Source organism: Panthera tigris, chromosome A1 (assembly GCF_018350195.1).
Source record: "Panthera tigris isolate Pti1 chromosome A1, P.tigris_Pti1_mat1.1, whole genome shotgun sequence".
NCBI classification, from domain to species: domain Eukaryota; kingdom Metazoa; phylum Chordata; class Mammalia; order Carnivora; family Felidae; genus Panthera; species Panthera tigris.
The window spans coordinates 224,236,264-224,308,352 of NC_056660.1; the positions used below are offsets into that span (position 1 = coordinate 224,236,264).

General features: G+C 44.2%; 1 protein-coding gene across 1 annotated transcript; it reads right to left on the minus strand.

Annotated features, from left to right (window-relative positions):
* Window positions 1–1,292: 1,292 nt before the first annotated feature.
* On the minus strand, window positions 1,293–56,463 carry BASP1 (brain abundant membrane attached signal protein 1). The gene is made up of 2 exons (NM_001320166.1): window positions 56,266–56,463; window positions 1,293–1,992 (listed from the first exon to the last, which is right to left on the minus strand). The coding sequence occupies exon 2, from the start codon at window positions 1,981–1,983 to the stop codon at window positions 1,312–1,314; it is 672 nt and encodes a 223-aa protein (NP_001307095.1). The 5' UTR covers window positions 1,984–1,992; window positions 56,266–56,463; the 3' UTR covers window positions 1,293–1,311.
* Window positions 56,464–72,089: the final 15,626 nt, after the last annotated feature.

Here is a 72,089-nt window from a genome sequence, read left to right on the forward strand (position 1 = left end):
TCTGTCTCTCCCTCCCTCTCCGCCCCTCCCCTGCTCATGCTCTGTCTCTCAAAATAAATAAACTTAATATATATATATTGATAAATAAACTTAATAAACTTTATATATATATATATATATACACACACACACACACACACATTTGTTCTAAGTAAATTAATAACATCCATGTTATAAGGTATATATCCAGAGTCACTTTTTAGTTTAGCCTCTCCAAGATAATTTAGTGACACTGATCCACCAGCTAATTTTTTAAACAGATAATGTTCACCAAAGTGAGAACATACCGCTTTATACTTCTATCCAAATACCTCCAGGAAAATGCCCAAGAGCGCGCTCTATTCTCTACTGAGGTAATAACCAAGGAGGAAGGGGCCATAAAAGAAAACCAATAGTCCTCATTACTTCTTTTTAATTGTTTAACTTTATTACTGTTGCACCATTTATACAATTACATATAATTTCAATGCATCCATTGTACATTTTTTTTGTTTTTTTTTTATTTTTATTTTTTTTTCCATTTTCCAATGAGCGGTGTGTTGGTGCCTGTGACACAGAATGGAAGAGAAACCAGAACTGCGATGAACGCAGACTTTTTTTTTTTTTTTTTTTTCATTTCCACTGACCAATAAACAGAACTACAGGTGCACCCAACCACGGACATGCATTAACTCGTCATGAGAAATCTAGGGAGGCTAAGTAGGATGAGAGAATGTTTGTTACTCCCAAAAATACCTGGGGAGGAAGAATGGAGTCTTGGCATCGAGATACGTGTGGACAGGCTAAGAGGGCTGTCTGAAAGTTGGCATTCATCCACAACATTAAAAAAATATCAAAATAAGAAAAGCTGTAAATTAAAAAGAAAAACACAGAAAATACTGCTTCCCGAAAGATCTGATTGCCTTGGCCTAGGCCCTGTGGGCAGAATCAAACGCATCACTCCCGACCCCCTTGCAGAAGACAAGATATTCGGATCTTAGCGGCGGAGTGCCTGTGACAGCAGTTCAGGTACAAAAATTGTACTGTACTTTCAGACATTGATCTTTAAAATCCAGGACTGATTGGTAAAGTTGACTGAAGGTATATTAGATATTTCCCCACAAAAATACTATTTGGATTCTCCCCACCCCCTCCCTCCCTCGATGGGACAACATCCTTTTTTTTTTTTTCTTTAATCTTGGGCAATACATATCATTACTTCGGATTTGAAACGAGTTAGTATAGGAGAGAGAGAGAGACAGAGAGAGAGAGAGACACAGAGAGAGAGAGACAGGCGGTGGAAGCAGACTCGGTTTCCATAGGCTGTCCTTGTTACTCCTTGACTGCTACGGTTTGCTCGGAGCTGGCGGGCGCCTCGGCCGCCTTGACCTCGTCCGCGGGGGCTGCGGGGGCCTGGGCCTTGGCCGTGGAACTGGGTGCTTCCGTGGCTGCGGGGCTCTCCTTGGACGACGGCGCAGCCTCGGTGCTGCTGGGTTTTGAGTCTGAAGCCGGGGCCCCGTCACTTTTCGTCTCCTGCGCGGCAGGAGCTGCGGGAGCCTCAGTCTTGGTGGGTTCCCCGGCCTCCTTGCCCTTGTCGTCGGCCTTGGCCTCCGCGGGCGCCTCGGGCTCCGCGGCCTTGGGGGCGTCGCCGGCCGCGGCCGCGGCCGCGGACTCGGGCTCGGCGGCCTTCGGGGGCTCGGGCTTGCCCTCGGCCGCCGCCTCCGTCTGCTCGGGCTCCGCCTTCGGGGCGTCTTCCTTGGCCGCGGCCGTGTCTTTGTCGCCTTCCTTGTCTTCGGGCTTGCCGGCCGCGTCCTGGCCATCCTTGTCCGGCTTCTCCTCCTTGCCCTCCTTCACCTCTGTGGTCTCGGCGGCCGCCTGGGCCTCGTTCTCCTTCGGGGTTCCCTCCTCTTCGGTGCCTGCACCCTCGGCCTTCTTGTCTTTGTCCTTGGCCTTCTCATCATTCACATTGTACCCCTTCTTCTTCTTGCTCAGCTTGCCTCCCATCTTGGAGTTCTGTAACACAGCACAACACGACACAACACAGAAGCGTTACTGGTGGCTCCTGAGGGAATGGCTTTGCGCACCTCCCCACCCCTGACCTGGCGGGCTGAAATCCTAACCCCGCGCCCTGAGACGATGGCACCAGGAGGTGGGGCTTCTGCGAGGCGATTAGGACCCGAAGGTGGGGCCCTCGCGGGTGGGACTGCAGACGGGACCCCCACGTGGCTCCCCAGCCTTTTCCCCACGTGAGGAGCAGCCAGGGGACCAATCACGACCAGTCAGAAGCGGGCTTTCCCGTCACCACACCTGCCTGCACCCCCACCTGGGACTTCCCAGCCTGCACAACTCTGAGAAAGAACCTTCTATTTACAAGCCACCGGGTCTGACTGTTTAGCAGCCAGCATGGACCAAGATGCTTCTCAGTAGGAAAACTAAAAAAAGCTTCCGTTTACAAAGGAAACAGCTCCGGACGCTACTGAACTGTGCACTTTATTCCTTCTTAAGTTTATTTATTTATTTTGAGAGAGACAGTGAAAGCGTGAGCAGTGGAGGGGCAGAGAGAGAGGGAGAGGGAAAATCCCTCCCCGTCAGGGCAGAGCCCAGCCCCGTCTGGAGGTTACGCACAAACCATGAGATCGTGACCTGAGCCAGATGAAGAGTCCCACACTTAACCGCCTGAGCCCTCCCCCCCCAAGCGCCCCAGAACTGTACCCTTTAAGACAGGTTACTGCAGTCAATTTCATATTTTGCCACAGTTAAAAATGACAAAAAAGTGAATCTGAAAAAGAGCCCAGTTAGAGAGTGTCTGGTTGCAGCAAGTAGAGGAAATAATAAACTGAGATCAAAGAATCCGTGATGAAACGCTAAGCGTGTCCATCGAAAAGAGAAGGGGCGCAGTATTTGTTTCTTGTCTGCTTTCCGACGTCCAACGCAAACACTAGTGAACGCTTGTGTACAAAATGGCAGAGGCAGCCAATTTATCTTATTTTAATTTGTTTCTAACGTGTATTTATCATTGAGAGACAGACACAGAATCGGAAGCAGGCTCCAGGCTCTGAGCTGGCAGCACAGAGCCGGACCTGGGGCTCGAACTCCAGCTCACAAACCGGGAGATCGTGACCTGAGCCGAAGTCCGACCCTTAACCGACTGAACGCCCCCCCGCCCCCCCCCCCCCCCCCCCCCCCCCCCCCGGGCGCCCCCAGAGGCAGCCATTTTAGATCCATAGTGCAGCCCGGAAGAGGCTCCATAATCTTAAAATACTTGCCAGAGAAATGGCACAGCTGTAATCAAGCACAAATGACAAATTCCTAGAAAAGAATCTCAAACTACCAACTCTTCTCCAACGAAGCTATTCAGCTACATGCTCATATCGGCACACACATCTCCAAAGACAAGCAGCATGTGGCCTTTCTGATTATCGAGCGGGACCCTTGGTTAAAGGAAAACTACCACCCAAGAAATGAAAAGCCTACGTAGTGTCTCTAATTATATTTGCTTTGTCAGTTGTTCCAGACTTGTATTCATTGCTTTTCCAGGTATTTTTGGCTTACATACTTCCATAGCAATATGAAAATGGCCTTCATTATCAATTATCATAATCAATAACCTGATTAGAATTCCAACTAACTCAATGGTCATTAACAGGCTTTTTCACTCCGAGTGAAGTCCCCAACTTCCTAGAGGCTTTTGATTCTGGCCTCAGAGGCTGTGATTGTATTTGAAACCTCAATTTTTCTTCCGTAGTACGAAAGCAAATCCAAATAAATAATAAATTATAAATTTATAAATAAATTCAGTCTAGAACCATTGCCAGAAATAAGCGGGCATGCTATTTTTTTTCAAGTGCATGTTTATGCCATCATATATCAGTGGGAACCCACTGACCTGTTGCTCTTTAGAGGAAATTTGGTTGCTTTTCCTTGATGAAGCATGGAAAAGATTGAATGTACATGTATTCTTCAGTCCTCACCATTAAGAAAAGTCCAGGAGAGAGAAGGCCTTGCCCTGGGCACCAGCGGAGGCAGAATTAGAACATTCTTGTTGCCCAGTCACCTTTTTTTTTTTTTTTTTGTCATTAATGTCATCCATTTAGAACAGAAAATTTTATTCCTTACACTTCTTGGAATCGTAATTCATGACCGTGAAATAATCTACATTTATCTTATTTCAAAGCAGGGTGTTGGGTAAGAGAGTGCTATGCTTTGGTCAAAATTCATCTCTGTCTGCTCATTTCCATTCTATATGTGAATTTCCTGTCTGGAATGCATTTAATGGTTGAAGGAGGGAAAAAGCAATAAGCTGAAAGATGACTAAAATAATGTTCCTAGTCTGAAGGAAGGGCTTCATTATGTTATGAAAGAAAGAATTTATCTTATGTAGCTTTAAAAAAAAAAAAAAAAAGAATGGCTTTTGGTCATGATCCACTTCGGATATCCAATGGGATCTATTTGACTTAATTTTTGGTTATTTCTCCCTCAGAAGTGGGGGCAAACATATAGGGTAAAAATACAATTAAACCCACTCTAATCTCCTAAACAACCACAAAGCAATAAGTGAAAACATAAAGAGACAAGTTGGACCAGGGTCTTAAGTCGTCGTTTACAACTCTTTCATTGAGTTCTCAATTAGCCAGTACGCAGGAATGTCAAAATAATTTCAGCTCTGATATTTCAAGATCTATTCTGGTTCATTAGGTTAGAGCTAAGAAACGGAAAACCTGACAGGCCTGCCTTTTCTATATATTCTCCAATTCTATCATAGAAACCTATACGCCAATTTAGAAGTCACGGAATAGAAGACAAAGTGGAAATGTGGTGTGCATTCTGCACTTAACATAGGGGTGCCTCTTTTTGACATACACAGCATGAAATTCTATATAGCTATCCCCAGAGGCTTAAAGCTATGTTGGTCTACAAACCTAAAATCTGTGTTACTAAAATTGGTTTTCTGAAACACAGGGCCACTTTCTATTCTTTAAACCCAGCTGTGATTCATTTCTGGGCAGGAAATGAATGTACATAATCAAGTTGTAAGAAAGTCTCCAACCCTATTTGTTTTTCAAACACAAAGTTAATAAATGCCCCTACATTTTGCTAATTTTCTTACATTAGTTATAGTGGGGTATCAGAGGGAGGCTTATAGAATCCACCAGAACCCTGGAAAAGCAGGGAAGTCTGGTTATTTCCCAAGACCACAGGGGTGAAAACCTTGCATATGCCGAGGGGTAAATTAAAATTACAGTTTAAAATCTAACGGTTTCCTGCGTGTCGAGCACAATCCTAATCCTAAACACATTACGAGATTATTTTATTTAACCTTCTCAATAGTACCACAATGTAGTAAGTATACCATTAGTATCCTCTTACCCATATGGAAATTCTAACTAACGGAGGTCATGGGGCAGGACTAGAAGCAAAAGCCAAATCCAGCATGTAAGGTGAGAAGGCACCATCCAAGAGGTCAGAGGGAAGTTCATGAGCAAGCTTCTCACAGGACAGAGCTCATCTCAGGAATGTTACCCACCCTGGGTCACAAGGTTGGTGCCGACGTGGGGTGACTCAGAACTCAAGATGTTGTCAAGATAATGATGAAATTCTGAACTTCAGATACTCTCTGCCCATAAACTTTTCATCACCCCATTTGTCAGTGGAGCTTTGTATCAGTATCCTTAAAAAAATAAGGAGAGCAGTGGGTATGCGTTTTAATTACTTCTCTCATAGTTTTCATTCTAATTTTGAGAGAAATCAGTTGCTGTAGCAAGTTGTGAGTTGAAACATCTAAGCTATAAAAAAAAAAAAGCAGTTAAAATCAAAAATCAGCAGCAAATAATCCCCCCTGGAAATGATTTAAACCTCAATCTGAGCTACAGTGAAGGCTAAGCCTACCTTTGCATTTCTCCACATCTGGAACATTTACTAGCCATTAAAAACTCAGACCAATGCTGATGCACTGAACTGACCTCATAGTGTGGATACAATAACCAGACACTTAAGTTGATCTCTTACCAGAGTTGTCCTTTAAAATTACAAGACAATTCGATGTCACCGGGGCCAAAACTACACGCTAACGGCTTCAACGTGGCATAGAAAATAACTAGCGGCCAACAACAACCGAAGAGACTGCACTGTGTTAAATCTGGAAAATCCTGTACAAGAATTATTTCACGGAGTGCCCGCATGTTGCGTCATGGGTGACTCCTAAGATGTTGCTAATGAATCCCAACTCCTCAGCACACCTGCCCTGAATCCTTGCAAGTCACTTAACCTCATTGTCCTTCCATTTCCTCTACAGAAAAAAAAAAAAACAAAAAACAAAAACGTCCACCTTCGGGGAATTTCGTGTGAAGCATCGGTATAACGTTTGACATTTCATGGGCCTGCAAGAAACATTAAATTCCCTTCCCCGTCACTTAATTTTGCGATTCCTAGCTAGGTCTGTGCTTGTAAACCCCACGAGAACAGTAGAACATGGGCTCCACACACACAGGCACAGTAATCAAAAGACGATTTAACAATATTTTGAAACGTCACCAAGAAGATTTTTGGGACGTGCGTTTCAAGCTTGCTCTTGCCGACCGGGTGGATGCGGAAAAGAAGTTGGTGCACCTATCTGTTGTCATCATGTTGCTGAGAGTAAATTTGTCTACTCTTTGGATGTGAATGTTCTATGCACTTAAGATTCTCAAGAGGTTACAAGTCTTTTTAAAAACATCAACAGTCTGTGATAGCAAGAAACTATTTTCTAGACAGAAGTAAAAATTATAGACCGGTCACCAAATCTAATGACTCGTAATTTGAGCTGGGTACCAGAGCGACCACGGAAGAAATATTATTTCATCTTCCTACCATCTATTCATCATTTGTTCCAAGGAAACAAGGGAAAATTCCGTTTCGGTCATCGGGATGAAGGCAGAACCCAAATTCTGCAGCTAAAATTCATTTATTGCCTATAATACACGTGGAAGGCCAAAAACCTGATCGACGCCTTAGTGCAGCTAATAAGCTAAACAAATTGCTTAGGAGGGAAGGTCACACTGTCAAATGCCCCCTTTTTTCCCAGCATTCTGTGGAGGACTTTTTTTCTTTTACCAAGTACCAACACTTTCATACTTTTAAGGTCCTAACATGGTGTTTGAAATCTCCCACAGCTGTCCTGTGACTTACTCCCCCAATAAAAGCAAACCTCTCTCTAGTTAACTAATCCCACGTGGCTATAAACAAAAATTCCAGAGAATTCAAGTTCTGCTTGTTGGTGAAAAGAGGAGAGAAAGGGTCACTCTAGCACGGTTCGCTGATCAAAGCAACTGACACGTTTCTTTGTTGGCAGCTAATGACTTTTCCTAATAAATGACCGTGTATACTCATGAACTTCCATGAAAATTCCAAAGGTGTGTTTCTCTAACGTCTTCAAGCAGATGAAGGCACGTGAAAGAACAACTCCCTAGCTAGGCAGGCAAGGTAAGATGATGGGTTCAGGCCTCAGAAATAGGTACATGAAGTAAAGTAATAAATGGCCTAAAAATTAGATTGTAATTCTTTCTCCAAACATCCTGTTGAATCTTGAAGCTGACAAGCCCTTTTTTTATATAAAACAAAATCCTGCTTACAAGCTCATGTTCAACTATGAAGTTGAAGACTATACATATCTATAAAGAAAAGAAATGTGACCCCATATATCGCCACTATAGCAAACCTTAAAAAAATGATTCTGACTCTTGACAGCTTAAATTTTACATAAAAAAAAAAAAATTTGTTTGGGGGATTAAGGGCAAGAAATAATTTGAAAGGTTATGTTGTAGTCAACATACTCTAATAGAGATGATCTCCCCTACAAGGTTCTCCCAAGTCTTTGTTCCTTTCACTCCAGAGAGCCTATCAGGGAACGTGGAAGATGCTTCTTAGCCATTCAAATCACCTAAGTCATGTTTATTTTGTACACACAACCCTCAGGGCACACCGGGTCAAAATCACCTCTGTACAGAGCTGAATTATCACTTAATTTCATTAAGTAACAATTCTTACAAACGCTAATATGATCAGCGCGTCCAGAACTTTCCTGATGGGCACTTACATTTTTTTCTTACCTTAAAACAAACCAGTCTACCATCAGCATAGCCTCCTAGCCTCCTGAGTTAAAATCTGGTCTTTCATTTTGAGACAATGAAGGCAGAAGGGCTGAGGACAAAATGTCACTTAGAAAAAGGTTAAGTGAGTTATAAATCTTTTAAGACGCGTCAAAAACAAGCCCCCTCGCACTCAGTATGAAAGTTTACTAAAAATGGCAAGCACACAGAGTGCTGGTCCCAGCTGTCAATAATTTGCTTAAGAGTCTGAGCAAATCACCTTCCCCTCTGGGTCTCAAATTTCCTATTCAGTAAAATGAAGATATTTAAAGTTCGTGCTCTTGGTGGGGAAGGTGGAAATGTGTGCATATATTTTATGAAGGCTTGTGACACTAACAAAATGCTATGTGTGTGAAAAATGGGTTATGATCAGTGCTATGGTCGGAATGCTTGTGTCCTCCCCCAAATTCGTAAGGTGAAAGCTCATCTCTGAGGTGACAGTATTAGGAAGCAGGACCTTTGGGAGGTCCTGGGCATGGAGCCTTCATGAATGGGATAGGTGCCCTTATAAGAGACCCCACAGAGCGCTTCAGCCCCTCCCACCGCGTGAGGACAGAGGAAGAAGTCGGCACTAGGCCCCAGAGCCCAATTATGCTACACCCTGACCTTGGAATTTTATTGCCTCCAGGGCCGTGAGAAATAAATTCCTGTTGTTTATAAGTCACCCAGTCTATGATACTTTCTTATAGCAGCTTGAACAGATGAAAGCCATCAGTAAAGCTCTATATTCCTGCTAATTATTATCATAAAAACTTACACACCACCTTGCACCCTGAAGACTGACATCCAGTTGGTTTCCTGCTATACTTGGATTTCTTTGTAGATATAATTAATGTACGATAAATGTTCAGTACCTTCAACACACGTGAAACTTGTTAAAAGTTAGAAATAAAAACTTACAAAACAACATCCAAGTATTGACCAAAAAACATTTTCTGATGTTTTCAATTACACTTAGGATATGTTTTCAGAATAATGCGTCAGCTCCATTAAGTAATGAGTGGGGGCAGAACTGAACCCTGAAAACACTTCGGACGAAGACGTAACTGTCAGAAAAATTACGCTTCGTTAGTTTTGCTCATGCAGAACTATTTCATCGCGTTGTGTTTATAGAAGACACTCAGTTGTTTCCCTTGACCTACTTGTGATGGGTCATCTTGGTGGTGACCCTTGGTGGTCCTGCTGGCCAAGACGTGCCCTATGCCAAACTCTAAGAAGAAGCACTTCCTAGAAACAATCAAACGCTAACCATCTCCCCTTTTATGCAATGCTAAAAATATTTTAAAACTATCTTTTCAATAGAATTTAAGTCAATCTATGGAAGATCCATCACAGGCCCCTGAAGCTAACATGACTTGCAGTTGAGTGTTGGTTGAGGAAAACCATGTGGGAAGACTTCTTAGGTTCAATTTGCTACAACAATATATCCACCTAAAACTCAAAAGCAAAAGTCAGTGACTTAAATAGAACAATAGTGACATAGAAGGATTACTAAGCCTCAGAAGCCAAATTAAAACAATTTCCTTGTCCCATCCTATATCCTGTGAGAATCATTTAAATATATAAGTTAAGGGCTCCTGGCTGGCTCAGTTGGTAGAGCATGGGACTCTTGATCTCAGGGTCTTGAGTTCAAGTCCCATGATGGGTATAGAGTTTACTTAAATAAATTATATATATATAATATAACATATGTATATTATATATATATAATATATGTGATAATAATATATTATGTATATTAAATTTATATAAATATACATATATATTTAAATTCAGTTAGTTATGGAAGACTATTTAAGTAACCAGTTTCCTGCATATAAAAAAAAGCATTTATAAAACAGAAACTTGCACCAGGTGGAAATTATTCTCTTGCCACCACCATGGGGAAAAAAAGTAACTTGAATTTTATGGAAAAGGGTAGAATTCTTGAGACAGAATAAATATTAAGATAGTCCAGTACCACAAAAGTGGTCTGAATATTGCTAAAGTTGAAGGTTGTAGCTGAGGACTCATTCTCTTTTCCTTCAGACTTGAGAAGTCTGAAGAGCTTAACACACAAACACTTACAATCACTTACACCACTTACTTGGGGTAGAACCATTTTTGTTTTGTGTTTGAGCACAGAAATATGGGATATTTCTTTCAAGGAAAAAAAATTCAATTTGTTTATAAAGGTCTGTATTTTTTCTGAATTTTCTTATGTGTTCAGAACCTCATTAAACAGTTTTATCTAAGAAATCTCTCATGAATTGTTTTTTTAAATTTTTTTAATGTTTTTATTATTATTTTTATTTTATTTTATTTTTTTTGAGACAGAGAGAGACAGAGCATGCGCAGGGGAGGGGCAGAGCGAGAGGGAGACAGAATCGGAAGCAGGCTCCAGGCTCTGAGCTGTCAGCACGGAGCCTGACACGGGGCTCGAACTCACGGACTGTGAGATCATGACCTGAGCCGAAGTCGGACGCTTAACCGACTGAGCGCCCCAGGCGCCCCAGGTGTTGTTTTGTTTTGTTTTACTTTTTTAGTCAAGCAGGAATTCATTTCTACATTTATTGTCAGGGACAAATGACACAAAACAAAATTAGGACGGACGCATCAACTTTTTACAAAGCTACAGAAAGCAACATTTTACAAGACTTTGTTGGGAGTTTGTAAGTTGAGAAAGAGTTCAGGCCAGTTACAGGTTTTAAATGCCAACTTTGCTTTGGGAGGTCATGGTCAGCACGAGGTCATGGTGACTTGAAAACAGTAAGGGCAAAGATTCACTATGTTCACATAAAAGAGAGAGCAAGGGCAAGAGTGAGGAGAATGAGATCAGAGAGGAAGTTTCTTATTTTGAATCAAGTCTCTCCGCCCTCGCTCTACCACTTCTGAAAATCTACTCCTCCATTGGATCCAATCTTTATCTGCATCTTTTTTACTCATGGAAACCGCAGCCAGCTTTTCTAGCAAGATACCTTCCGGGCACCCAAGAATGAGAGTATCTAGCTGTGTAAGGTTTCTACCTGGACTCCACGGTGAGTGGCATTTTGAATCAGGGAGCCCATGAAAATAGTTTCTCTGTTCTCCAACGCTCAGAAAGGGGCTCAGTTTGGGTGCGTGGAGCCCTTGAGCTGACTTGCTGCTCAGTCCTCCCCATAGACAGAAGACATTCTCCCTCTTCTAGAACTGAGGCTCTCAAATCCTCTGGCTCCTACCACACGAAAACACAGGTCCTGACCCCCTGCCTTTGGTTTTAGCAAAAAAAAAAAAAAAAAAAAACTAGCAATGTTTTAAAACATAGGAAGGCACAGCCTTAGTTACCTGGATAGAATCTAATCGATATTTTCGCCATTATGGAAGTTGTTCCTATAGTCACCGTAGGGTTTCCGGGAGCTCTCATTTACCCTTTCCTTTCTTCAGACCCTGAACTAAAACACTTACTAAAGAGTCTGGTTGGGTGCAGATGAGAGAGGAAAGGAGAAATGTTGGGTCAAAAGGGGTTCTGAGTAAGAGAAGCAAAGAAGCACTGTCACGACCGACTTTGAGATTTCAGTCCTTTGAGGCCACCGATTGTCGCTCGTCCCCCACTCCCTCCAAATAGCTTTCAAGAACCCGTCTGCATCTTGGTAGCGAGCAAAATTACTGGCCATTAAGTATTAGTATTTATCTTAGCCCACGTATTGAATTTTCGATGTCTCGATTTGCACAGGGCCGCCCCTTACAATTGTCGAATCTTCGTTTCAGTAATCCTCGGTTGGTCAGTATCCATTAGCGTCGCCCCAGTCTTTGGAACAAAACTGCAAGCCCCAGTTACAGCAGTGTCGCTCTTCAGAAAATGCAGCCTTGCATAATGACATAGTTTCCGGGCATTCGCTACCCCCAAACCCCGGGGGATTACATGCACTGTGTTCTCTCTCCAACCACTACATACTCCACAATGTCACCCACTTGCATTTCTTACTAATATGTTCGCGTTTTTGTCACTACGTCAGTGAACACCACCACAAGTCTGTGACAGGGAAAATCACTGGTATACTTAACTGGTATATACAACCAGACCACACCAAACCCAAAAAAAAAAAAAAAGACTAATATAGAATTTCTCCCATATGATCTAAAAGTGACTATATTTACAACTTCACATGCTATTCCTATTTATGTCTTCTTTCTCTGTGCTAATAATATCTAGGCACCTCCTATACAAGACGTACAAAGGTCCCATCCATTGCCAAGATTTTTATTCTGAAAATGCAAATCTGGATTAATTAACCATTTCATCTCCAACCAGGAGAACCGAGGGTTTTTTTTTTGTTGTTTTGTTTTAATTTTTTTTTTTAACGTTGATTTATTTTTGAGACAGAGAGAGACAGAGCATGAATGGGGGAGGGTCAGAGAGAGGGAGACACAGAATCTGAAACAGGCTCCGGGCTCTGAGCTGTCAGCACAGGGGCCCGATGCGGGGCTCGAACTCAGGGACCGCGAGATCGTGACCTGAGCCGAAGTCGGCGCTCGACCGACTGAGCCACCCAGGCACTCCGAGAACCGAGTTTTTAAGGATGACATCAACCAGATTACAATGAGGATGACTCCACGCACGTAGCAAAACGCAACACGAATGAATATGCCACGGCAGGTGTCACAGGCTGGGGCGTTATTCCCGGTTTGATTGCTGCTTCATGATATGATCAAGACCAAGTAGAGTCTCCTTTTGATTCCGTTTCCATTTCAGAATCAGAAGAAAATACATCTGCTTCACACAAATGCTGAGAACGAATCAGTGCTTCCTGCCACGGTTAAATGTGTGGCCAGAGTATATTAACGGTACTCTTGAACAAGTAATTATCACTCTGAATTCAGGGCTGCAAAGCTCCCACAGATTTATAAGCAACGCAATCCATGATTGATTTTAAGGTAACCTGCAAAGTTAGAACTCATGAATTGTATCTGCAGACAAACTCTTCACCAGACCAACTGGGTTTATAATTACTGTGGCCTAAAAAAATACCCGAGTTACTGGTTAGCTGAAGCAAATATTAGGGTAAGAGAAAAGGGGGCGAAATTACCTTTAAGAAAGAATTTACAAGAGCACCGGGGTGGCTTAGTCGGTTAAGCATCAAGATTCCATGATTTCAGCTCAGGTCATGATCTCCCTGTTCCAGAAGGGGCCTCACACTGGGGCAGAGCCTGCTTGGGATTCTCTCTCCCTCCCTCCCTCCCCACTGCTCATGTGTGTGCGCTCTCTCTCTCTCTCTCAAAATAAATAAACAAACATTAAAGAAAAAGAATTTATAAAGAATGAAGAAACACGACATATTCAAAAACTATATTCGATAAGAACAGATACGCCCCAATATGCAGTGGGGCGCCTGGGTGGCTCAGTTGGTTGAGCATCCGACTTTGGCTCAGGTCATGATCTCCCAGTTCATGGGTTTAAGGCTCGCATGGGGCTCTCTGCTGTCAGCACAGGGCCCGCTTCGGATCTTCTGTCCCCGCCTCTCTCTGCCCCTCCCCTGCTCACACTTTCTCTCTCAAAAATAAATAAAACATTAACAAAAAAAAAAAACTTAAAAAAGAATCCAACATGCAGAGTGGCCTCGAGAACTTCAAATGTTCAGAAATTATTCTAGAAGAGACAATCTTAATAAGAAAAGAACTGTTTTGAGGTGGGTTCAAGTAGGAGCCATGCACAGAGATAAGTGGACCGAAAAACCTCCTCTCGTCTAGCAGGAGAGAGACGACATACAGAGACAATTAAAATGAGAGTAAGCTAAGTGTTACAAGAGGGTGAAAAACCATACTTTTCCCAGAAGAGATAACCTTTAGTTGGAGTAAGGGCATCAGGAAAGTTTGATAGAGGAGATGGGGTCTGAGATGGTAGAAATATCAAAAGTATTTATACACATAGTACTTACTCTTACTGTATATTGACTCATTAACGGTCTCATCCATCCTATGGAGAAAGAATTCTTATTACTACCCCCACTTTGCCCTGAGGAAACCAAGGCGTGTTGTGGGTCAATAGCTCACCTAAGATCGTACAACTATTCCTCTGGAGGTGTTGGTGTGAACCCAAGCACGCCGGCACTTACAAGAGGTCTCGACCGTCATGATAACCTCCCCGGACAGATAGCTACGCTATCTATAGATGAAGACAAGAAAGCAGAAAGTCCAGTTAAGATTGTAAGAAAACCCTCTTGACATTGAGGAGACAGGTGAGGATGTATCTACCTGGAGAGAGGGATGATGGAATATAAATCTATAAGGCTGTCTAATAGAATGTCTGTATTCAAATGGCAGAAAGTAGGAAAGCAGCTCTTAGAGGAGTCGCAACGGGGAAAAACGTATACGTCTCAGAAGGCGAAGGAAGAGAGGGTTTCAGGAAGCAGTTTGGCGGGTCTGCATGCTGCTGCAAAAAGGCCAAGAGGGAAATTGTGTGACTCGATCTGGGGATAAGTTGCCCACTACTGACTCTGGAGTGACTCGGGTGGAGGAATGAAGATACACGTCTCTCAGGAAGGGCTCACAGAGCATAAGAGGAGCCAGGAGAGTTATCCACAATGGTCAACAGAAAAGAGCGTTGCTACAGTAAAGGCAAAAGCCAAGACGAGAATTTGGAATGTTGTCAAGACAGAGTTTGTAAGGGTTTGGAAGAAGAGAAAATACACATGGGAAGAGAGGAAGAGACAAAGAAGGAAGAAAGAAATGAAAGGAGAAACAGGAAGGAGAAATCACTGATTATTCAAGGTTCCGGAAGACTCGCTCAGAAAGTAAGTCAAAATTGGGCTTGGTAAAGCTTACTTACTATACAGATGGGGAGGGAGAGAAAGGAGTGAGGGCAAGTCCAAGGCCAGTGGCGTGCCCAGACTCAGCATCCACATCCCTCTCTTTCAAGTGAATACGGTCAACTCCGACTTATTCCGGAACAAAGATTCACTACGATCTCAACAGGATCTCTCTGAAGGGCATGTTAACTCATGAGCATTTGAAATAGTTGTTTATCTTTTAGTATTCTAGGTCTTTATTTTTCTAGTTATTTACCGTATCACTTAGCTTCTTTCATATTACAACACTTAGGATTTCTCAAGCACACAGAGAAAAAAGGACAACCATTTAATCAATTAAAGTGTTAAAGGATGAACACAGTGACCAATAAACCTGGAGAGGTCTTATCGGAAAACAATTTGATGTGCACAAGTTAAAGCAAATAGGTTCATCACATTATATATAAAAGGCTTGGAAATGAGGGAAGGCACATTTGGTCTCTAGACCCTTATTCTCAATGTAAATATAAAAAAGGCATTCAGTCTTAAGAACTACTTTGCTACACTTATTCTTTCCTGATCATGCAATCTGGTCTTGGTCTTTAATTAAGCCATCCATCTGTATGATCCTTGCTTAGCCCTTGTATATTCTGTTGTATCGTGCAGGGAGCTTTAACAGTAACACAGCTCTAGTCTTACTGGAGCATTGACCTAAAGCCCTTCTTCAAATTTCTTCAACACGTATCTGAAAACTCAAGAGCAAAGGTTTTGTTTCACGGTTGTGAATCCACGATGGGTGCTCCATAAATAAACAAGGCAGACTTACTCCACACTGACAAATGCAATTTTCAAATTATAAACTTATAAAATGAAAGAACCAGGAGTATAAATTTGGCTACATAAGCTCAGCTTTTCCACAGCGGTAGAAATAAGTCTGCTAAATTACAACTGAAATCCCCATTCCATTAAATGAGACATGGCCAAGTTCCAGAGATCATCCACGGTGGCGAATTCTACAGCATTAGGGCCCATCACGTAATTAAGAGGAGGACGCACAAATCACTGCGAGACTTTTGAAGTTACTAAATGCATATTGTGGAAACCAATTTTTCAAAGTATATCTCCAGTTGACTCTACAACTTTTAACCATACAACTGAATTTATGTGCTGCTATAAATATGACAGAGGACATTAAGCATGGCTTTGAATAGGAGGTTGACCGAATGCAGACCTTATGCAGAGGGTTTTTTTTTTTTCCCCCTCCCGTTTAAAACATCCTGCCACACACAGCAGACCATCAGAAAACATGTATTATTCATTCTCGTCAATAGCCTAATATGCTTTCCTTCAGAGTCTGCTGTGCATTTGCATCATTATTTATGTGCACTTAAGAAGTGGTCCTTTCAAGAGTCTTGGCTGCGACATTCTAACATTTGACTCCATACGAATCACCTGTTCTTTTCGCCAATAAAGCTAGTAAGTGAACCACAACCAACCCACGAAATGCAAGCTAAGATCACTCCTGAACCACTCCTCCCGTCCACTACCGACCTGGGAAACTAATATGTCCTATGACTGCCACTAACTGAAAGCTCTCGAGACAGAATTAAACAAAGCCCAGGGAAAAACAAAACAGAACAGAACAAAACAAAACAACAACTTCCAGAAGCTGAGATATTCTGGGGGCTTACTGGTCAACTAGACAGATCATCCTAGGCTTGGGGCCGTAACAGATGCGCTCAATGCAGTCCCCTGGACAAAGTCTGACTAGTAGCCAGGGAGAAGGGAGGAGACCCGGCGGTGCAGGGAAAAACCCCAGTTTTATTTCCAGTATTTTCTATATCTAATCACGAAGGGCTGGGTCACACGTTTTATGACCACTTAAAATTGCCACATATTGACATTTTAATGTACCTTGTTGTTCTGGCACCAATAGCAAATGTAGTGGTATTTCCAGTCCTGCTGCTATCTCATAGTTTAATCATTTTCAAAGAAAACCGTTATATATATTTTGAGAGAGTGTGTGTGTGCCCGCACGTGAGCGGAGCAGAGAGGGAGACACAGAATCTGAAGCAGGCTTCAGGCTCCCAGCTGTCAGCACCGAGCCCGACATGGGGCTTGAACTCACGCACCACGAGATCACGACCTGAGCCAAAACGGGATGCTCAACCAACTAAGCCAGGCAGGCGCCCCTACAGGTCCTTGATTTTTTAAGCAAAGCATTTGCCCTTTTTTCCCCCCTTGGTGCCATGCTTAGCGCAAAACAAAGAAGAGTTTCGGAAACATGGGCTGAATGAAGGAAGAACACATCGAATCCACAGGCAAACAGTAAAAGCTGTCTCTTTTCAAGAGGCTACCGCAATGGCGAGCTTAAATAACACAAGGTCACCTTTGATGTCACTCGTAACGCGGCCCCCCACTCTTACAGGTGGAGTAGATCTCTCAATATTTCTCATCCAAGCATTCCCTCTCCACACTTGCCTTCTTCAAGTTTGAGTCTCTTGGCCACTTAATGAGGCATTGAATAATAAGAAAACATTGAAGGTCTGAGTCCTGGAGTGCTGTGGAATTGAAAAACATAACTGAGGGGTATTTGTTCCCAACCAGGAACTCCTAAAGCAAGACTACGCCTTTTATCTCCACGCCCGCTATGGTAAAAATTCAATCCGTATCTCCTCACGGAATGAATGAATAGGAACGATTTCTAACTGAAACAACTGGAATTCAGGACCAACTTGCCCCTCGTGTCGACGTCATTCAAAATCTTTTTATTTGGTGAAATTGAAAAACAACGTGTCGAATAGTGGTGAAATTTGAGAACAGCGGAATCCCGCGAGGACCTTGTTAATGATGCAGACCAAGGGGTCTTTTTCCAGATTAACTCATGGCTCTAGCGTGGGTCCTAAGCATCGTATTTCTTAAGAAGCTAACGTGGTACAACTGAAGCCGGTGGCTCAGAGGACACTCACTGAGGAGTTTGCAGCCACATGGGAGTCGGCGAATGGTTTTGCCTCATCGATAAAAACTGAAACGTGAAAATTCCAAAGACCGGTATGATTATTAGGAGCCATGAAGCAGAAAACAGGCATAGAAGAACACCTAGCTGGGTCTAACCCCGAGGTAAGGGGGGACAGAACAGGGTGGCGTCAGCCCCAATAAAATCTCATCACCTACGGGGCCATCTTTGAGTTCTCTTTGCTGTCAGAATCACAAATACATTAGCATTATCGCGACTTCTCTCCCTCCCAGAACCTCTCCAGCAGCCATATCCCACCCCCACCTCCCTACCCCCCCTGCTCTCCCCCCCAGCCCCATCATTAGTGCCACTGTTTAGCCACAGAAGGGGCACCACGCGAGCAGTCTGCAGAGAAGAGGAAGGTTCCAGACCGAAGAGCAGTGTTATCAGCTGCAGAGAAGCCCCCCCCCCCCCCCACCGCACCTACATCAGGCCTTAGGTGGTCCTTTGTTACTGCAGCAACTTTTCACACTGGGGGGACACACAGTAGGGCTCTGTAAACTCCCTTCTTACAGAACCAAAGCTTCAATTGTTGCTCTGGGTTTATAACTCTCCCTGAGACAATATGCTTTTCCGGGAGCATCCATTTTATAGAATTAGACAACAGATTTTCCTCTTCTACTTCAAATGGAGCTTTGACGGCTGGCCAGTGAGTTTTGAGCCCCCATCCAATATACCCTGTGGGGAGAAAGCACTTGGGCAATGGGGTCAGCAGGCCAAGTTCGGCTGTGTGAACTTGGGCGGGGAAGTTCACCTCAGCAAACTCGGTCTCACCTACAAAAGAACAAAAGGCGGGGGGGGGGGGAGCTAGGAGCGAGGTTGTTAATAGCATTAACTGCAGTACTTGCACGAGAGAGCAAAGTTCAGCTCAGGACACACAGTAGGTATTCAGGAAATTTTCATTCACCTTTCTTTACCTCGTGAAAGAGAACACCACAGGCCCAAAATGGAGTCATGTATGCTAGGCCAAGTCACCAAACCAGGGCTCAAGACCTAACCTACCTGCAGCTTCAACCTCCCCTTAGAAATGGAGGCTTACCCGGGCCAGTAAGGAATGTTCTCATCCGTGCTAATGAAGTAATCTGTCACATGGGCCCCCTCTATGCCCCTGAGGAAGATGAAGTCATCCACAAAACAGGAGCCCTTCTCTGCCCACTAAAGGAAGAGGACCTTGACCGAAACAATCTTTTCTTTTCTTTTGCTGGTAACATCCTTGCCCTACTGGCCTTCCTACAAAAACCTTCCATTTTGTACAATTCCTGGGAGCTCCCCTCTACTGGCTAGATGGGACGCTGCCTGATTCACGAATGGGTTGATAAAGCCAATTAGATCTCTAAACTTTACTCGATTAGACTTGTGTTTAACAACCTGAAACCTTTTCTCAGCCCTGTTAGTAGGTAACTGGTGGTGACCTTGAATTTCAAGATTAGGTAAAATAGAGGGCGAATAAGTTACTGTATTCAAAACAGGCAAACAAATGGAAATTGATTCAATTATGATCAAAAATAATCATTTTCCTTCACATTTAAATCCTAAAGCCTGCAATACTCATCATATAATGAGTAGGTTTTAAGAGCAAGTGAATGTTACTAAATGTGCAAAATCTTACAATGATAAGAACAGAGACCTCGTGTTGACAAAAGATGAATGCCAACAGGGAACACCAAATGACTAAGGGAGCCCAGTACGTATGGGAGAAAGTGCCAGGAAAAAAAAAAAAAATCGAACGGGAGAATGTGTCTTAAAATGTGCCTGAAAGCAACTTTGGGAAAGAGTATTTTCCAACTACATATCCACCTCCCTTGTTTTAGGTAGATCGGGAGGTTGTGGCAAAGGGCCATGCACAATACTCAGTTTTGCCCATCTTACCTGTTTGGAGTTCAGTAAAAGTTTTAAAATGGAAATATCGATAGTCCCTTTTCCTAGGAATATTTTATTGTCCATGTATAAAATAATACATTCAAACACAGAGTACAAGAAAGAGTTACCAGAAATCTTTCCTGGCTGTTAGTATAAAACTCAGGCAAGAAGTCGGCCATTTCTCTATTTTTTTTTTTCCTATAGGCTTAGAAAAAGCAAGTTAAGAAAATAGATTACCCAAATCCGTGAGCAGTTTTCTTGGAATCAGGGAGCCACCAGGGAACGAGACATTGGATTCCAGGCCACACGAGTATCATCACAGTTGGGACTCGCCTGCTGACCAAGTGCTAAATATCAATCTAGCACGTGAACTTAAAACCAAGCACCTATTTAATGCGTCAGCAGTGTCCCTCTTGAGGGGTTCAAGCCATGCAAAACTCACCCCACTCTCCTTAGAAAAGGAACTAACATCATTAATTGCACATGATCGCGTGAACTGGAATCAACAACGTTCTGTTCAACTTGGGTTTCAATCTCTTTATGGCTGACGTGGAGAACAAAGGTAAAAGAAATGTAGAACAATTAAACTTCCTTACAACTTGCAACATTGACAAGGACTTGGGACCGGCAGAGTGACCTTCCTGCAGGAACTCAGGTGCCTGGAGGTCAACACTTGGTAAGGGCAAAGGGCAACCTTTGCTTGACATGAGCCTGAACTCCAGGATCCTGTACGGTTTCTTTAACATAATCCCATTTGGAAGCTTCCTTTATCTCTATCCCCTCAAGATATATGTTAGCAACTGGCCCACTGATACACATCTGAAGTGTCTCATGACTAAGGTTTTACTAGGCAATAGTAAATGACTCCTCAAGGTCCTGGAAAAAATTCCCTAGAGACTTAAACTATCCCTAACCCCTTCCTTCCCAGCTTGAAAGTGTATAATCAGTCACTCCTCACAACTTTTTCTGCCCACGGATCCTGTCCCCATGCTTTAACATCACCTTCGTGGCACTGAAGACATCTCAAGAAATCTTTCCTGTTTGCTCCCAGACCCCCAACATTTCACATCAATGGTCACTACTAGAGATTTATGTTAAACAAGCCGCTTTTTAATTCCCCAAGGCTTGGTCATTTCGTTTGTGCTCTTAAGTGACTACCACTGTATCCCTTAGGTCTATAACTTTTGGTCTTTGCACAGATGTACAATAATCATGTGTGGATTGGATTAGATTGTATTGAGGACTCAAATCCACTTTCACGTTTCTTTCGGAAACGCCACAAATGTCCAGGCACTGTCCCTGGTTGCCTCGGAACTCCCATCCATAGGTCCGTCAAAGTCTAGACCCCAGGAAGATTACACCTTGTCAATTGGTCAAAGGTAGCAAGCAGATAAATAGTAGCTTGGGGGGGGCTGGATTCTGACAGTGTGGCTTAGGCAATTTTAACAAGTATACTACGATAAAAAGTCAATTATTTGGCAAGAGTTAGAGGAGAAAATACATAGTCAGCGGCCCACATCTTTCCTAATGAGGCTTTCTAGGCTCTCCTAGGGATGTCTTTCAAAGTTCTGGTGCACCATCTGAGATGCAGAACAGGGCGGGTTGTTAAGGCAAGGGTGGGAAGTCAGGCTGCTATCAGACAACTGATGATTCACTCAGTCTGACACAAATTCCTTCTGACGAACAGACCAAGGATCCTGTCTACACTCAACCCAAGTCTCCTATGTGGGTGTCTGGAGTTCCCCGTCTATAAGCCTACTCTGGTCTGGAGGACGGTGCTAAACAGAATGCACCATTGGCGGAGTGCGTCTTAAGCAATCTTTAGTTTTGACAGACGTGTTCGAGGAGAGGGGTACTGTCTTAATGAGAAAGTCAAAGGCACACATATTGTCCACTTCAAACAGAAGGTGGGGACGATAGAGAAGACGTATTTAACGTGACAAAATCGACCCGATTTCACAAGCTGGCAAAACTCAGCCTCGGTCAAGATTCTGAGAGTTCCACTACTCCTTCCTGTCACCAACCTTGCAGCCCCACAACTTCTGAACCTGTAACACGGAGAGCAGCGGGTTACAAGTCACATTTCCTGACTGACACTAGGCATGGGCGTGGGGTGAGGGATTAGAAAACACAGAGCAGCCTTGCACCGCCACGGTAACAGTCACCAGGTTCCAGGTGACTGTTAGGTATAAGGAAAATACAGAAGAAACGCTGGGAAGGGAATATTCACCTCTGACTCACGAGTCGGTTTCAATGGAGAAAATCCCAGCAGACTTACGACAGTATTAAGTGGGCAGATTAGTTTACTATGTCAAGAACGCGAGACCCAAAATTGATTCAGTTGAATCCAAGGGAAAGAGAATCTTTGTTAGGATGGCTTCCCCTAGCCCTGGTGACCGGACACTTGTCCCTCACATCTCTGGACCTGCAACGTTTTTCTGTAAAACAAAGGGACTGAGCCAGTTCGTCTCTAAAACGTGAGACGTCTAAGACACTAATTCGGTAAATACCAAGAGAGAAAAAATTTTCGTGTCCGGAATTACCGACGTGTTCGGAGCAATGGGTCCAAATAAATAAACATGTAAGTAGGAGCACTGCAGGTTAGAATAAATTACCGTGTACAACTTAAAAAAAAAAAAAAATCAAAGCTATGCCGTCAGTCAGTTGGAAGACAGTGAATTAAAATTTCCTAAGACCACCCATAAAAGAGGAGGCACCCATTAAAATAAAGACCAGTCGTCAGAACACCGTTACTTTATTTTAATGTCAACTGATGGACCGGTCAACGTGGCATATATGAAACAAAGACGTCCGGCATAGATGGTGTGTTAAGCTTTATCCACTCCACTTTTATATTGGAACTCTCATCTAATTTAAGCCTCAAATGTCTTAGGAATCAGTACCAGGCACGACATATAGGAGAAAGTCATGATTCTGGATCACGTGACTCGCACTCTGTGACAACTCGGATGTGGGATTTGCAATTCTTCATCAAATGAAACTCTGAGAAATAATTGTAGTTCTTCAAAACTGTCACTGAGCTCTTCACTATTCACTGAAGATTCATGGCAATGAACTCCCATTGAATTGAATGTTTTTATCAAACTACTTCATTTAACTGATTCACACAGATTTATTCCACTTGTAACGTAGCTCTGAAAGGTAGACTATGCTGAGATCCAAACCATCCTCTATGGCAGGCACAACGGACTCTTTATTTAGAATTAGCAGAACTTGACTGTGATGTGTGATTACAGCGGACTCTCGGGATTCCCCAAACCCAGCCTTTCCGCTCCTCCAGTCACCGGAACTTTAAGAGAACTTTCGCACCAGGAGAAAATATTTTCTTTCCTATAAGTCATGAAGAGAGCCAAAGGTCAAACAGATACATAATAGCACTCAAAGGCAATGAGCGTGCAGGTGCTCAAGGTGTATCCTGAACCATGCAATGCCTGCGATGAAAAGGAACACACAAAAGGTGAATTACAATTATTTTAGCAAACATTTGCTCTGTCTCTTACAAATCAATGAGAACCAACAGCTAGAAAGAACAGAGAATCTGCTTATGATTCTCCTACAAATTAATTACGCTCACTGGTCATAATCGGCACTTATTTGCACACAAGATACTAAAGTCCTCTTGGTGTGTTCTTCTAGAAGAGATTGCCCTTAAAATCATCTAGTTGAAATTACTAAAAACTGTCCACTGCAGGACGAATACAGATTTGAACAGATTGTAAAACTACCAACAAGCCAACTCCACCTTACAAAGCTTTTCCATGATAGCTGTGTACGTCGGCATTATACAAAAAAAAAAAAACACTAGACAAAGTAACTAAGTTGAAGGATTTTTCTGTTCCTAAAGACTCCTGAGGTGGTCTTCTTACCGCCTGGGAGTAAAATGCATGCAAATCTGCCAACAGGGTGAGGACCCACGACTCCTCTCATCCACAGATTCCAGTCTATACCAGTGTGGCTATCAGGATACACCCTGATGGTGATCAGAGCAACTCAGAAGTCTGTTTGCTGGTCAAGGTACTCTGTGACTTAGGGGTTGACGTGGAAACGACAGATGATGTTGAGACATTTGGAAGGATCTTGGTAACTCAGAATCCCATCAAGACTACACACAGGAAAATAAAATAGAGAACAAAACGGGGACTCCAATTTCACCCTTTTCATTTGTCCTCTCAGAACGGTCATCACACTTATAAAAGATCGTTCTAGAGATAAGGTCAAGTTTAAGAACAAAATCAGCTACGTATTTTTCGAGGTCTGGAAACAAAGGGGAATAATTCACTACTTTCACAATTTTGTCAGATGATTTTACTTGTGGGCTTAAAAGCAGAAATTCTAGGGGCGCCTGGGTGGCTCAGTCGGTTAAGCGTCCGACTTTGGTCATGATCTCACGGCTCATGAGTTCGAGCCCCCCGTCGGGCTCTGTGCTGACAGCTCAGAGCCTGGAGCCTGTTTCAGATTCTGTGTCTCTTCCTCTCTCTCTGACCCTCCCCCGTTCATGCTCTGTCTCTCTCTCTGTCTCAAAAGTAAATAAACGTTAAAAAAAATTTTTTTTTAAAAATCAGAAATTCTAAAATTCACCTTTCTTCTAGAGCAAGGGCCAGCAAATGGGGCCACCCGCTTGCTTTTTCAAATAAAGTTTCATTAGAACACAGCCATGCCCATGGAGGAGGGCACTTGTTGGGATGAGCACTGGGTGTTGTATAGAAGTCAATTTGGCAATAAATTATATTAAAGAAAGAAAGATAAAAATAAAGAGACCTTCCATTTCTCACACATGACAAAAAGAAGAGTAGGAAATAAGGTGTTGGAAGCCGATGGTGTCAGATCTAAAGAGGATCCTTTAATGCTCATGCTATCACCATGCTGGACGGGTTAGGGACTTCTGACTAGTCGCTTAGTCTTGAAGGGCCAAAGTCTTCTAATTTTCAAAATAAAGACGGTATATCCTCGTCTGGCGGCCGCATCCGGCGGTTTTTTGTTTGGTTATTTTTGTTCGTTCATTTTAAAAATGCCAATGAGCTACTTCGCATGGATAACATTAAGACAAACTATAAAGTTATATAGAATAAAGTTATATATATGTATACATAAATGGCTATTTTCAAAACAAAAAACAAAAAAACACAGCCATGCCCATTCATTGTCGCACCCCCTCTGTTCTCAGGCTGCAAAAGCAGACTTGAGTAGTCGTGACAGAAATCACACGGCTGGCAGAGCCTAAAATGTTTGCTCTCTGGTCCCTTGAGGAAAAGTTGGCAGATTCCGGTCTAATCTAGTCTTAGATGAACATATTTAGCCAGTGCGAACAAGATAGTCCTTTTTTTTTTTTTAATTTTTAAATTTTGTTTTTAAGTTTTTAGAAATGTAAAAAAAATTTCTTTTTAATTCTTTGAGAGCAAAGGGACTTGGGTTGTTAGCAACAGCACAGCTCTTACCAAGTCAAAATCTCCTGACAAGTCGACTTCTCAGGAGTCATGGTACTGAGGCACAAAATCCAGAGCAGAACCAATAAATGCGCTTGGTTTCCAAGCCAGGGATCTAATCCCTTTCTGCCCCATGGCCGGGAGTGAACTGCCGAACCTCGGCAAGCCTGCTTTTCATAAGCATAAAATGGGGATAATAACACCTTGATGTGAGAAAAGATTTATTCAGAGGATCTTTTAATGATGAAATGAGACAACGAGGACCTCAGTGCTTTTCTTGAGCTGGCGGCATAGTCTTGTGTGCCCTTCAGATTATATCACACCTAGCCTTTTCTGAAGTTAAAATGTTCATCTTTGTGATGCGTCCATTATATCAAACAACAGTCCAACGGTAAAAATGAAGCTAAAATAAAAACACACCTATTGCTTCCCTCTAATTTTCCACACACCTGTCTTTCTCACCTTTAAGCCTCAACCTAAGTTCCTCTCTTCTGTCCGTGACTTCCTTCAAATGCTCATGGAGGCATCACCTTTGGTCCTCGTCAACTCAGCTGTCTTGCTTTTCCTGAGAGATTCACCCACGTGCACAGTCTCAAGAGCCTTCTGGAATGCTAAGGTTCCTTTGTCTAGTGTCTACAGCTTACCGACTATTATTTCCTGAGCTACAGACTCGAGCACGCTGTGGTATACCACTGACCCAACACGGACATCCCTTGAGTACTTCAAACTCAAGATTTCCCCAAGTGAGCTCCTTACCACCTTTCCCACCTACCTGAATCTACTCCTTTTCTGTGTTCCCATCCAAGAGACTAAAACCATCCACCCACCCCCCACTGCCATGGCAGAAATATGGGGGGTTTTGTGGACCAACGCACACGACCACTATCACAACCGCTCTGGTATCCAATTACTTGTGTCCTTCTCCTATGTAAAATAAGTTCAACTCCTCTACTAAGTGCTGGCAAACAAAATATGATCTAAAGTGTTGTACGTGCTTCTGAAGAAAGAGAGCTTGGCATTCCAGCCGCCATTTTGAACCACGAGGGCAGAAATCAACACTGAGAATGGAAGCTGAAAGACAGGACCCTGGTATCTTGAAAACACCACCGAACTACCACATCAGCCCTGGAGCCCATCGTTGGAATTTTATGTAAAAGAAAATTAAACTTCTCTCTCATTTAAGCCATTATAATTTTAAATTTTCTGTTTTATCTATACAAAAAAAAAAAAATCTAATTCCAAGAGTAAATTTCTCAAACCCACTCCTTAAGTGCCAAAAATTCAGGTTAAAAATATCTCAACACATTTGGCAATAAATTATTCATAAGACTCCCTCCTCCCCAGGACCATCTCTTAAACACATACATTTCTTAACAATTAGTGGTCAGAGTCTGGAATCACCCGAAAATAGCAAGCCTGCTCAATGAATTCACTCTGAAAAATAAATAGTAACAAAAATTAGGTTGATTCTTAATACTTACTGTAAAGTCAGTGCAGCTAAAAACAGACAAGTGAATCAAAAATACATCTCCTATAAAATACAAAGTTTCTATACAGAACAAAGTGACTTTTTATAGTCAAGTGGAACAAAAACCATCACATGGAAATTGGTGTATTTTAGTATGGATGGACCAAAGCACACCAGCAAGGGTCTTAGCAATAAGTAAAAGTAAAAGAGAACCCTTAAAAAACACATGCAAATGAGAAGCCTTAGGGATGGTCCAAAAAGAAAAAAAAAAAAAAGAGAGAGAGAGCTCAAGTTGTGGGTTTCAGAAAAATTAAGGAAATAGGAAGGCACAAAGCCGGCAAAGAGGCAGAAATGTTAGCATGGGGGAAAAAAAGAGCCATTTATAGAAAACATGAGAAAGTCTACACTGAAGGTTTAAAAAGGTGAAGCAGCTGTGTGTCAAGTGATTTTTAAGTAGGGGTTAAAAAAAATGCTGGTGGGGGATGGGGAGGTGGGGGACAGCGTGGGGCTCCTGGGTGGCTCAGTCAGTTAAGCGTCCGGACTCTTGATTTGGGCCCAGGTCGTGATCTCACGGTTGTGGGATTGAGCCCACATCTGACTCCCAGCTCATCTGGCTCCCAGCTAGGAGCCTGCTTAGGATTCCCTCTCTGGCCCTCCCCCCCAGCTCTCATTCTCAAAAGAAAGAAAGAAACACAAAAGAAAATGCTGGCAACTGCCTTACCACTGACCGAACAGGACTGAAAAGGTCTCACGGATCTAGTGACTGAATTTGGCTCTTCAAATTCCAGGCCGATTAATCACATCTATCTAGACTTTTGGCCAGTGCCGCAGCTCAGGGGGGAGCGACCATGCAAAAGACCCCCAACACCGCAACCCAAGGAGATTAAAACTCCGACTTGCGGCCAGGCACACAGTAAGGGAGGAGCTTCTTACCTTTGGATTTGCTTCCGGCTGGAAAACCAGGCTTTGCCAGAGGGACGGCCGTGCCTCACCCAGGTCAGACCCACCCACCAGGAGGTTAGGCAATGCGAGACCAGGGACAAAGGACAGGCCCTGCGGACGTGGGACAAAGGTGTCAGCTCTCAAAGGCCCTGTAAAGTCTGCAAGGTTGAGATCTCAAGGAAAGAAAAATAAAGCCTCCAAAATTCAAAAGAGAGAGCTTAACGAATAAGTACGTAACTACTGCTATAGACTGAATGCTGATGCGCCCCACCAAATTCCCATGTTGGAACCGAACCCTCAGGGTGACGGTATGCAGGGGCAGGGCCTTTGTGAGGTACGTGGGTGTTGGGTCATACGGGGGAAGCCTTGATGAAGGGAATCAGTGCTCTTTGCCAAAAGGCCCCAGAGAGTCCCCCCCCCGCCCCCCACCGTGGGAGACAATGGTAAGAACACAGTCCCCTACCAACCAGGAAGAGGGCTCTCACCAGACACCCCATCTGTTGGTACCTTGATCCTGGACTTCCCCAGCGTCAAAGCTGAGTGAAATTAATATTTAGTGTTTAAGCCACTCACTCTAGGGTATTTTGTTAGGGCTGCCTGAACAGGCGAAGACAAATGTTCACAGTAATAGTTACGCCATCAAGCCTCCACAGATCGACACACACAGATTTATAGCTCATGCAAAGCGTATTTAATTTGAGGTGTGAACATGTTTAAAGTTTCATACGATGTGGTATAGGCCCTCCGTAATTAAGAGATGCTGGGACTTGTGCAATGGTGGTGTGTGATTAGAAAAAAAGGTAATCGAGGAGCCCTAACACCGTACATAAAAGCACTCTGAAAGCTATAAAAAAGGCACAATTGCAACGCGGCGTGTATTTTTACCAAGATGGGAGGGTGTTGAGCCGTCCAGTGCCCCCTTGTTTAATGGTAGGCAACCATAAACACGCTCGTTGTAGGAAGCCGTGCCGTACTATGGGCTGGAAGTAGCTCACGTCCCACAGTGGAAAACACATTGCCTCCTTCCTTCTGAGTTTGAAAGGACACCTCAGTGACAGAGCTTGGTCGACGTCTCAGCTTGGTTTTATTCATCCTCAAGTGTACGCAACGAGAATGTTCAGCCAGGGAATAAACATCGCACTGTCCGTGCGGTAACGATCACCCAAACACCGCCATATCCCACGGTCACATTCAACTGCCTCCGGAGCAGATATTGTTTAACGATTCCGCTTACGTGACCCTTCCCCCCATGTAGATTCACACCGCGGGAGGCCACTATAGAATTAATGCCACAGATGCACCGGAAGTTCAACGCTTTGTCGCCTTACCACACACAGCAACAGCACATGATAAAAAAAAAAAAATAAATAATAATAATAATAAGCTTAATAATAATAAGCTTAAGTATGGTATGGCTGGGGTGTCTGGGTGATTCAGGCGGTTGGGCATCCAACTCTTGATTTTGGCTCAGGTCATGACCTCACAGTCATGAGATTGAGCCCCCAGTTGGGCTCTGCACTGAGTGTGGACCCTGCTTGGGATTTTATCTCTCTCTCTCCCTCTGCACTCCCCCCATCCCCACTTGCACACACACTCTCTCTCAAAAGAAATAGGTAAATAAAATATGGCATCATTGTTTTCACTTCAACGGATTCAGTTCACAACAGAGGCTGCTCTCACAGGCACAATTATCGGTCATTGTCTCCAGGTAACAAACACGAGATACGAACGTGGTCTTTTCATCCCACGAGTTTACAAACAGTGGCTAAATTTGTGTGTGTGTCAGAGAGACTGTTGCGTTTATAGCTGAGGTGAGAATTCTAGCCCTAGGACTGCACACAACCATCTAAAAGATATTTACCAGAATATTATTTTCATTTATTTTTAGTGAGTTCAACATCCAAGGTGGCGTTTAAACTCATGACCCCAAGATCAAGGCTCATGTGCTCTACTGACTGAGCCAGCCAGGCGCCCCATATTTACCAGAATATTAACCAGCATGAAACCATCCGTTCACTCCCCCAGGTCTGGAATATCTCAGATCGGTTTGAACAGAAATAATCACAAGCAACTGAGAACAAGACACAGGCAGACCCATGACCCCGGGGTACTAGCCAGCCCATGCCTAAGAAAGCTCCACGGTGGCCCAGATGCAGAGATTCACAATTTCTCTGATCACTAATGCCCTTGCCCCAGGAAACAGTGGGGCACTGTTAAAGAGACCACAAAAATGCTAAATATTTTCCAAATCCTCTGCAGCACATTTATCCCTTGATTCTTTTAACACAAAGTCTACCAATTCTTTTAAGTTAAATCTGGGACATATGACGTGCCAGAGGATTTAGACAGCCATTCTCACATACTCTGTCCCTGCCGCTGTCTTATACGGAAAGAGATACAATTTCTTAAAGTTGACTGAGGAGTTATTCCACCAAAGGCCAGCTTAAGTGCTGGGCCAGGAACTTTAGAGGCCACGTCAAAGTTGATTCCCAACCACAGGTACCTTTTGAAGAAGGAACACTCCAGATAAGAGTTACAACTGACAAACCAAAGCATATGGAACACACATCCAGTGGGCAGTCCGGTATTCAACGGACTTCTTCCGTCGTTGAATTGAAGACACAGTAACATTTAGGTTTTTTAATCCTCTGCACCAAATAAAAACATTATCATCACTCAGCCATACGTACGAAGTCAGGATCCACATCTTTCAGAGTGCCAATGGACTCTATTCAGTCCGAGGGGCTCTGGGTCAAAGCCTCTCAGATTCGTGTTCAGAACTTTAATCCGAGGAAGAACCCAACACTCACTGAAATGACTTTCATAAGGTGATACAAGATGACTGATAGAAGATTAGGTGCTTCTCCTCAACGGTCACAGCCAGAGTTCAGATCTCCAGAGATCCAGAGGGAGCAAGAATGCAATGTTGAAAAAGATCTCTCATACTTACCTGGCAGGGGAGACACCATGATCAGGAAAAAGATCTCTCATGGAAGGGTTTGCAAAGCAAATTGGGGAAATGGCCAATTGGGGAATGAGGCCCCTCTTTCTCACTGGCCCCCTACTGCCATCACGGGGGCTCAGTTTTCAACCTAGTTTTCAGGGTTGTCGTGGCCCCTGTGATCTAGAATTTCCAGCTTCCCAAAGGTCTTTTATGGGGAGGGCTCTATTCTTGTCAACACAATGGAGAACGTCCTCTGAAGAGCTGAAGCCAATTCTCAAAGCTGGGACAAGTTGTGGCCATCATTTCTGGCTGAAAGACCCTCTCCAAATACCTTTGAGTACAATGGGACTCTACTATGAAGCCCTCTCCAAGAATTCTAGAAAGATTTTAGAAAACCTGTATCCCCTTCCTTTTTTAAAAGACTCTTCTTGACATTTATTTCTCTATCCACACATTTCACTGATACAATTCAACCTATCCTAATTCACTACACTTCCCAGTTTTACGTTTTGACTCTACGAAAGCAAACACACAAGCTTGAGCATCATACGCCCATCACTCTGAATCCTGCCGCTTCCAAATAATCCATCCTGATGCTGGCTGAGCTACCCTACACAATTAATTTCTCTCCTTTTTTTTCCTTCCCTCACCCTTTTCTTTATTTTTGTCTTTCCCACCCCAGCAAGTTTTCTCTGTGTTTTTCTAATAGTAAAGACTGAGGAGATTCTCTACCTAGAGAGAGAAAGAAAGAGAAAAAAGTGACGTAACTTTCTGTGCAGTGCCTAGTAATTTCTAAAAGCCTATAAAATTACAGTTTTTTTATCATCAATCTCAGAATTCCATACATTAAATCGCTGAGGTGAGAATGTTTACCAAAACAATGGAATTACTCATAGAGGCAAAGTGGTATTTATAGATTTGTATAGATGTATACACAAAACATCATATATCTAACATTTAAATGTAGCACTTATGCAATGTCTCTTAACAATGAGAATAGAATAGGGAGGCCAGACGGTATTAATGGAAAAACTCCAGGGAGAAGAAATAGCATCAACAATGACAAAAGACGCTTTATCTTCAAAGTGAGAGCAAAACACAATGTTTTGAAAACTAAAGTTTAACTGTAAAATAACTTTAGCATTTTTTAAATATTAAATGTGAAAAAAACTTAACAAAATGAATCTGATAGCCACCACAGGGGAAAATGTCTTATTTCAACATTGGCACTTAAGTATGTTTGAAAAAAACTGTAATTAAGGTACCTTCAATGTACTTCGGCGCAAAAATATATCCAATGACGTATTTCCACTAAGCTGTACTTAGGTTAAAATCTCACTTTAGGATCTGACGGTGCATTCGATCGTAGTGTCTGTGCAGGTAACTCGGAGTCCTTCTACCTTGACTTCCCACCTCCCTAAAATAGGGGTTGAAGAGGCAAGCCCCAGGATTCGATGTCGGACCCCCGCGTGGCAAGAGTTACTAACTACAACACAGGTCCCCAGGTATTCGTGGATAATGTACTCCCAAGCCAGAATGTGTTCTCCCAACATGACGACCCTCTTACATTTTATTCACATTGAAAGCTCAGTACAATTTTCACCTATACACACAAAGCAAACAGTCGCGACAGCTCTACCAAATGTGCTCTGAAGTTAAAGCAGATGACTCATAAGCATAAATCCAATTATATATTATCACGAATTAAATTACTAGTTAAACACACACACACACACACACACACACACACGATGATGGACCAACCTTCCACCTAATTATTCTGTCCTGCAGACCCTGGGAATGTGTAATGTACATATTCTCAATCTTTTTTAATGTTGATTTATTTTTGAGAGAGAGAGAGAGAGAGAGAGAGAGAGAGAGAGAGACAGAGTGTGAGTGGGGGAGGGGCAGAAAGAGAGGGAGACACAGAACCGCAAGCAGGCTCCAGGCTCCGAGCTGTCAGCACAGAGCCTGACACGGGGCTCGAACCCACAAGCTGTGAGATCATGACCTGAGCCGAAGTTGGACGCTTAACTGACTGAGCCACCCAGGCGCCCCAGTAATGTACATATGCTTATCAAGAAGGCATATATTGGCAATATTTAACATGTAGATTCCCACAGAGTAGGAACCGATATTCTACTATTTGAGAACCTCAAATTTCAATTAGAAATCTTGAACCCTGTTTTTACAGTTTATGGTGTCAATATATATTTGCAAAGAACGAACTCTAGCTGATTTCGCATCGTCCCCAGCACATACTGCACTGGAGAATAGGTGCCTGATGAACGTTCTGGCAAGAGCTCTACTGCTTGGTTTTCGGTTGGCAGTAGATGAATATTCCTTGAAGAGATACAAGGTGCAGGACGCTGGAAACAGAGCCAGGCAGAGAACGCCTGGGGGCTGGTAGCACAAAGCTGCCATAAGCCAATAAGGGAGATAGTTAAGAGTTACAGAGTCACACACCAAATAATTACAATTTGTCAAAAATGCTCTAAGGAAATGAAGATCTAGATAAGACAGGGAAGGGAATGATGGAAAAGACCACCCCTTCCTTCTTTTTTCTTTTTTTTAGTTTTTTAAAATATAATTTATTGTCAAATTGGCCTCCATACCACACCAGGGCTCATCCCAACAAGTGCCCTCCTCCCTGCCCACACTCACTTTCCCCTCTCCCTCACCCCCATCTGCCCTTAGTTTGTTCTCAGTCCTTAGGAGTCTCTTAGGGTTTGCCTCCCTCCTTCTCTGTAACTTTTTATTTTATTTTTTATTTTTTAAAATTTACAGCCAAATTAGTTAGCATCTAGTGCAACAATGATTTCAGGAGCAGATTCCTTAGTGCCCCTCACCCATTTAGCCCATCCCCCCTCCCCCAACCCCTCCAGCAACCCTCAGTTTGTTCTCCATATTTAAGAGTCTCTTCTGTTTTGTCCCCCTCCCTGGTTTTATGTTATTTTTTGTTTCCCTTCCCTTATGTTCATCTGTTTTGTCTCTCAAAGTCCTCATAGGAGTGAAGTCATATGATTTTTGTCTTTCTCTGACTGACGAATTTTGCGTAGCATCATACCCTCCCAGTTCCATCCACGTAGTTGCAAATGGCAAGATTCCATTCTTTTTGATTGCCGAGTAATACTCCGTTGTGTATATATACCACATCTTCTTTATCCATTCATCCATCCATGGACATTTGGGCTCTTTCCATACTTTGGCTACTGTTGATCGTGCTGCCATAAACATGGGGGTGCGTGTGCCCCTTCGAAACAGCACACCTGTATCCCGTGGATAAATGACTAGTGGTGCAATTGCTGGGTCGTAGGGTAGTTCTAGTTTTAGTTTTTTGAGGCACCTCCATCCTGTTTTCCAGAGTGGCTGCACCACCTTGCATTCCCACCACCCCTTCCTTCTTCAGGTGTGTTCCCTGCCTGGCTGATCCTTACAATAACGAGAAGCAGACCTCCTTCATGTCAAATTAGACACAAAAGGAATGGAAGCAAAGAAGGTTGGAGGAACTGGATCCAGCCAATGTGGACATAAATAAGGTGTGAAATGAGGATTTAAGTCCAGGTGCATCTATCATGACACCCTTTCATGATGCAGTCACAGGGACCAGGAGAGGGGGTGCCTGGGACACCAGTGGCCCTCAGGGGGTTCACAGGCACAGCGATGGCTGCCCCACTTCCGGGATAAACCTATGAGAGCCTCGGAATCTAGCTCATTGCCAACGACGGCAGCTAATGTACGGCACTTACTTAAAGAAGTCAAATTAAAGTTACCCAAATCGGAAGCAGCAAAGTTTTTCTACCGACTAGGAAAGCACGGAATATAGACCAAGAAGGGCGAAGTCACACTGGCCGCATGATCTCTTACTTATTTCTCTGTGTCAAAATTCCATCATTTGTACAATGGGATGACAACAGTACCTCCCTCGTTAGGCTGCTCTACCTTAGAATGTCAGTCTTTGTAAGGCTTGGCACATGCTACCTCCTGTGTTCCGTAGGCTTCATTTTATTATACTGTAATCAAAAGAGATTATAAAATGTTGCAAAATAACCACTGAAAAAATGAATCGTGGGGCGCCTGGCTGGCTCAGTTGGTTAAGCATCCGACTTTGGCTCAGGTCAGATCTCACAGGTCGTGGGTTCGAGCCCTGCCTCAGAGCCTGGAGCCTGCGTCGGATTCCGTGTCTCCCGCTCTCTCCGGCCCTCGCCCGCTCTGGTTGCCAGTAAAACGGATTCTGAACAAGTACCAATTCACAGATTCAGGGGGAACCCAGACTAAAACAGTTTTGTCTCCCTGATTGAAGGTTGTATTTTCAACCATAAAAGGACATTATAAGATGCAAATATGCCACACATATCTGCAATCCTAACAGGGCCTTAATGAGGATCAGCCTTGCGTCGCAAGGCCTTGGAAGGGAGACAAATGAAGCTATAATTTAGATGGATAGCCTGGGCTGTCTTAACATGCCCTTCGGGACACCAATGCCCATCCCAAGAGGCGTGTGGGGTCAACAGCTATCACCAAATATACGGCCTTCTGTTACATGTACCAACACTGACCTATCTATGTGGACCCTGAATTTGGTGGCTTCAAAAATCGTTTATCAAGAGAAAATGAGAGGACTTATCATGCATGCCATACCTTCTTCCGGAAAGAGCTAAAGGCAATGTGTGATATTCAGACAAGTATCGATGGGTTACCCGGGTAAGGGGTTGCATGGTTTTATCCACCAACACATTTGTATATTCTGTTGGATGAAGCCAACTTCACTGGCTTCTTTTAAAAAAAAATTTTTTTTTAAGTTTATTTTTGAAGAGAGAATGGGCACAAGTGGGGTAAGGGCAGAGAGAGAGAGGGAGAGAGAGAGAATCCCAAGCAGGCTCCACAACGTCAGTTATGGCACCCGACGCAGGGCTCAAATGGACAAACCGTGCGATCATGACCTGAGCTGAAACCAAGAGTCAGACACGTAACTGACTGAGCCACCCAGGTTCCTCTTCCTCGGCTTCTTCTATGGCTAAGAGAGCAAGCACCAAACCCAGTCCTCCTTTCCTAGGCATTTATCAGAACTGGACAGTCCTCATTTCAGCGGAAACATACTTAAAAGTTTACCAAAGATAACCGAAGTCCAACAGAAAGCTGGTGATGAAGAGTTTACGCTCCAACAGAAATTTCCACATACTCTTCGAGAAGTCACTGTCACAGCAATATTTGAATGCAGTTCATAATGAGTCACGTTTCCATCGCAATATCGTGTATGCCACACTTCAGATATTCATCAGAAATGGCCAACAGTTCCTGGTGCTAGAAAAGAGGATGACAAACTGGAGACAGTGTGAGGCAGGCAGAGAGATGGCAGGGGCGAAGAGGAAAAGGTGAGCCGAGGTCGGATAGGAAATGGCTGTGACTCCCCGCCGGCACATTCCGAGGAGACCACGTGGGGCCCAGGCAGGCATTTTTAACTCCTCGCTTTCAAGGGTGCCATAGAAACCCCTGACCACAGAGCATCAAATGCTCAACACAGAATCTTAAAAGGTTTCTGCGCACCGTTCTGAAGCCTGACATTCATGTCCATTAACACCTAACCACACGTTTCATCAAATAAACATCAAATTATTCCCAAGAGAAACATCGGTAGGTGTTAGTTGAAAGGGAAAGATGGGAGGCTCCAGCGTCTTCGGTTGCTTTGAAGTTTTATTTTGGCTTCCATAAAAACCTGGAGAGCCAGCTAGGTAAATCAAGTTGTTTGAAAACAGTGATCACTTTTCCTGTATAAGAAAGTTGGAACATGGAGAAGAACCAAATGAATGTTAAGATTTTATGGAGAAGGAAAAGTCCGGTGCTGTTATTTAAAAAAAAAAAAAAAAAAAAAAAAGATTTCAATAAAGAGAAAAAAGAAAGGCACCTAGACCATAGAATACGTATAATCACAAAAAAATTTTAAGTCAAAAACCAAATAAAGTGTCAACGGAAGCACCCAACTGCAAAGACAAGGACCCCCCACAAATAAGCATTTACGTAACTGAACAGTCTCTTCTCACACACACATCGTGTTGTGCATGGGTTTGGAGACACGCATGCTGACTTTAGAAAGTAACACCAGGGGACACCTCGCAAGAGTTAAGTGACAGAATCCTCACTGAAATACTTCCTTCCCCCAGGTCCACACCTGTGACGTCCGCAAGTTCAACCACAGGCTTCGGCAGTTTTCCTTCTCCATAACGAAAGCTATCCAAGTCACCAATGTTAAGACCTTTAGTTTTAATTCAGAAAACCCTTCCAGATGAGCTCACGGAAGGTTCTTCGTGTCCGTAATCAGACAGCCTTATCAGTCTTTGTTACAACACTTCCGATGCAGAATACTTGGGTGTTTACTGCAGTGTGGGCTGGGAGATTCCATGAACAAACTTTCAAGGTACACAGAAAAATTTCAGCTTTTGAAGATTTCAGGGGAACTACATGTAACACAGCAGTTTTTCTGATTCACAGAATTGTGATTTATTTATATCAAGATGGGGTGTTACGGATTTTTCTTAAAATATGATCTAATTAAAAGTATGCATTATTCACCACATTTGAACTACTACTCAACTTTTACATATCGGAGTCTGTGAAGACTTAATATAAATCTTTAATTCCTATTATTTTTTTTTTTTAATAATGACATGAAAATTAAACCTGTAAGACAGAATCTATTTCAGAGTATATTCAGGAGTCATAAGAAGTCATTTTTGCTTTTCTTCCCCAAGGCAGAATAATCCCAAGGATTAATACATTGATTCACATGGAGGAAATACTCTGGACCACCTACTGTCTGAAGCTCTAGGAAAACCACAAGTAAGCAGACAGGGCTCCCACGTCCTGTGAAGTTGAGAAATAATCACTTGTCAATCAGCCATTAGAGATTACAAGGTAGTAAAAATCAGACTGGAAACTAAAGGCTCGAGGAATGAGAAAATAATTGGTTACCAACCTACGTTTGGTTGCCCTACGTTTGTTAAGATATAAAAAAAAAAAAAAAAAATCACGTTCAAGAGTCTCAGCTACTTCTGTAAACTATTGGCAACTTAGGAGTCAAGAGAAAGCAACACATTAGGGCAAAAGGGCCTAGATATGGAGGGAAATATCATTCTTATAACAAAACATTAACGGAAAAATGATCTGATGTGAACAGCACTGCAAACTTACCCAATCCACGAAGAAACTCTGGAAATTAACATTTTCCAAAGTAGATGTTATCAAAACAAAAGGTTTTCTTTGTGTAGAGATACCCCTTTTCATCATATGCCACATGTAATTTCAGAGTCATTTTCGATGCGGTCCCCCCCCCCCCCCAACTTGTGTTCCTAGAGATCACATCTCTCTCTGGAACGAAGGACAAACAGCACTTATACTCTGGATTCAAGAAGTTAGCATCACCAGAATACAGATTTGCTGGGTCCTACGAACCAGCGTGAGTTTTTCTTAGAATCTTGAACGTGGGAGCAACAGTAGTCCTTCCCTCATTCTCTCAAGAGGACTATCCTGTCCCTGCTGCAAGGCTGGCAGGAGAGGGCACCTGCTGGGGACATTTCCCCAAGAGGTCCTTCAGTGACCGTATGCTAGAGATATAAAGTATATTCTTCCTGTGTTTTAAGAACTATTTTTGGAAGGCTTTTCCTTCCATTTTTAATCCTTAAAGTACTTTGTTTTTGATGGGAATGTAAGATATCTGAACGTCTTCTCTATCTGGTAATTAAGAACTTTAAATGAAACAAAATCAATCCCGAAATTCATATTCTCAAAAGTGATAGTCACATAACTCGTTAAATGGTAACCAATTGAGCCCAGAATATCTCACGTGGTGTGGTCAGGTGAAGGAGGTGGGTCAAGTGACATACAGTAGGACAGAGAAAGGACAGAAGTAATGACCGAGGGGTGCCTGGGTGGCTCAGTCAAGTTAAGCGTCCGACTTTTGATTTTGGCTCAAGTCATGATCCCAGGGTTCATGGGTTCAAGGCCCACATTGGGCTGTGCTGACAGCACATTCTCATTCTCATTCTCTCTCTCTCTCTCTCTCTCTCTCTCTCTCATAAATAAATAAATAAATAAATAAATAAATAAATAAATAAATATTTTTTTAAAAAGTAATGATTCATCCGTGTAGTTAATTTAATGGCTATCTTCTGGCCAGTGTCTCTACCCCCCACATCTACAGACCAACACTTGTCTCATTCTAATTACTGGTGCACCTCTTTGCCTTCATCAACTGTGAGCTCCTTAAAGGAAGGAAACCGGTCTTTGCATCTCCCAGCTCATCCAATAAACAAACATTAATCCTGCAAGAGTTTAATGTGGTTTTGCCTTTTCCCACGTTGCATTTGACAGAGCTGAAAAATCCCACACGGGCTGCTCATCTGGACTGCCGTTAAAAAGCTTGGTCTTGGGGCGCCTGGGTGGCTCAGTCGGTTGAGTGTCCGGCCTCCACTCAGGTCACGGTCTCACGGTTTGGGAGTTCGAGCCCCACGTTGGGCTCTGTGTCCGTAGCCTGCTTCGGATTCTGTGTGTGTCTCTCTCTCCTTCTGCCCCTCCCCCACTCCTGCTGTCTCTCTCTCTCTCTCTCTCTCTCTCTCTCTCTCTCTCTCCTTCAAAAATAAACAGCCATTAAAAAAAAATTAAATAAAGGATAAATTCATCGCAAAAGCATTAGCTATATCTTTTAGCTGCATTGTTTTCTTCTTTTTTTTTACTTCTGGCTGCAAATATGTGAGGGTACATCATGTGCATCTGCCCCAGTAACATATTTATAAAACAGAAATAGGACAATCTTCACAACTGAAGAGGGGGAGGCGAGGCCTATACCCACAACAGCAGAAGACTGAGGGCCACATGCATGTTCCCTGGAGTTCAAAGACTTGATGGAATCCAAACATCTACAGCACTACTGCTGACTTCCTTCACGCGGGTCACACATCAGAGGGTTTAAGAAAAAATACAGGATGAAAAATATCATCTAGTAAACTGCTTGGAAATACACATCAAAAGGCGTATCGATCATCCAGTCTGTGTCGTGAATTCCTGCCCCACCATCCCTACGCTGTCATTCCAGCTAATTACATATTCCAAGGACAGAACCTGCAACCTGGCCTGGGCTTCCCAAGAGAACGTGAAGTTAGGGAGACTTAACAGTGTGCATCAGATAAAAAAGTACCCGCAAAGAGTTGGCCCTGCTCTTTCTGGTCTGCTAACCGATTTAAATCAAACTGGCTCGACCCTATGAGCTAGAGCTGTCCTCTCCCTTTCCCTGATGGCTGGCTCCTTTAGATGGACAAGGAGTGCCGTTCTGTACGCAGGGGTGAGGGGCGTTACGGGGAGGAGCTCACAGCTGCAGACAATGCTGCTGGCTGATCCATAACCTGAATTTATTTAAAATGAGACCATTTTTGGGGCACCTGGGTGGCTCAGTGGGTTAAGCATCCGACTCTGGATTTCAGCTCAGGTCATGATCTCAGGGTCATGGGATCCAGCCCTGCGATGGGCTCCACACTGAGCTTGGAACTTGCTTCTGATTCTTTCTCTCTCTCTCTCTCTCTCCCTCCCTCTCCCTCTCTCTGCCCCTCCGCTGCATGCATACGAGCTCGCGCGCTCTCTCTCTCTCTCTCAAAAACATAAGTTTAAAATGAGATAATTTCAAGATGAAATACTGATCTCATAGTATAAGTATTAAGTGTTTAGGGTGTAAATCATGTAGGTGATACGTCTCCTCTCCCAGCTCAGCTCACAAATGTAGGCAACAAAGACAGTCATCAACTCAACGGTAACTACACTTTTAATATGTTAGAAAAAAACCTATTACAATAAAAATTTTGCAAGTAAAATATCAATATCTAGGAACATTTTTAGAATGAGCAAATTGTATTGTCAGATAGTTGCCTGAAACCCTGCATCATTGTTCCCTAAATACAGTTTGCTTTGGAAATCCATTTTGCGTCGTTATAAAAAACTACAAACGTTGTCTTTTAATTTAGTGAGAGTCCCATGAAGAAGAGTCAGTTTTAGGAAACTAGACACAGATCCGTGAGAGATCTCAGACTTGACAGGAGGGTTTTTAACTCTCTAACCATCTCAGTTCAAAGTAAAGCATGACGCTCAGGGAGGAGACAGTGACAGTTGAACGCTGGCCATCGAGGAGTGTATGAAATGAGGAGAGAGGGGGAGTAAATCACAAATGCTGTCTTAATTGTGTACCCCCAACCCCTAAAGGAAACACCATGATGTTGGCTAAAGGTTCTTTGCCAGCTGGTTCCTGGACGTGAAGGTAAAATAAATTAACATTCTGGCATATGCCTTATGGCCCTGAAACATGCCCGTCTGTGCATCCGGCCCTTTACTGGACCACAGGTTCTGAGCTAGAAACTGACATCCAATGATGAATGAAGCAAGTTCCTGGCTTGGCGGAATGCACGCGTTAGAATGAGTGGTTACAGCACAGAACCAGGGCTAAACTCATTTTTATTTGTTATCATCAACTAATGTGTAAAGATTTAAAACTGCACGCTCCTCTGGGGGCCTAACACATGACACTTCCCAAAGGCGGTTATGAAAATGGATTAGTCAAGCTGTTCAATAATGATGGATCCACTGCAAACCCTCGATATTCAGTGACTTGGAGGAAGGGATGAGAAATGTACCTGTAATGAGCCCCAGCTTCCACTCACTGTGGTTTATTTCTGAAAAGATTCCATAACAGAATACTATTTGTTTCCCACAAATAACACAGTTTCATTCTTCCTCGGAGGCTCTACCTAGGGAGGAAGCTTAGATGCATAAGCCATTAGGACTAATTATTCGTAATGTCTCAGGGCTTTAGAACAATTACTACTAAAGTTACTGCCTGGAAACAGAATAATTACACTAATTGGAGTTCATCAGATATTCATCTTCATAGTAAGCACAACAGATGAGGGGAAATTTACAGTGTCCATAAATGGAAGTCATTTCAACTACCAAAGGTGATTTTCAGAAGACACGGGCCCTCCATATAATGTACGGTAGGCAACCTCGTCCACTGCACAAATGCGGAGGGCTAGGTTATGTATCAGAACTGTCACAGAGCACTGGTATGGGTCAACAAAACCAGTACACTCCCGCCTTCTGGTCTTTTCATCTAGAGGGGTGGAAACATGAAATAATGCCCTCAGTTTTGATAAATGCAAAAATACAAAAATGCTAAGGGCTGCAAGAGGTGTGGGGACAGACAGGAAAGGCATCTCTGTGAAAGTGGTAACTGAAGACTACTTGGGCGGTGGGAGAAAGTATATTCCAGGCAGAAGGAACAGCAGGCCAGGGCCTGCACACAGCACTAAGAGAACGGAAAGGCGGGCCATGTGGCTGGAGAACAGAGGGTAGATGAGAGAGGACGAAGGAGTTTAAACGGGAAACTAGGGCAGGAACTTGCAGATCAGTAGGATTTTCATATTTTATTGTCGGTGGACCAGAAAATCATGATATAAAGTCTTAGGCAGAGGGATGTCATGCTCAGATATACAAGAGTATTAGGGCGGTAATCAAGGAGAGGGATAGAAGCTTCTATGAGGTTCATGGCTTAGAGTAGAGGGCGATGAACATAGTGAGATAACGACAAGGTACACCGGTCACCAGAAAGAGCCCAGTTTTCCAGAATGAGTGGAAAAAGGTGATGCTGACCAAGAAAGTGAGCCACTAAATGCAAACCGTGGACATTAGCTTGAAAATAAATGTTGCATAGGGACGCCTGCGTGGCTCAGTTGGTTAAGTGGCCAACTTCGGCTCAGGTCATGATCTCGCAGTCCGTGAGTTCGAGCCCTGCATCGGGCTCTGTGCTGACAGCTCAGAATCTGGAGCCTGCTTCTGTTTCTGTGTCTCCCTCTCTCTCTGCCCCTCCCCCATTCGCACTCTGTCTCTCTCTCTGCCTTTCAAAAATGAATACATGTTAAAAAAAATTTAAAAAAAAGAAAATAGATGTTCCGTATTAAAATTAAAAATTCTATTACTTACAGCAATTTTATGCAGAAAGTAATTTACCACTTATAATCCTTTATAAAAATATTAAATAGTACCAACTCTCAATTATTTTAGGACCTGTGGTTTATCTGGTGTAGTAAAACTGAACTGTTATACTCAATTTAGTGGTGGATCAACGAGGTAATATTTTATTGCTGCCGTTAACACAACATGACGTGACCTGAAAGTTGAAACAGAAAAGGCGGTAGTTGAACTACTTGATGGGACACCCTCAAAAGTTGCAAAATTGGTTTTTTAGAAAGAGTCTCTCAAAAGCGTTAAGCATAGGCATATACCCACAGGCACATGTGTTGAAAATGCCCCTCAAGAAAATCCCTTAAGTATCACTACTTGTTTTATTGCTTGGAGAGACCCCGAAATGTATTAGGCTTGATGTCTGCAGTCATCAAAGATGTCATATGATTCCTGACACTTGCTACTTTCCATTCCCCAGCGTCCCACTATAAGGCAAACTTTCCAGCAAAACTCTAATGGCCCCGCCCACACTTGCCTTTGTTAAAACTCCCATCTCCTAAGGTCTCCATCCATCAAAACCTGCCCCTTGGTGACACTGTGTGTGGTGAATTCCTACCAATAAGCTTTGATGCTAGTGGGGGATTTTCAACTAGCCTAGGCATCCCGTCTACTCTTTCGTCTAGAACAAGGTCTCTGCCATTGCCACTGTTGGTAGATTTTATAAAGTGGGGGGGGGGGGGGGGGTAGATCATGGGAGGGGCAGAGGGAGAGAGAGTCCCAACCAGGCTCCGTGCTCAGCCTGGAGCCTGATGAGGAGCTTGATCCCACAATGCTGGGCTCAGGACCTGAGCCAAAATCGAGAGTTGGATGCTCAACTGACAGAGCCACCCAGGCGCCCTCAGGATTGGCAGATTTTAAAGAGGGCCTTCGGAAAATAACTCTGTCTTCACCTACTCGACACTAGCTAGTTCTTCACACCGTACTCACTAAGTAAATCTTTCTCTCACTCCCTTTGTTCACGGTCTTGTAATATTTGGGTATGTGGCTACCCAAATGGGAAAGCCTTCGGGCAGAGGGAAAGAAACAGAATATAATGCTAGAATGAAAACCGGGCTTCACCACGTATTGATGCTTACTGGTGGACGGCAACTGCCTAGAGACTGTGTTGAGAGGAATTCCAAGGCCTCTCGTACCCGTGTCCGTCATGAGTACAACAGAGGGAATAGTACCTGCACGCACTCTTGGCCATCCCCCGTACAAGGGAGCCACAGAAACCTGACTCTGAATCTCATACCAGGCTTGATCGTTTCCAGTGATGTGAATCCTGGGGAAATTAACTTCTCTGCATCTCATATCAAATGGAGGCACTTATGTTTGCCCCACGTGGATTGGTGGGGACCAAGCCAGGGGCTCAAGTACCATTGATTCTCTCCACTCTCTTCTTGGGGGCAGGGACAAGTGAAAAACCTTTTTGCCCAGGACTTTCCAAAGTTCCTCACTATAAACCACCTTTCCTAACATCAAGCATGAGTTGTTAGGGGACGAGTTGTGTTCCCACAAAATGCACACGTTAAAGCCCTGACCTCCAGTACCTGAAAACGTGACTATGTTCGGAGACGGGGCCCTTAAAGGGGTCATTATATGAAAATGAGGCCATTAGGGTGGACCTTGTGCTTACAGATCAGGAAGAGACGTCAGGGATGGCTGTGTGCACAGATACGAGACCACATGAGGACACAGCAAGAAGGTGGCTGGCTATCTGCAAGCCAAGGAGAGACTTCAGAAGTAACCAAACATGCCTTCGAGCCTCCATAGTTGGTCTTATCCTTCGAGCCTCCATAGTTACGAGAAAATCAATTTCTGTTGTTAAAGCCATGGAGTCCGCGGTATTGTGTAATGGCAGCCCGAGCAGACCAAGACGGGAACAAGGCATTGGTGTCTTCCACCGCTTCTATTACTACACATTTGTTTCCCCACCTGTCCTGTCCCTTCTCTTCCTCCTCTCATGCACTATTCCCCTCCCCCCGACACTAGGAGGAAGCAGCGGGGCTCAAGGACAAGAGGTCACTGACCGTTGACCTACAAGACAGTTTCGCGTACTTTTTGTACAAGGGGAATCCAGACACTCCCAGAAACAGAAAGGAGTGGTGTTCCCCTCTCTCCAACCAGAAACATGGCTGCCAAACGACCGTACAGAAACTCCAAGTACAGTCATGGCCTCCTTTTCGGAAGCACTTTACAAACTGCAAGATTTAACAAGTTAACGCCACTGCCCACAAGTGCCACCCCCACGCCCTCAAGATTGGACTGTTTAATTAGGTAGGGAGATAGTTCAATATGTTCTCAGTATCAGATTTAGATGCAAATGCCAATTAAACCTCGCACTAACCACGGTGCCTTCCGGTGTTCTAAAACATTTGTGTCAGCAGTTGGGTCATTTCTCTGCCAGGTAAACTATGCAAACAGTGGCTAACATGCCAGGGCCTGCTGGGTTTGCCACGCTCCGTGCAGCTGATGCGAACACTGTCTAAATGCCCTAAGGGTTTGGGTTGGGTTTTACAGATCTATCTCCCCCAGGTTACACCCTCTTCCAATAGGAATCATGCCCTGCTCAAAACTGGCTTGAGCTTTTTTGACTCCCCTTAGAAACAGCAGCAACATTTTTTTGCAATATTACATCATTCTGGACTCCTTTGCCCTTTATCTGAGATTCTTGGCTACCTCACTAGGCCGAAAGCCCAGCCAATGGGGATCAATACAAGCAAGGGGACTGCAAATAGTAGTTCCTGGACTGAAGAAGGCAAGTTAAAGGGGAGGCACGAGTCCATTTGTCCTGATTTGCCAACCGCTCCCTTGAACGATTACCTGTTCTCCTTAACCCTGTTGTAGTATTTGTTGCTGGAAGCAAGGATACAGTCAGAGACTGTGTTACTATTCGCTGCACTAAAGTTCAAAGTGCACCAAAGTGATAGCTTGTAAGCAGGAAGGGATCATCAACAGGGTTGTTTCGGTGACGGGGGGGGGGGCAATGTGAAGCCTACTGACATTTAGATACACTTTTTTTAAAAAAAATCACCTTTTGTTACATCCGCTGCACCCAGAATTAGTAGAAAGTTGAATGTGAGATCTTAGCAATATTCAAGAGAACTCTTTTCCCACTGAGTTTATTCCACTTAAAACTACCACTCTTACCTTAGTGAAATCATGGGTTATAATTCCACTGTATAGTTACTTCTCTCTTCGTGGTGGCCAGTTGGGGTCTCCTAAGATGACCACCACCCAGGAGACTTTAGGACAGATGAAATCAAACCTAAGCTCTCTGCCTGATAGAAACAAAACTAGTTAGAATCAAAAGGGTGAAAGGGAATGGAGCGAGCCAAGTTTTTGACTCTTGCACCCAGGAGACCTTCAGCGAGACTTTCCGTTCATTAGTCAGCCATTGGATTGGATGAGGGAGAAGAGGAACATTCAGATGTGAGTCACATGAAGAAACACACACCTGGGAAACCATTCCTAATCACGTATTAACAACCCGGTGGCGAATATTGCTACAAACACCTGTTACTATTTGTCCGAAAACCAAACACTGGAAATTCTAGAACGAGGTTTCCAAAGTCCAGTTGGGTGAGCCCTGGGAATTCAAGTCTTGAGGTCTCAACAAAAGATCACCAGGGTTACTGAGGAAACCCTGGGTGCTTCAGTAAACCTCCAGTCAACAGGGTGTTATTCACTGAGGTTAGGAGATCACGAGAAGCCCCAGGAGCTATTGTCACCACCAATTGCTGAGATTCTTTCTTTTTTTCCTTAGGAAAATGGGTCATTCAGAGATTCCAGACCACCTTACTTAACCATATTATGTCTTCAGTAAATTCCCAAGTGGTCCCGTCACCTTATCCTACCTTCCTGATGAAATAAATGCAGGATAAAGGAGGAAAGAAAGCGATCTCCCCCCTTCCCACCTACAGATCACGGATTTCTCTAGATTGTTCTTTCCCATAATCATCTCAAATATGCCTGAGACAAATACAGACGCTGTTAATCTGTACTGACACAGCTGAGAACATAGGTAAAGGTCAAAGACAGCAAACATTCCTCCAGCCCCTACTGTTTTCAGGACAAGCTCAGAGAAGCTTATGACAGTACAAAGACACAAGACCTTTCTTCTAAACATCCTTAAGAAATAGTGATGTTCTTACAGTTGCTACCTGGTTGCTGTTGCTTTCCTTTTTGATACATTATTTCCCCCAATTAGATTTGTTACTGCTTAACTTGGCTGTTGAATTAGTCTCTGTGGCAATGGTGGTTTAAAGACCTGTCAACAGGTAATCAAAATCACTTTGCCAAGCAACCCAGGAAACTTGTAATTTAGAAAGCTCAACCAGGAAAGGCTGTTCTCTACCATCTATCTCTTCATAACCTTCAAGAAGAAATTTTAATTTGGATTTATTTGAGGACCAGGTTTCTGACCTACAGAACTGTAAGAATTAAAAGCCGTCGAAAAACTGTGGAGTCACTTATTTACTGCAGGCTCCCCTGGAGAAACATAAACTCATCAGGCTCATTCTCCACTTACTGAAATGTCCAAATAGATCATTTTAAATATGAAATGAAAACCGTATCTCGCCAAAACTAAGCTTACTGGTTTCTCCGCGTGCAAACGCACATACACCATTTACACTGCTCAAATAAGTTTTCAAGTCTGGCCAAAGTGTTTTCACAACCTCAGTACTTAATTACATTCCACTTTCAATGACTGCTGCAGAAACTTGCCGCGCTTTGAAATCCTCTAAATCGGCCCAAACACTGTTAATGGTGATTCTAAAGAAAAAAGATGAAACCTCCTGCTTTATGCAGCTCTCAAACCAATAAGCCAGATAACACTAGTAATCAGCATGAAGGCTGCTGTCCATCCGTTCTCCACAGCACTGCTCCCTGGAGCTTCCAAGAGACTCCTGAGTGAGTCTTCCTAGCGCACAATGCTTGACTGTTCCACTCGCTCTGCAGCCCCCAAATTAGTGCAGAGCCAACTGGCTTTCTCCTCAAAGGAAACAAAATACCCCCAACCCTGCACCACTGCTCATTTCAGGAGGAAAACGCAGATACGACACCAACATTTCATTTTATGAGTAAAGTTCTTTTAATGCATGCCATAAATGCTTTGGCATGTGAAGGAAGTCACGTCCCATAATGCAAGAAGAGAGAGAAGTTGAGGGGGAAAGATGGCACGTGGAGAAAGCAGGGGTACCTGAAGACAAGGGGCTCACGTGGTCTGTCGAAGGCGGAAGAGGTTCCTTCTGCAGAGGAGGGGAGCGAGGGCAGCAGCGAGAGACATACAGGATGCAGAGCACATTTTCACAAAATGGCACCAGGTTAAAAGCATGGCAGGAATTTAAGTTGCAGACATTGAGTAAGAGTTTGACTCAATTCCACATAAGGAAGAGGCGGCAGGAGTGAGGCTTTATTGGGAAATAACCTGGTTTTCCACTCGGCCACTAACCAGCTCATGAGACCTTGAGTAAGCCACTGACTTTTCTAAGATCCTCTCGAGTTCCAAAATAAGTGTGTTTGGTCATGAGCTTTCAAACCTTCTGTTGGAATGACACAAGTTATTTACAGAAGACTGAGGTTGTGGTCAGGATGGTATTTAAAAGCAGCCACCAATTTTCTGTAAATGAATCCTGCCTGGAGGCAGAATGAAAATGGGTTGGCAACGTTAGGACTTGAGTTTGTCTCTAATCAGGCAACCGACAACACAGCAGGAAGGGGGTCGAGTAGCATCGCTGATTAGTACCACGAAGGTAGGATTACAGGTAAGGCATCTGAGTGATTACTTTCACTTGTGAAGGGCAATGAGGAAAGTGAAGGGGCCAACCAAAGCCACATTCATTTAGAGCCCTCATTAGGGCCAGTTGCCATCCCCCTCCCCCTCCTCCCCCTTCCCCACCCCCTCGAAAAGGATGGCTTGAGGATATCAGTCCATATTCACTAGGATAAGAAGCACTTCTAATCTACAGATCGCTTAAGGCATTACTGATTAAAACATTTATTCCACATTGTATCTCTATGATAAACAACTTTTCATTGAAGAACTTAGTACAACTCTCTCTATATGAACACTGAAGATATTAATATGTTGGAAGGCTACCCATGTTATCCCATGTCCATTGGACATAAGATAAAATGGCCAAGGCTTATGGGAAATACAGTGTAGTGCTGGACAGCAGAACAGGGTCATCAGACGTGGATTTGGAATATAGGACTTCCTATTAGCTCTATAATCTTTTTTCTTTTTTAATGTTTATTTATTTTTGAGAGAGAGCATGAGTGGGAGAGAGGGGAGAGAGGGGGACAGAGGATCCGAAGCGGGCCCCGCACTGACAGCAGAGAGCCCCATTCAGGGCTCGAACTCATGAACTGTGACATAGGACCGGCACCGAAAATCGGCTGTTCAACCGACTGAGCCACCCAGGTGTCCCTAGCTCTGCAATCTTATGTGTATGATTCAACCCTCCACTTTTCATTTATTCATAGGCAAAATGCATCCTACAATTTGTCTGAGGGGATAAAATTCAGTTAGAGTATAGGATGTACAAGAAATATTCACAAATGTTCAATCTCATCCTGTAGCGTCTCTAAATTAAACCAAAACAAATCAAAACAAGCCTTCACAGAGGCAAGTTTTCAAAAGCTACAACACCCATATCCAAAACCTCTTGGTAAAGTAAAATATAATTTCCCTCCTAAATCCGTAAGATTCAAAAAGCTGTTAAAAAAAAAAAAAAAAAAAAAAAAGCTATTTAGAAAAGGATTTAACCAAAATGGAAATGACTTTACCTTCACCCAACAGCAAAACTCAGTCTCCAGAAGGTAAAACACAAATCACCTTGGGCAGATCTCTGAATTAAATGCCTAAAAGGTTCAAACTGAATCTAGGACCGACCCATCAAACCCAAATATCTGAAACTCCAAAGAACTTCCTTTTTTGTTTTTAAGAAGCCAGGCTGACTAAGGTGTCTACGGGGATAATTACATAATTTGGTCAACAGGTAACAATACCTTTACAGTCCCGCATAATTGAAGCTTCGGTTTTACTCCTGGCAACGGGGTGGTGGGGATGTGGTTAAGTGTATACCTTAGAATTTTAAATATCGAGATTGGTTTATACTAATCTTAGTACCAATGATTAAGACGCTCCTTTCAACTGCAAACGAAGGCGTCTTGATTCAGGACACAACAAAACCGCGTGCCTTCAGGAATCTGAATGAATTATGTCTATTCCCCAGGTGATAGTTTTGCCCTGATCTGAACATATCAAAAGAGTAAGCCTTTCTCTGAAGGTCTCTGAAATCCCAAGGACTTTCTTTCCCCCCCCCCCCCCCATTTTAATACCAGTTGTGGAGGCTGGGGTTGTGTTGATTTACCCACTCTGGGCTTTTGAAACCAGTTAAGTGTCCTGGCAACATGTTCAAGGTATCATAGCTATACCTGGAGGATGTTTCTTTTTTTTTTTTTTTTTTTTAACGTTTATTTATTTTTGAGACAGAGAGAGACACAGCATGAACGGGGGAGGGGCAGAGAGAGAGGGAAACACAGAATCGGAAGCAGGCTCCAGGCTCTGAGCCATCAGCCCAGAGCCCGACGCGGGGCTCAAACTCATGGACCGCGAGATCGTGACCTGAGCCGAAGTCGGACGCTTAACCGACTGAGCCACCCAGGCGCCCCAACCTGGAGGATGTTTCTAAACCACGTATTTCTGTGTTCTACCAACTCCTGTCCAAGGCGCCACCGTCAGCTTGTTTTGCGATGATGGCCTCTTTGAAACAAGCGTGTAAGTCACTAACACAGGGCATGAAGTAAAGAAACCTGGTTCTTTCACCACTTTATGGTGAATGTGCTTTACAAAGACTTGCAGAAGCGCCTCGGTGGCTGAGTTGGTTAAGTGCCCGACTCTTGATTTCAGCTCAGGTCATGACCTCACAGTTCCTGAGTTCGAGCCACGCTGGGGCTGTGCAATGACAGTGTGGAGCCTGCTTGAGATTCTCTCTCTCTCTCTCTCTCTCTCTCTCTCTCTCTCTCTCACTGCCTTCCTCCCCCACTCATGCTATCTAAATAAATAAATAAAACGGATTTTAAAAAAAGACATGCAGAATATGTGAGGCCGTGTTGTAAGTGTCTGACAATTTCACTTAATCCTTACAAAAACTCTAGATTGTAATCCCCACTTTAGAGATTGAGGCACAGAAGCGAAGCAATTTGCCAAAGGCCACACAGCTCGTAAAACGGTTGAGGCAAGATTCTTCAGCCAGGGAATCTGGCCCCGAAGTCCAAATCTACCACACCTCGCCCTCCAAATCATGCTTTTCTAAATACCATAGTCCCTACACAAGGTACAAACAATGGCTGAAATCTATTTATTTCAAAGAGAAGTTTAAAAAACACACCAGTGAAACCCAGTCCTTTCTAAAATGAAGGGGAAAAGTCAATCCAGAAACAAGTTCACAAAATGTTTAAGTGATAAGAAGGAAATATTGTGTAAATGCTCTGCCTGCCCCACTAAACACCATTTTTCTCTATTATCTTGAGAGGTTTCCTTATGCCCTGGGCCCCTGTTTGTGCTTGCAGATGGTTTCTATTTCTAAATCTCTAAAGCTTTCAGGAATTTATTCCTAGACTTTGAAACCTGCCCACTTGCAAACCTCCCCTCACCAACGGCCTTGGCAAGTCAAAAAACTCTCTACTGCCTTTGGAAAGCCTGATTTTTAAAGCTATTTAAGTTCTCAGGTTGCAGAAGAAGGAAAAGGCACTATGAGTCTCTGTGTCCATGCCACCCCATTCCCGACTTCCAGAGGGAAAGACAGAATGCGGTTTAATCAATGTCAAGGCTTGTGTCTTCTCATATTTACACTTTAACTGTATCCTGGTAAGAATTTGATTCTATGTGGTCACCTCTTACTCTTGATAAGGTTCGCTGGACAATTTTCTCATAGGACACTTACCTAGATGTCTGTCTTTAATAGTGGTGTAGGGAACGGTATTTAGGAAAAACCTTCCTTTGGCTGGCTGGGAGCTTCTGTGGTTTTAGAACTACCCCTGTATTTTCTCAAAAGAATTTAAATGCCACCTCTTGAGTTATATAAGCAGCCATGGGAAATTCAATGAGCGTGGCTACCCTGGCTTAATTCAATCCACTTTGGGGCAAATTCCCAGGGTCTCATTAAATCTCAAATATGTACATGTATGAAGACAGTAGCTGGGAATTATGATATTTGAGCAAGTTTGAAATTGAAATATCCAATTTCTAACTGAATACACTGAACCCCTCAGGTCTTGATTAATCAGCATGGAACAAAAATACAGCTCAATATACAGAAATTAATTAGGGATGTTAATTAACTGTGTTGAAACTGCAGACTGAGAGGTCAAGAAGCCACAAAGAGCCAGCCACCGTGCCTGTGCGCTTTTCAGACTTACGTGTGGCCCTTATTGTGGCAAGAAAAATAAGAATTATTATCCCAATTTCACAGTTGAAGAAAGTGAAATTCAGAGAGGCTTGAATAATTTGCCCCCAGTGGTTTAACCAGTGTCTAGAGATTTTTCAAACCCAGTTACTTTCCGCTGTGTCTTAGGAAGCCTCCCCAAAATGCACTATTTTCTCTTAATAAATAAATAAATAAATAAATAAATAACAATTCTGACTATTCACAACCTCAAAGCTATCTCCTGATTATGTATCTACCATAATTAAGCCAAAGAGTAAAGTTCATGTTGTATGGGGTTATCTACAGAACTGGGATAAATGGAAAGGATCCAGTTGAGTCGAGAAAACTTGATGAGATGAGAGATTCTGCACCCAATTTCCCAAGAACTTCAACTTGTCTATATACTCAGTTTTCCCTTAACAGTTACCTGGCTTCCAGTTCACCAGCTAAAACGATCATGAAGAAGATGTTAACCTTTTGATAAAGAAAGTGTAAAATGAGCAGGTCAACTACATGGAAGAAAGAGGAAGGCCCAAGCGAATCAGAGCATTTCTTTCAACAGAATCAGACACCAAAAGCAATTACTTCTGACACACAAGAGTTGACAGGCCTTTGGGGGATATTTTTCAAAACCAAATTGTACAAGAGATCAGAAAAAGAAGACAGAACAAGTTTACAAATCCTTTATTTAGTAAGCATTGTTTATTACAACTTTTAATGTTCACTAATGCTCCTTGTGAGTTCTTAAGCCTATAAATGAACATCTTAACTTAAGATGTTCAATGCAATCCATTAGTTTTACCCTGCTAGGCACTGGGAATGGGCTTCTTCGGACACTAGCTAGGCTCCCCCTTTTACCTACGTATTTAGAAAGACCAAAAATGGATCATTTTCCAAACGTCAGTATGAAGCACTGTACAATAACTAAACTAGTTTAGTTTCATATCATTAATAAGATTTTATTTTATAGCACGTGTACATATATATACATATGTGTATATGTGTATGTGTGTGTATATGCGTATACACATGTGCATATACCGGACACCTCAACTGCTTTAAAAATTAGGTTTGGATTTTGCAAGTTTTTGCAAAACGACAGTGAATAACACAGGCATCCATTTTACAGTGACCAAATCTCCCCCAAACGTAGTAAGTTTTTCATACTCTCCTTATCGTGACCGTGGAATAAAAACGGTTTTTAAATTGTTCTTAGTGTGAATTTGTTTTCAAAAACACAAAAGCCAAAGAGAACAAACACATCACATCTTAGACTATAACATGGTTTGTTCTGGTAAATCCAGTAAGATTAGAAAGATGCCTCCAAGGACAGAGTGGAAGCCCTCAGGGCTCTCGCAGTGGACATTCAAATTAGGGTGACCCAGCAGGAGAGAAGGTTCTCCCCAGCATGCATAATGAGAGGATGAGCAAAGTTAAAGACAAAAATGCCACTGTCTGATATGGTTATTGTTGGCGCATTTTGTCCAAAGGCCCATTAGCTCCTTTTCTCCACCTGCTAAGGACTGCCAAAAAAACTAGCCGGATAAAAGAATAAGGTAACTGATTATTTTTTCAAATTCAGCTTAAAAATGATCTCGCTGAAAAACCCATGACTCACTGAATTGGGGGCATACTGGAATACACTTGCTATCAAATCCCATCTATATTCTAACTCACCTCTCCCTCAAAAACATAACCTTAAGGAAAAAAGAAAAGGAAAAAAAAAAAAAAAAGATAGCCCTCTAAACCATAATAAGCCGCTCAATACTAAAGACTAGAGACAGAGTACCAGGCCTATCAAGCACACACCCTCATCTATTAAACGTGGTCAATATCAATATCCTTTTATTAAAAGGAACAAAAGAGAAGACTTCCATTTTCCTGCCACATGCTGTCCTATCAGGGTGTACTAAGAATACTTAAACATAAATTCTTTTAAGTATAACGGGCTATTGCAAAAATACAGTATTTAGTTATTTTATATCCATAAGTCACCTTTTGGATGGTAGAATAAAGAAGCCCAAAAAGAAATCTAAATGACCATAATCTGGTTATTACATCATCCTTAAGAAAATCAGCACCTAAGGTATATGTATCATGGCTTCTGCTGGAAATTGACCAAAAAAAAAAAAAAAAAAAAAAAAAGGAAGCGTTATGAATTCAATCGACCATCTTCACCCCTGCAGCCCCAGTAGCCTTCTTCCTTCTTCCTGCCCTATCAGTGATCTGCATCTCTGTGGGGTTGGCCTTTTGGGGTCCCTAGTAAAACAATGAGGCAGGAATCAAGAGAAAACACAGGGTTAGGATTCTGACAAGGTAACCATTTTCTCTGCCTTGGGTTTTGTAGGCCATCTTGTTCCTATAAACGCCAGAATGTCTTAATTTCTCCCAAGTAGTGACACTAGGGGCAGATAGCCACTGTTAGTTTTGAGGCCAATGTCCCTTAATGAAAGGACCAGCAGCAAAAATCTGTCAAATGGTTAATTGATGCAAATCGAGGGCCACCATCACTGCGGTGCAATATGTTGCAGAAAAGAGAACAATGGACAGTACTAGAAAGGAAAAGAGCAGTATTCGGTCATTAGAACATTTAATCCACAGTTTGCTCTCATCACCAAGGATAATCTTTACTTTTCGTCAACTGAGATCGCTAAGAAAGCAAAAGATGAAAGATAACCTGGAAAAGAAGAAACATACACACAGAGGGGATAAAAGAAAAACTGTCATTTGGGTCCAAGGATTTCACGCAACATTTAGGGCAAACGCCTTTGTTCCTCGGCTTCGGAAGGGAGTGGGTGGGTGGGTGATGGAGAGATCAGATGGGGCTGCCGGGGCCCTCCACACCCTGCTCTCCGGCGCATGCGCGAGGCCAAGACAAAGGAATAGGTAATTACAGTCCCGATTCATTCATTTTGCCCGCAGTACCAAGGATCTGCTAGCCCTGGCTGGAATCCCGGGGAGGCCGATCCACACCCCTACAGCAAAACGACCACCTCGATGCTACTGTTGGATTTTAACCCGCGAGGTAGTGGCCTCGAGGGAGATCGAGGTGTGTCAACCCCGTTCAAAGGCACTAAAATTGCACCCCTGAGCGCTGTGCTGATTTCAGCAGGGTGAAAATTACACAGGCACAGGCTGTCCAAGGAGTTCGTTTCAAGGCGGAAATGTCTCTGGGGAAGCAGATAAGGAGCTCAGCCGAGCATTCGATGAATATTCATGAAAGAATGCGGTTTGTAGCCGCGCGCTGTGTGTGCGGTCGCATCCAGGGACTCCGCAGTTTTTTTTTTATTTGTCGGGGGAGGGGGAGGGGGGGCGTGGGGACGGAGACAGGAACCGGGCGTCGGGTTTCAGCGTTAGCGCTTTCGGCAAGACCTGCTGAACCCCAAACCTCGGCTCACAGCGCAGCCGGGCCGTGGGGGGACCGCGCGCTGTCAGGTCCGCGCTCACACTCTCCCGGCCCGGGCCGCGAGGGTGGAGGCGAGGCGCCCCGGGCATCTCTGCACCGAAGCCTCGCAAAAATATAAAATGCTCCGAGATGGCCCACAGGTTAGCGGGAAGGCAGTTCGGCCACGTCCGAGGCGGGGGGGGCTTTGATCCGCTCAGAGGTGCTTCGGCGGGCACGTTGTCGTGTGAACCTCGCATTCCTTGGCCACCGCAGGCCAGGATTCAGGAGTCCCCCGGGGTCAAAGAAACCCATTTGCTGAACCAAAGAGCCACCTCCTTCCTTGGGATCACACCAGATCCCCGTGTTCTTTCTCCCCCTACTCCCGCCCCACCCCACCCCCACCCTCCATCTTTCGCTGCTGCGCCCCTCTCTCCCAGCGCTCCCTCCCGGGCTGCGACTGGTTCCGATGACAGATACGCTCCCTTCCGCCCCACAAAACCGTCTCCTCGGGACTCGGTGCGTTCAGAGGGTTTCCCATTAGGCAATTTCCTCCTTCACGAGCAGCTGGCTCCCGCTCGCTACCCACCCCGCATCTCCCGTCTACCAGACTCGCCACCCCCGCACCTTCCCACCCCGCGAGAGGCTGAAGCCACCCACTTCGGGGGGCCCCCCCATCACCCCACAGCCCCGAAGTGCGACGGGAACCTCGCGGAGGGTCCCCCGCGTTGGGCGCCGTCTAACGAGGCCCGCGGCGCCCCACGCCCCCGGCCGCGGCGCCGAGAGAACAAAGGGCCTCGAGGTGGGGCGGGGGCGAACGGAGGCCCCCGGGCTGCCGGCGCCCCGGGTCCGCGGGGGCGGCGGGGCCGCCGGGGCGCGCCTCCTTACCGGCTCTGGGTGCCTGTGCCGGCCCTGGGTGAGCGCGGTGCCGCCGAGGGGCCCGGGTCGCAGGCGTCGTCCGGCCGGTGCCTGGCCGCTGGCGGAGGCTCTCTCCCCGGCTCGACGGCGGAGCCCGGAGCGAGGAGCGAGTTGGAGCGCTGCCGCCGCCGCCGTCGCCGCTGCCGCTACTGCCGCCGCCGCCGCCGCTGCAGCCTCTGCATTTCTCGCGCTCGCGCTCCCCCTCCCCTTCCTGCCCAGCGCCCTCCCCCGGCGCGTCCGCCCGCCCAGCCTCCCTCCTCCCGCGTACCCCGCCCGCCTCCCTCCCCTCCCTTCCCCTCCATCCCGGGCCCCGCCCGCCTCCCCTCACCTCCCCTCCACCCCGTCCCCTCCCCGCGTCCCGGTGGTCCCCTTTCCCCTTCTCCTCCCCTCCATCCCGCTGTCCCTCCCGCCAGTCTCCATCTGCCCTGCACGCGGGCTTCCCACTCCCTCCCCACCTCCCTCACCCTACCCTACCCTCCTCTCCTTTGCCGCGCCCCCCCCCCAACTACCACACCCCGCGCCGCCTCCCCTCCCCCGCCGCGCCGGGGCTGTCTGCGGGCACCTCTCTCTCTCTTCTCCTCTTTTCTCTCTCTCGGTCTCTCTCAGTCCTTTGGAATGGGTGGATAGGAAGTGCTCGGGCTCTCGCTCAGACTTCAGGGGCTGCGTGGCGGTGGTGAATGACGCCCCCTGCCACCTGCTACCCTTCTCAGCACCCCAATCCCGCTCGCGCGCGACGTCCGCCTGGGATTCCGATACCTGGACGGGCAGTGAGGTTGGGGGTGACCTGCCGAACCCCCTCAGCCCATCGAGACAGAGGTCCTCGGGGTTGAGGGAGGCTGCCAACGGCAGGCAAGTCCGGGCGGCGCCCCCCCCCCCCCCCCCCCCGAGGACCGGGCGCGCTGGGCGAGGCGGCTCCTTCGCACGCTGGGCTGAGCCCGGAGCTCCGCGGCTGGGGACTAGCGACGCCGCCGAGGTCCGCCTTGGGGGGGGTTGGGCAGCGTCGTCCCTGCGACCGTGCTCTCGGGACTTGGGAGAGGAAGGAGAAAGGACAAGAGCCCGAGGGAAGGAACCGTCGGTGTTTCCTGTCTGTTCTTTAAAAGAGGCAACCAGTTCTCGGGAAGACTGGGTTAGCGGAGGCAACCGGTGCAGTGCTGCCTAGAAGCGCACAGGTCAAAGCCACGGCCAAGCCGTGTCGGGGTGCCCTGAGGCACCGCCACTTTCACACCGGGACATAAAATAACCACCAGCGTGGGGAGGTATGCCCACCTTGCTTATCTGTTGGCCAGAAGCAAATGCAAAACATAACGGGACAACGCTTGCAACCGCAGCTCTTTCATTAGACAAAAGCCAATTTTACCTTCCCGCAACCATCCGAACCTTTGGAATTTTATTTGCGGCATTTTGGCGCCCTCTGGCTGTGCTCGGATTGCTTTCACGTTTGCCCGCCTCCCGGTAGAGCGAAGGATGGAGCTGGGAGTTGTCCTTGAAGGTGGATCTGCCCTCCTGACCCGCGCCTGGATTTGGGGGTTGGGTTGTCCTCCAAAATCGAGGCGACAAAATGCAACCATATCTTCAAAGGGAGGACGCCAAAGGCAAGTGCATCTGCATTCAACTGGGGAAAGGTAAGTCCGGGTAACAAGGAAAAAACTTGTTAGAACTTAACTATATTTAAATTAAGCAGGGTGTCAATATCAACCCAATTCTATAGGTCGCTGGAGGCTATGCAGGTAACCGCTAGACAACCGTACTGCACAGGTAGTTACGGTTCATACGCGGCCACAACAGATAAAACGCGTGCAAGCTGGAAATGTTCGCATTTTAACCAAAGGGCGGTAAGAAAAAGTGGCGATTTTGTTTCTAAGTGGTTTTTTTTCCTTGCTTTCCTTTTTTTTCTTTTTCTTTTTTTCTTTTTTCTTTTTTTTTTTTTTTCTTGCCATTGAAGTGAAATAGCAAAGAAGTAACTATAGTTCAAGAACGGGGTGGAGCGGATTACAACTAGGGTTGCCTCCAAAGCATTTTATATATTTGAACATTTATGTTCAATAATTGAGTATGTTCAACCTCTGCCCCTTATTCCAGAACATCATCTGTGAGGCCGTATGCAGGGTTTCTCAACCTCCTGTTTGAGATGGGTAATTTTTTGTTTTGGATGGGGGACAGGGCTGTCCTGTGCTCTATTGGATGTTTAGCATTATTGCTGGCCTCTACCCACTAGTTACCAGTAGTGAGTGCACACACGCACACACACACACACACACCCTCTACCACCACCACCAACATACCATCAGTTGTGACAACCAAAAATGTCTCCAGATGTCTCCAAACGTCCCCTGGGAGGCAAAAGTCACTCCAGGTTGAAAACTGTGTGGCCATCGAATTTCAAGTCCTCTTAAGCAAGCCTCTAAGTTTTCACTTTATCGAATCCGATGAGCACTTGCATTTTACACTCAAGGCATTTGCTGAATGTATTTGTTAAGACATCTGAATAGTTATTTCATTAACATTCAGTTTTAACTCTGTGATCTTTCAGACATGTAAATAAGTCATCTGAAAATTAGTAAATATATGTTCCTATTGTGTTTGCATGAGAGGCCTCTGAATGTTACCTTCTTTCTGTTTTCTCTTTTTCCAATTTTTCCCAAAATAGACAACGCAGAAAATAACATTTGTTACCGTCAGTGCTTCTAGCTAAATTTTCATGATGGGAAAAAACAAGCCTTTCAAAGGTGCGATTGGAGAAAAGATCACAGGTTGCCATAGAAATGGGAGGCAAAGGGGCACCTGGGTGGCTCAGTGGGTTAAGCATCTGACTCTTGAATTAAGCTCAGGTCATGATCTCACTGTACATGGGATGGAGCCCCGAGTCGGGCTCTGTGCTGACGAGTAGAGCCTGCTTGGGATTCTCTCTCCCTCTCCCTCTGTCCCTCCTCCCCTTGTGCATGCTGTCTCTCAAAATAAATAAATGAACATTAAAAGAAAAAAAAAAAGAAACAGGAGGCAAAAACGTACGCCAATGAGACTTTGGGTCTCCTCAATTTTGTCTTCCATTAAATCCAATTTGTTGATGTTTTTAGTTTGATTTTTAGTTGTTCATCTCCCATCTTAACATTTTTAGGGTGCGTGCACTTGAAAACGTTTTCAAAACACACGCTTCAGGAAGCTCTGGAGTTTAGAAAACTCTTGTGGATGTCACTCGCTGCTTCGATTATAAACGAATGGATTTGGAGGCATATGTTAAAAGCACGTTTTATGACAAATTTAATTACCTGCCAGCATTACACTCGTGAAAACCAGCTTTACTCTCCAAATGGAGTGAATATCTTTTTAATAAACAAAGCTGAACTTCCCGGGGTTGTAAAATGAATCCTAGTGTCGTTTTCAATTGCCTGCATAATTTGCTTCAGTGAAGCATCGCCTGCATCATGAAATTACTCATCCAAAAGATAAATTATTCAGCGACAACTGATTTTTCCTAAAAGACTTACCAAAGAATTGCTTGCAGTGTAATGGACGCATTGCCACCGAAATTACTAGTCCGTTTCCAAGAGCCTCAATGCGAGCTCAGCTTTTTCAACTGTATCTAGTGTGTCAATTGAGGCATCTCCGATTGATTAGTATACAGACCTCATCTCACCTCCAAACCTCACCCACAGCTCCTCGCCCTGGACCCCCAAATCTCCACCTCCCCAGGCCTGACATCGTCCTCGCTTCCCCTTCCTTTTCTCTGGAATAGTAAAAAGGATTAAGGTCCCAAATACGATGTGAACCCAGATGAGTGAAGCAAAAGCATGCTGACAGCCAGGCCTGTCACACCAGCCGCCTTTGCTTGACATCTTTTTGGCTAGCTCCTGTCCAAGGCCACGTGTTAACCCAGAGCCTTGGAGGAGAACCACGCGGAGAATTCGATAAATTCAGCTCTGCTCATTAAGCTATTGAACAGATAACCGAATTGCGGCAGGTGTTCACAAGGCCTGATCTACAAATTCCAGGCCAAAGGCCAGACAGAGCCAGATCCCATATGACATATGAAAGTGTTACAGCTTCCCCCCACCCTGAAGTATATTTGTGACTTAAAAAAAAAAAATGAATGCTTACTTATTTTTGGGAGAGAGACAGAGAGAGAGCACAAGCCGGGGAGGGCAGAGAGAGAGGGAGACACAGAATCCGAAGCAGGCTCCAGGCTCCGAGCTGTCAGCACCGAGCCCAAAGGCGGAGCTCGAACTCACGAACTGTGAGATCGTGACCCGAGCTGGAGTCGGACGCTTAACCGACCGAGCCACCCAGGCGCCCCAGTGTCGTTATGATTTTCGATCAAAGGAAAATATTGAAATCAGTACATTTATTTCGTCTTTCTCCCTGCCTCACTTCCCCCAGCCTGCGATTATCACCACCTCAGCATTCACAGATCCAAGTGAAAAGACTTCCTTTGTTCCAATCGGTGGCTCTCAGGCAGGTACTCTTTGACTTCCCAGAGCACAGCCTGCAACACCTAGAAGCATTTGGGGAAAGAAGATAGAAGTGGGGGGGGGGGAGTGCTACTGGCATCTAATGGGTAAAAATGAGCATTGCTGCTAAGCATCCTGCAGCACACGCAGAACAGCCCTGCAGTCAGCAATTATCCAGTCTAAAATGCCCATAATAATGAGGTTGAGAAACCTTGGTGTAAAAGCGCATGAAGTCGGGAAAGATTTGTTTTGAGAGCACGTGCTGCCAGGGGAAGTGCCTCTTGCCGTGTGTGTGGTTCAGGGTGTCTCGCAGGCAGTGGGTCTGGAGCTGTAAAATTCTGCTCTTAGCAGGGGCCCTGAGCCCTTCACCGACCCCCTTCCTTGACTATGACATGAGTCTGAGCGGTGACTTCAAGAGCGGAGCCAAAGATTGACATCAGGGATTTTTGAATTCCACCCTCTGTTACTACCTGCCGAGTAACTGGAAGAGAAACAGCTTAGCCTCCCTTCCCAATTTCAGTTTCCTCTTTGTGTCCTGTAAAACGATAGCCGGGAAACCTGAGCAACCCTGGATGTGCTAACAAAGCATGGGACTCCGAGTGGAAGGAGCAAGCCGGCCTCGGCAAGACGCTAGGAACATGTTTGCCCAGGAGAAAAAGCAGGGCAAAACAACAACAGCAAAAAACAATCTCATACTCTGCCCGAACAGTTCCCCTTTTCAACTCCCTTCTCCCTTTCTTTCACTGTAATTTCCGCACCTCCCCGTCCCCCCGCCACATTGGCCCCCAAATACTTTTCTACTCACCAGCATTTTCTATTAAGGAAATACATCAAACCAACGATAAAGGGTGTGTGCCTCACTCACCAGCGAGGGCTTTTTCTAGCCGGTGCCTACCCGTTCCTATAGCCTTGAGGCCTGGGATTAAACACAGGGACCTCGAGTCTTAGGAAAACAGCCCTTAATTCTTTGGCTGCCCTTCCGCCCAAATCGCCTGTTAAACCCTTCAAAGAACAAGTTGCTTTTAAATGACATAAAGAATGTCGTGGAACAATTATTCGCATGGCTCCACTTTTGAATAAATGAGACTGAAGAGGTTCTGGTGTTAAATAACACGAGCTTGAAGTCTCGCCCATTCCTTGTTGCTACCTGCCTTTACTCTCAGATCAGCCCCTACCGGTAATTAAAATATTTTTGCTTTAACTTCGAAGCCAGGAATGGTGCCCAAAATAAATTGCTAAGTGCAACAGTAAATTGCCAAACAGAATGCAGAGGACGAACATTTTTTTGTTATAAATTAATTAAGGGATGCTGCCTCCCCTGCCTCTCCAAGCACAAATGCTGCCCAAATTCCAATATCTAGCCAACTCTGCTCTTTGGATACACACCCTAAGACCCCCAAATAGACGCCATGACCCTCCCGTGTCTGAAGCCCAGGAATCTCCTACTCAGATAAGGTCAGCTCCATGTCAGAAAGAATGATTTCAGAGCCAGAGTATTTGGCACAAAGCATCATGGTCCCCATCTGAAAGCATCCAAAAGGACTGGGAACAAAAAAGGAAATTTCATTGTAATCGAAATATTCATTTGATCAAAACCGAACACAAGGAAGGGTGTGAAAGATGCCAAGAACTACTTCTCAGGTGCCAAAGCAAGTTGCTGACTAGCACCTGTGGGGTTGTGCATTATGGTAGAAATAAATACATGGGGAAATGTCCACGGGGTTTTAGCCCAGACTGTTACCAGTGGCTGTCATCGGGAATTGGTGTCATTCCAGAGGTGGGGTGGGGGGCTGCTTGGCTCTCTGACACCATGTTATCAAGTTCTATGTTGAATGAATATTTTTGCAATGACCGCTCATTATTTTGGGACTCAGAATATATAATTTTGACCAGTGCTCGAGAGACCTGTTCTGGTCTAAGAAATCACCACTTGGAGACTGCCTTCCCATCAGCTTTCCTGCTGTATGCTTTCTAACCCCATACTGCTGCTGCTTGAACCTTCCTGTTTCTTACCTTTACATTGGTGGCCTAATTGACATGAAGCATGTGCCCTGGCACATTCTTAATAGCCCTGGCACTCTGCTTTCAGCTGCTGGACCAGGTGTCTGGGCGACCTCACCCCAGCCCACCTCTAGGGCAAAAAACCCCTCTCCCCAGCTTTTGAGGTGATTGTAGAAAGATGTTCGCCTACAGTTCACCTCCACTGTGCCATCCACATATTAACTTACTTTGGGAGTTGATGGACCGATGATCACACGCAAAGCTCTGTTTTCTATATAATGTGTTTTCCTAAATGTCTTTCTTGGTATATCTGAGTGATTTTCTACTCAACAGCATTGCTGCGGATTCAAAAATCACCTTAGGCATCATATCTTCTACTGGAGACCAGTTCTCTTCCTTTCTGTTTTTTATTCCCAATAATGCTGCGGTGACAGCTTTCAACACATGGTTCTCATATTTTGAAGTATTTTCCCAATTTACATTTCTAGAAATGGGATCCATCAATCACTGCTATGCTGATGTTTATGGTTTTGCCCTCCACATCCACGAGATTAAACAAAATCAGTGCAAACAAAATAAACTAAGAGAACTCATTTCCCCAGAGATCTGACCCCAACACATTCTACAACTTCTCAGAGGTGCCAATGTCTTTAAGTTGCATATATTTAATTACGGACCGGATCAGACTTTTTTTTTTTTTTTTTTTTCCAGTGCTGATTCACTGTATGGGTTTCACTTGATGTCATAGTCTGTCTCCTATGAAAAAGGGTTAATATCAGTTCTACTGACAAAAGTCTTCTGTTCATCCCTTTGTCACTTTTTAATGGGAAAGTTGGTTCCATTCGTCGACGTTCTCTTCGAACCTGTTGAACTCTGCGGGACTAACGCGAGCAGCACATCTTAGTGGCTCTGCAGACAAGCTTGATTTTTAGATACTAATGGTTTCAAGTCCCAACTGCCTCTGCTTTCTGGGTTTTAGCACAGATCTTCATCTCTTTTAGCCTTAGTCTTTTCATCTGGGAAATGGAAATATTTCCAGTTGCACCGGGTTGTGCTGAAGTTTATACAAGAAACTTTATTTTTTAATGTTTATTTATTATTATTTTTAATATGAAATTTCTTGTCAAATTGGTTTCCAGACAACACCCAGTGCTCATCCCAACAGGTGCCCTCCTCAATGCCCATCACCCACTTTCCCCTCCCTCCCATCCCCCGCCCCCCCCCCCCCCCATCAATCCTCGGTTTATTCTCAGTGTTTAAGAGTCTTTTATGGTTTGCCTCCCTTCCTCTCTAACTTTTTGTTTTCCCTTCCCCTCCACTGTGGACTTCCGTTAAGTTTCTCAGGATCCACACAAGAGTGAAAACATATGGTATCTGTCTTTCTCTGGCTGACTTACTTCACTTAGCATAACACTCTCCAGTTCCATCCCCATGGCGACAAAAGGCCAGATTGCATTCTTTCTCATCGCCAAGTAGTATTCCGTTGCATATACAAACCACAACTTCTTTATACAAGAGACTTTAAATCCCTCAGGCAGTTCATAAAACACACTCAGAAAAATGTGTTCTAAAGGGGCTGATTTTATAGCGCCACCAAGAGGGCCATCAAGGAAGGGATAAAAAACAGGAGTCAACAGGATGGGAGGGCACACGTCCCTGGAATGGGAAAACCTGTGGCACACGGTCTGTTGCTTTGTTTGCACGAGAAACTTAGCTCGAAGCTTCCTGGCAGCCAAGAAAAGAAGGTCAAGACGCCATGAACTATTAACTCTCCTCTAATAAAGGAAAGGTTTCCAGGGTGTGCGGAGCGACAGATGTTCCCAGCAAACGTTTCAGAGGAATGGATCGACGTATCCCGCGACGGAAAGGCTCGTGGATTGTGTAAAGGACAATTTTGCAATAACGACGTTTACTGGAAACACAGACATTTTCTCATGAGGTCATTTATAACGTCAACCAGCAAACGCCACGAGCCATCAAATCCTAACTCTGGAAAGGAAGCTCGTGAGTTTTACAATTCATATCATACTTCTAGATCTGGAAAGCTATTATAATTATACAGCGATTTTACGAGAAGGGAATAATAAGGTGGTGCAGGCAGACCATTTGGGCTGGAGCCTAGGGTGAGATTTTTCCACGCGGGCGGCGCCAGGAGGGAAGCTGCGGGACGCCTTTCCGTGGTCCGCGTAGACTATCCCCCGGGAGAGAAGGCCTACTGAAAACACACGGCCACCCCTCCCCCAGACTCTGCTGGCAACCTCTCCCCGGGAGTCTGAAGCAGAGGTTTTGAACACGGAGACCCTAGAGTCCCAGGGGATTGGGGGACAGCCATCACGCAATTCTTCACCCCTCTCGCTAGCTGCTTCTGCATTTTGGTGTGAACTTTAAACACACACTGTGGCGCCAAAATTGACTTCTCCCAAATTGCATTGCCAGAAAAGTAATAAATATTTATATTCTGGGGCGCCTGGGTGGCTCAGTCAGCTAAGCGTCATACTCTTGGTTTGAGCTCAGGTCATGATCTCGCGGTCTGTGGGTTCAAGCCCCGCATCGGGCTCTGTGCTGACTGCTCAGAGCCTGGAGCCTGTTTCGGATTCTGTGTCTCCCTCTCTCTCTCTCTGCCCCTCCCCTGCTCAAGCTTTGTCTCTCTCTGTCTCAAAAATAAATAAATGTTAAAAAAAATAAAATAAAATAAAATAAATAAATACAACCAAGAAATATTTATATTCTAAGGTTTCATCTTCCTTTTTTAGACTTAGCTTGCATTTTGACCCAGGCAAAGGGGTCTCCCATGTCCACCAAAGGGGGCGCCTTGGGATTCTGGCAGAGGACGTGCCACATCTTGTTGGCAGCTGCTTAGAATGTGCTCAGGGGCCTGCAAAGTGTCAACCAGAAGCCCCCGAGGCCAAAAGTGCTGAGGGTGGGAGGCGCAACCAAGAGATTTTTGAGAGCAGTTGTTCCCCATCAACCAGCTGGATGGACTCTAAGCTTTAAAAAACGGCCCCGGGGAAATAGTGGGAGACGCAGGTTGGAAGGGGGTGGGCCCGATGTCCAGCTGTGCAGGCCCCCCTTCCGGGATGGGACCAGCGGCAGAACCCAGCGGAGGGCGGAGAAACAGCCAACACAACCGTCCTCGGATTGGCCTAAACACATATAACTAGCGATGTAAAAAATTTTAAATATGCCCCACAGCATCAAGCTGCGTTTCATACTGTATTTCTTCAAGTTGTTATTAACTAATCATCTCAAAGTTATGGATACTTTTCTAAGAGAAATTAAAGAGGAAGCTTAAACAAAGAGTTCCTGCCTTCAGAAACACACACTACAATGGAGAAACTTACAAGGTAAGGCAGGAATCTGCAAACTTTACTTCTGAAAGGGCCAAATAGTGACCATTTCAGGTGTCGCAAGCGGGGAGGCTTCTGTTGCCACCACAGACCCCTGCCGTGGTCTCGGACAGCAGCCATAATTTGAAAACAAACGGACATGGCTGTGTTCCAATAAAGCTTTATTTGTAAAACCACGTGGCAGGTCAGCTTTGACGAAGGGGGGGAGGGGGCTGCAGTTCACCCACCCCTGCTAAATTCAAACCCCTAGGCTGTAGTAAAGTAAATTTGAAGCTTCCTTTCGAAAATTTAAAAATTTCACATGCATTCTTTTATTTGCCTTGAAATATTATTCGGGAGCAACGAATAAATAAATGCAAGCAACAAAAAGGCGTGCTGAATTTTTTTCTTCACACGCTGTATGCAGAGTTTCATGTGAATATTCGATATTCTCAAATCATTTATCTTTCTTTTTCACTATGATAAACTACATTCTCGAAATCCATTCGGATGTTTTTTTCATCGACTCAAAACATTTATGACCGACACATAAGGGGATGAAAATTTGCATTTAATCCTGATTTCCATTAAAAGGGGCTTACAGTCTCTTCGGAGGTTTATTGTATTTAATCTCATTAACTTCACATTGTCCCAGAAATTGAAATATAGCTTGACATATTTGCCAGTCTGGTCTGGAATTACCTCCTTGTGGGGAAGCAAAATGGGGGAAAGAAAGCGAATGCAGTCAGCCATCCAGCAGAGAAGGGAAATAATACATTTAAGTGAAAATAAAATATTAAGCATAAAAAATACTGACTTAGTGCAGGACATTTTTCTGAAAGGAACGTTTTAAAATATTATACAATAAAAAATAACTTTTCCTTCATGATATGAGATATCAGATGAACTCCAGTTAAATAAAATAGATGTAGGGGTGCCTGGGAGGCTCAGTCGGTTAAGCGGCCAACTTCAGCTCAGGTCATGATCTCGTGGTTCATGAGTTCAAGCCCCACGTCGGGCTCTGTGCTGACAGCTCAGAGCCTGGAGCCTGCTTCGGATTCTATATTTCCCTCTCTCTCTGCCCCTCCCCTGCTCGTGCTCTGTCTCTCTCTCTCTTTCCCAAAAATAGACATTTAAAAACAAGTAAAAAAATAAAATAATAAAATAAAATAAAAGATCCACTTTCACTTATCTGAGATTCACTCCTAGAGACTACAGTTTGCCATTTTGAGCCTGAGTTTAATTCTTACTTTATAATTAAATGTTGAGAACTGTTCAAAGTCTAGTTTAAATGTACCATGCAGCAACGTGTTGAGGTTCTGTCTTTTTAAATCATCCTTCACATTTAGAGCTGGAGGGAACCAAGTTGCCCAAGGATGTACAGTCAATGCCACGTCCTGCCTCCAGGATGGACATCACTAATAAGTCAATATCAACCAATCACAGAATTGTTTCCAGGGCCAAAACATTATTCGTAGTACTATACCCAGATACCACTGCCAATTAGATCTCACCCCAAGGCTGACATGTAACTTTCACTTCCAAGATAGTCCAATCCTGATTTTACAAATTTGGAGACCATAAGGTTAACAAATCTTCCCAGGTTCTAAACAGGATTCTCTTCAATGTAACGCCCTTTCTGCTTCTGTTTTACAAATCCCCTATCACCCAGGGACCAGGGCGGGGTGGGCGTTGCCATGATGACAATATGAATTCATACGCAAATTAATCATATTTATCAAGCACCTACTAAATAAACTATCCTTAGTGCTGGGAATTCAGCCATAAACAAGGCAGACAAGGTTCTCCTGGGCACCAGAGATAGAAACCAAACTTTTGAGAGCGTTACTGTGATGGGAAACAGAAACGCAGCCTTAGCAGGAGAGAATTGGGGCTAAGAAAAGCCTTCTATTGGAAGCCATTGAACTTGGGTATATATACAGAAGGAGACATACAAGGGGAAGGCAGACTTTGAGAATGTAGGAGAAAGAGGGGGTAATGATAGATGCCAAGTCCCTGAGTCCTTCAGAAGCAAGGAAGAGCTGACCTTTATAGCAGCAGGGAGGCGTGGCTCGCAGATTAACATATAGGAAAGATGAGCTTTACACGTAGGTAGGATATTCTGTTAACACGTAAGAAAGGTTGACCACAGGGGCGCCTGGGTGGCTCAGTCAATTAAGCATCTGACTCTTGATCTCAGCTCAGGTCATGATCTCATCGTTTGTGAGTTCGATCTCTCTCAAAATTAAAAAAAGAAAAGAAAAGAAAAAGAAAAAAAACCCACCACCGCCAACAGCAACAAAAAAATACATTTAAAAAAAAAGGCATCTAAAAATGAATAAATAAATAAAGGTTGACCACGTTTCCAAAGTTTAACTTATATACAATCCTTTGTATATAAGGATTATATATACAATCCGTCTGCTCTAACACATAAAGTCCGGGAGGGCGGGGATTCTTTTCCATCTCGTTCGCGGTTGTAAGCTCAGTACCCAGAACAGGGTTTGGTACACGTTAGGGGCTCAAAAATACTTACTAAGGGAAAAGTACTGCAGAGGGCTAGCGCAGCCGAGCCTGGTTTTCCAAATGACCACAAGGTGGCAGGCTCGTTCAAGAAAACAGTGTCACCTAGCTGGCTAACTTTTAGAGCAAAATCAATGCTAACACCAGAGAAGTGGTGACTTTTTGAAGAACTTTCTAATAAACTGGAAAACAAATTATAGTGCTGGGATGTGTATGTACTAACTTCTCTTGTGACAGACAAGACTCGATGCAACCATAAGAAGGGAAATAAAATGTAAAGATTGGTTAAGTACCCAAGAGTCTAAGACATGCTTCTGGTGGGGTGAAATTATTTCCCCTTCAAACAATAACACTTACTGCCTCTCCGCTATTTCTTGCCTTTGGCAAGTCTGAGTCACACAATGAAAGTAAAACACTAGAGGATCCCTAAGGTGAACCAGAAGACTCTTTGAGACCACCTAAGCTGTCTGAAATCTGAATTTTAGAACCTGAATATTTGTGCAAATAACATTAGATCAGCCCTTATGGAAAGAAATCTCTTGGTGTTACTCTTTGTGGTAATATCTTAACATTTTATTTTTCTTTCCCAACTACCCCCTGGAATGATATCATTCAAGTAAAATTTAATTCTTTTTCTGTTTATTTATTTATTTTTTTTTAGAAACAACATCTTTTTTTTTTTTAATTTTTTTCAATGTTTATTTATTTTTGAGAGGTAGAGAGAGACAGAGCATGAGCAGGGGAGGAGCAGAGAGAGAGGGAGACACAGAACCCGAACCAGGCTCCAGGCTCCGAGATGTCACCACAGAGCCCGATGTAGGGCTCGAACTCACGAATGGTGAGATCATGACCTGAGCTGAAGTCGGACACTTAACCGACTGAGCCACCCAGGTGCCCCCTTTCTCTGTTTAAAAAGTGGGAAACGGGGTTCGATTCTGACATGTCTGCACAATTAAATCCTTGACATTGTGGGGGTTTTTCCGGTTTTGCTGATTTTGTTTTGTCTGTAGTAGATGGTATTATTCAAAATATTTGCTGGCCTCCCTGGTAAAGGATTGTATTTGCTCACCCACTGATATCAGACAAGCCACATGATTTGAGACACCCCTCCATGGAATACAGTAAAATCTCCCTGACTCATGAAGGCCAGGCGTAATCACGTTTCTTGCTTTGGCCCCTGAATTGAGGAGAGAAGTAACAAGCATTGCTTCTAACCGGAAGTTTTAAGAACCAGCTCACGGTTCACCATCTCTCCTGCCCCTTCACCTGAGACCCCCCACTTTTCACCCAACTGCTGCTGCACCGTTTGGACCCCTGTTGTGCAGCCTCATCATGGACCTGCTGTGTGGGTGAGGAATAAATGTGTGTTGTCATAGGTCGTTGAGATCTGGGGGCTGTGTTTCCCTGCGGCACAACTCATGCAGCCTGAGTTGACTGACACGGTATCTTATATGGAGGTTGTAAGAATAAGTGAACTAATACTTCTGTAATACTTAGTCCCATGGATGGCATATGTTAAGCAATGGAAAATATTAAGTTATTAATATAATTGATCTTCATTCATTCATTCATTTTACCTGCCAGGTTCACGATAAAACACATTTGGGCTTCCTCTAATCTGCATTATAAGATGTTGGCATCATTGAGAAGTTTAAGATGAGATTTAGAGTCCAGCAGAGAGGCTAAGATCTCTCCTACATGGAAAGCAATGGAACGTATGGATGATTAAGTGCCATGCATGGGATGGCATCCAAAGTCAAGAATATTTATTGAACAATTAGTGTTAATTTCCCTGACACCCTGCTCTGTCTTTTAGCCTCTATTACACCGCAGGTACACATTTCCTCAACTGCTAAATACAACCAATGAAAGAAATTACTTAACCTAAACTATTCTAATTTTTGAATTCCATTCCATTAAATAACTTTGGGCTCTCCACTTATGACAGTGAGCTCCTGGCGTCAAGGGAAGAAAAGTGCTGGGGTGCCTGGGTGGCTCAATCCCACTTCAACTTAGGTCACAATCTCACAAGTTCGTGAGTTTGAGCTCTCCACAGGGCTCTCGCTGCTGTCAGCGTAGAGCCCACTTCAGATCCTCTGTCCCCCTGTCTCCCCCTTCCCCACTTGCGCTCTCTCTCTCTTTCTCAAAAGTAAAACAAAAACAAAAACAAAACAAAAAAAATCATTAAAAAAAAAAAGGAAACAGCACACTTCCCCACATGTCTTGGGTCAGAGGAACAAAGCAAAGCCTCTTTAGTGCCAAATTAAGGTTATTTTTATATCCCCTTTATATCTCCTGAAAGAATACATTCTCATATCCCAAACAATGCGAACTTCCGTTCATAATGGTGACAACTTAGCGGTCTTAATACAGTTTGGAATGGTTGCCAGGTAACAGCCAACTTCCTGAGTGATGTAGCTTCTGACCTGTAGTTCCTGCCGAGTCTCTCAACCCAGATCAAGCATCACAGACCCCACTCCATCAGACAATTCACAGCAATTCTTCTATTATTGGTCTCTTTAATTGAAAAGAAAATGGTTTAAAAAGTGTTTTTATTGTTTATTTGTTTTTGAGAGAGAGAGAGGGAGACACAGAATCCGAAGCAGGCTCCAGGCTCCGAGCTGTCAGCACAGAGCCCAGCGTGGGGCTCAAACTCATGAACCATGAGATCATGACCTGAGCCTACGTCAGACACTTAACCGACTGAGCCACCCAGGCGCCCCGACGCCAGAGGTTCAAAACCAAGGCATCATTGTGGCCACAGTCTCTGGAGGCTCTGAGGGAGAATTCATCGCCTCTTCCAGTTTTGGGCAGCTGTCACCTCTTTTTGGCATCTCTCCTGTTTGTGTCTCTTATAAGGACACTTGTCATTGGATTTAGAACCCATTGGATTGGGGCACCTGGGTGGCTCAGTCAGTTGGGCATCCGACTTCGGCTCAGGTCATGATCTCACAGTCCGTGGGTTCGAGCCCCGCGTCGGGCTCTGTGCTGACAGCTCAGAGCCTGGAGCCTGTTTCGGATTCTGTGTCTCCCTCTCTCTCTGCCCCTCCCCTGCTCATGATCTGTCTCTCTCTGTCTCAAAAGTAAATAGAAACAATAAAAAAAAAAATTTTTTTTAAATGAACCCATTGGATTAATTCAAGATGAGCTCCCCATCTCAAAAATCCATAACTTAATGTATATACAGCGTCCCCTTTTCCAAATAAGGTAACAGTCACGTGTTCCAGGGAGTAGAATGTGAACAAACCTTTTTCGAGAACCGTCATATGGCTCACCACAGAGATACCATCCAAAACCAACAAACTAAGTTAAATAGTCAAAAGATATAACTAATTCAAAGGTTGGGAAGACAAGACAAGGCCAACTGAAAGACACACAGCAAATAAAAATATGAGCAAGAATGTGTGGGGTCTAGACTCTCAAAATGCACAAAATAGGAGAACACAAATCGTGGAAACGTGCAATGTCCATTTTGTATAGGATATTGTAGCCCCTTTGC

Coding starts and splice junctions, on each gene's coding strand:
- BASP1 (NM_001320166.1), bottom strand. CDS start 1,983: ATGGGAGGCAAGCTGAGCAAGAAGAAGAAGGGGTACAATGTGAATGAT.